General features: G+C 37.2%; 1 protein-coding gene across 2 annotated transcripts; it reads right to left on the minus strand.

The window, feature by feature from the left end:
- Positions 1–8,824: 8,824 nt before the first annotated feature.
- Positions 8,825–53,965, minus strand: LOC117407335 (protocadherin-17-like). 2 transcript variants are annotated; one of them, XM_059029369.1, is made up of 5 exons: positions 53,439–53,965; positions 49,906–52,621; positions 33,276–33,334; positions 32,977–33,146; positions 8,825–9,862 (listed from the first exon to the last, which is right to left on the minus strand). In XM_059029369.1, the coding sequence occupies exons 2-5, from the start codon at positions 52,387–52,389 to the stop codon at positions 9,198–9,200; spliced, it is 3,378 nt and encodes a 1,125-aa protein (XP_058885352.1). In that variant the 5' UTR covers positions 52,390–52,621; positions 53,439–53,965; the 3' UTR covers positions 8,825–9,197. The 2 variants fall into 2 exon arrangements, with proteins under 2 accessions (XP_058885352.1, XP_058885351.1); XM_059029368.1 differs by having other exon boundaries at positions 32,977–33,149.
- Positions 53,966–72,089: the final 18,124 nt, after the last annotated feature.

A 72,089-nucleotide genomic window follows, 5' to 3' on the forward strand; every position in this document is an offset into this window, starting at 1 on the left:
CCATTGAAATTTCCCAATGTAACAATAAAACAAAAAAGGATCTGCATATGAGTTCATAGCAAGGCTCTTAACTTTAGTTCACTGTATGCAGATCCTTTTTTGTTTGCTAAAGAAAAGGATCTTACAATCTGAACTTACATTAATCTGTATGGAAGAGAGAATGTAAGAAAGTAAAAGCTGACAAGCCCAGGGGACAAATACACCAACATTGTTTTATTGCAGGGCCTTGTTTATCAATGTATTTAATAATAAAGTGAATTAATTTGGCAAGGGGTGTAGAGCAAGCTTTTAAAATGCAGACATGAGAGAAATAAAATGGTGTCAGCACAGTAAAAATCATATTAGAAAATCTGATTTAATTATACACATCCTATTTGCATTGTGCTGCTGCAGTACCTGACTTGAATATTTTGCAGCTGGTGTGAGTTAACAAATCTGTGCATAACAAATGCAATATGATTCCCCAGTGCAAGTACCATTGACTTGAAGAGCTGGTATATCAATTACTGATTTATTGTTAATAGATGTCTATACATTGTTCTTGTGGCATCAGTCAATATGCCAAGTGACTGAAGAGAAGAAGTCACTCTGTGATATGTATGTGTTTACTTTGATACTTACTTTTGCATCCTGTTTACTGATCTTTCATTTTTAGTATGTGAACCTATTTACATTATACTTCTGTTTCATTTTATAGAAACCGAACCTCAATGTGCTTGGCACGTGTTGACAGATTGATGGTTAACAAGAAATAAAACTGTGTAACAGTACAGGTGACATTTAACAAAGGAACTGGAATGCTAATTCGGACCGCAATGTTAAGGGGATTAGATATTTGTTCATTGATTTGGCAGCGTCAGTCAACATTCTGCATTGCCAAAGGGAACAGGCTGTTTGGTGGTGTTCACATGTCTATTTGATATTAAGTTTCTACAGCGCTTATTGACCTTTTCATTCTGCATTTGTACTACAGAGCTGAACTAGCCCATCTGCAGCCTGTCTGGATTCATTATTCTCCATGAACCCCTCATTACAAGAGAAGGACGATGTTGAAGACATCCAGCCGAATGGCTCATTTTGCAATGCAGATCAAAATATAGCTTCACCAAGCAAAGATCATGAGCCGGAGGTCACAGGCTCCTAAACGCAAATGTCTTGTCACTCCCAGCTGACACGTAGTATTACACCAAAGGTAACTCGCTTAAGGACTGATTCCACACTCCTCAAAAAGGTCTCTGAACAAAGGAATCATCCTGTATGTGGCAACGCACATCTGTGATATTGTGAACTACTGGGAGACTGAAGCCTTTAGCAAGAAGTGCAAATTAAGTGTTAAAGTAAATACTTTGTCACAACACATTTATTTTGATATGTTTGCAGCACTCCACTGCATTTTCTTTTCATCCCACTTTGTGATCCTTTATAGGCATCAAGTTTACAAGCTTACTTGTTCTTTAATCTAAAGATGTTAACATGCCTAGTTAAGAAAGACTGGGTTTTCAGGGAGAAATGCACGCCACTCAAATCCCTTACCTGTTAACACCAAAAATGCAGATCAACCTTACACTATATATCAGTCCTGAAAGATGTATGTACCTTTTAGCTTGTTACTTAACATGCATTATTTTCATTTGTTCCAGTTTGTACCTTATGTCTGTGCATTGTATTCTTTTCAGTTGCCTTTGCCTGCTGTCTTGAGACTCTCTTGAAAATGAGATATTGTAGGTTTATCCCAAAAGATCTGTCCTGAAAACAACATTTTCACGTAAATAAATAAACAAACACACTCCTTTTTTACCCAGGTGGCCTGGGCTTACTTTCAGCAGACATGAGCTTGTCTTTAGTTATGGTCCACTGATGTCAATGGATATTAAAAACACAGATTTTGAAATGTAGCTTCCATGATATAGTGCTCTTTAAGATGAACCAGTGTTTATTACTAAACACTGTAAATTCAGTTTTGGAAATAACACTGAGCATAGAATGTCAGGGGTGAAAACCCGGGGTATTAAACATCCAGTACCATAGTCTAACCTTCATAGTGTTGTAAAACCATTCTCTCTCTATTATAAACAATGTCACCTTACCTGATAACGTTTTCATGCTGTGTTTTGCCTTTCTCTTGTTTCCCCACTTTGGAGAGACCCACCATCCTCTGTGCATTTTCCATTTCAGTCCCAGAAATAAAATTCCAGCCATCAATGGGCTACTTAAAAATAACACTGACTTGTTTTCAAAAGACTGCAGGAATCAAGATGTACGTGCTTGCCGCATAGAAAGAATACTTTGCTTCCACCTTGTCAGTGGAGGAGAGTGACACATAGTTAGCTTGTTCTAAAATGACTGGTAATGATATAAGTTCTTAGAATCATGTTTATTATAAACATTCTCAAATTATTTATTAAGAGATGTGTTTTCAAGACCTGTGGTCCTGAGTCGAGAATAAAAGGATAAATATAGGCAAAATGCAAAATAAAAGACAACGTCCAGTCTACACATACACATAAACCAGAAGTTATTATAATGTTGTAGCCCTAATAATAAACACAAAAAAATGAATGAATGAATAAATAGCCTACGTAGACAGCCAGAATGACTGTTCAGAATAAACATTTTACTGAATTTTTGAAGTTTAATGATTCCTAAAGTTCTGTAATGTGTCAAAGCTGTACAGAATTTTATTCTTTGATGATTTTCAAAGTTTGGTATATGGTATGTTTATTTCATTACCTTAACTGTAGGTGTCAGTTTTACTGAATTGCATTAATTTAATTATTTGTAAAGCTTTGTAATTTTGTATGCTTAATGTGATAAATAGGTTACTAGCTATATACCATCAGAAGTACTTGTGTATGTTAACTTTATTCTATACATTATTAAAGGTACAGTAATTGTTATTAATACCTGTTCATACAAATCGATTATGCAAACTAGTATCGGTCCCACTTATTTCGGATAATTGACTCTCTACTGTACTTTAATTTATGCATTTTACGAAAATTTAAAAATGACTTTTTAATGGTGTCTAAAAATACAAAAAAACCTCTGAAATCAATACATCCCAGATGACACGGCCGCACTTGACACCAGGCGAACTATTAATGCAACCTGAGCAGCTACTGTGTGTAAAAGTTTGTTCGGGGGAACTCTAGAGTTAGAATGATCGGTGCATCTACTGACTTTTATCAGGGTGCACCATGCTGGAAAGAAAGAAGATGCTAGTTCAACGACTACAGACAAAATGTCAGCAACAATACTAAGCTTTTGGGATAGATCACAGGTTCCCAAAGCAGGCCAAAAAAGTACTGAAAGTTAAAGTGATCCGGGGAAGATAGAAAACAGCACGGCAAAGTCCAGTAGATCTTACCCAGATTGTTACAACATATATGGACGTGACACTGGCTCTTTAAGCTAATTATTTTATACTCAGCTGTACAATTACTATATATGTTAAAGGCATTTCATAATGCCAGATGTGCACAACACCTGGCCTCACCTTCAGTGTTCCCAATGGTGTCATATAATCACAGGTATTTTACTCTGACAGGTTAAAACTTGTCCCAACATTAAAAGTTCTTCTTAATAACTGCTAATAATAATTTATTATAATCTTTATATGCAATAAAACACTCCCATCTGTATGGCCCTATTCACAAAACCTTAGGGAATGTTTTGCTAAAGCCTATTTTGATAAAGTAAGTTAGATTTCCTCTTCACAAAACCCCTTTCAAGTGTTTAGAAGGCTAATAAATATATCCTAATTTTTTTTTAGCATAGATTAACCCAGGAGAATGTTTACAAACGCTCTCCCAAAAATATTCCTTGTTAAATCAATATAATCTCCCCTTGCAGCAACCTACGCTTTGCCACTTTAGGAAAGTACTGTACAATTAGATAGTTGTGGATCCCCAGCTAAGATTGGCAACTTTTAATAGGGGAGCCACTGGGGACACCAAGATCAATATGAACTTCTAATGAAACCCTGTTCATTGTAATTTGAGAGATTAGTTCAGCCTAAATCCCAAACAACTGCTAGATGCATATCTTAGGCAGCATCCATCACATGCACCCACCTACAGCCAATAATATTAGTTCTTACACCACTATAACACAAACAGACAGAATACAAAGATGGAAGTGACAAAAATGGGAATAGCTTTGCAATCAATTTTACCTGTTTAAAAATTCAAACCTTTTGAACTTTTGGAATTTGGCGGGAACCCACTGACCACTCAAGCAACTGCTACTTCTGCATGGTGGACCCTTCCAAACGTCGGACTGGCAAGAATGCACCTGCTATCACGTATCCGGACCTTCCTTCATCCATCGCCCCGGTGCCACACTACCATGAGTTCCCCGTACCCACTCCTCCGGAGAGAGAGCAGCCGTCTTTAGAAGAGAGCAGCAAGTCAGAGAGCGAGGAAGACGTTGTAGATCCAGATGACAATTTCAGAGGTGGAGCTGAGGAGAGAAACCCATACTACCCCAACCAAAAAGACTACTCACTTCTAAATCTTTTGTAGTCATTTTTGTATTACTTTAGTATAAATACATGTTAATTTGGATTCATATGTTGTTTTTTTCTGACTTGATGTGAACGAAAAGACACAAATTCGCCCGTTTTCTCATTGGAAATAGGTAAATTTCAAAATATCACTGTCCTGGTCACAAAAGCAAAGTTTGTGGGGAATAATAGCCATTTTCTATACTTTTGAGGCATAAGCAATTAGGAAATAACACTTACTACCCAGGAACAAAAATTGTGTTACATAGTGTAATAACACTTTTAGTTTTCTTGTCACGAATCCTCCATTCCACCCTTGCTTAGGTTTGACAAAGTCTGAGATTTATTGGGGAGAAGTATAAAGAGGTCAACTGATGTGGAAAGACATTTCCTTACCCAAGGCCACACAATGAGTCGGTGGCTGAACTGTGATTCACACACAGGATCTCAAGGCTCATGTTTCTCTTTTCCTCTAACCACCAGACAGACCCAAATAGTTTGCATACTGTACATTATTAACATAGGCTAATCTGCATAGTTGAACATTGGTGGAGCAGGAGCAGACAGCCTGTTTGCCAATAATAGGAAGATGCCTCACCCCCTATAAAAAAGAGTCCCAGAGTAAAAGCTCAGCAAAGTGTAATAAAGCACAGTGAAATCATGGTAAAGTGCAGGTAAGCATTGTCAAGTATGGTAATGCAAATTTTAAAACATGGCAAACCAGGGTAAACTATGGTAAATATATCATATCACCATGAGAAAAACATGGCCAAAAGTGCAAACATACCTCAAAAAATAACTCACTGCTTTAAAGCAGCTGTCTCTCACAGTACAATTACCTCACTAAAATATCAGTTCTGTTTCATGAGGTCTTCAGTAGTTATTGTTTACTCTGGCCAAAGAAACAGTAACACCTGAAAGGCAAACAAACTTCGAGCTTTCATTAATATACTGTGGTATGGTACCAGGTGTTTTTTTAAATGGAAATATTTTGATGTTTCTTTCAATTGCACATGGCAGACCTGCATAATGAAAGTATATGACAAGTATGATTTATGGTATTGTTCATTAGCCATTTAAAAAAAATGAGTTTTAAAATGTCATTTTTTTGTACAGAAATATTCTACTGTAAAATGATTGAAACTATGCATTTAAAATGAAACACATCCTTTCTGTAACAAAGTGTCGTGAGTGTGTTACAGGAGACTTATTAAGTTAGACGTTAGAATGTAGGACAGATTGTTTAATCAATAAGGAAGGATCTCTTGTGCATGACTTGCACAACAGCATTTAGCTTATTTAGCATATATTAGCTTCAGGCAGGGATGTTTGTTTGGTGGGAGTCTGAACTAATAAGATAAATTCAGACGCATCAGCCAAAACACACATGTGTTAAAGGCTGTACTATCGTAGATAATGTCTCCATCTCCAACACCTGCTGAGCGAGAGATGGCATATTGTGGTATCACCAGTGATATTAATGCCTCCTGTAACATAACAGTACTTTCTGGTGCTATGGCTTTTCATTACATTGGCCTGTTAAACAATACGACTTTTACACTTCCCTGATGAAACATAAAAAGATATGTCATTCTTTGGCAACCTGCTAACTAGCTGCAACAACTACCATGCTACAAGTTGCATTTCAAAAGTAATTACTATCAGATTCCCAGTGGAAAGTAGTATTTAACACATATCCTCAGTATTAATGAATGCAAGAGCAGGAGACACCACCATTAGTAATTGCTTTTTATTCATAGTCTTCATTTTCCAGATAAATCACATTAAACACAGCCTTTAGACAATAGCAGTTGAGATAATCCATACAATGTATGCAACTTTGTTTTCATCAGTTGCCTGGTGTAGCGTAGAGCCCTATGGGGTGACAAGGGCTGATAAATGTGGAACACCAGCCCATGGACCAAAAGGGACTGGAAGAGTCAAGACCCTAATCAGGATTCATTCAATTACACTCCAAATCAACAAACCCTGATAGCCGAAATTCCCTTCGTACTAATGCACCGATTAATCCTGGCTGATGCCAAAAGAATGTAACTAGACAATAATGGGGAGGTGTATATTATACTGGATTTCAAACTACTTGTTGACCTCAGCAACTTATACTCCATTAGACAACAAAAGACTAAAAGTCAGCTATAATAAACCATGTCACATATACCACTGGCAACCTCTCTCTTTTTTCTTGAATTCAATTTGTTTTACAGGACAACCCACTGACTCCAATGACTGTAGCTTGTGGCCAGGAGAAATGGTAGGGTTTTCATAATGCCACTGTGTGAAGCACCTGTGAATTAGGTGAACTCATCTGGAAACATTATGGTTGATGTCTGCTGCAAATCCAAGCTAAGAAGCATGCAATGCCCAGAATGTTACACTTTTGTAGTTCTGTTTTCTACAGGATGTCAGACGTGCCAACTCTTTAAAATCGTATTTAGTAAGAAGCATCTCTGTTTTCTGAAGCGATGCACTGGCAGGACACTGACACATACCTTCTCTGTTGGAAAACAGGTGCAAAATATCTGCTTAAAAAAAAGGTAAAAATAGAAACAATCCCGGCTCTGGGCGTTGAGAAAAACAAGGTTGTAAGCACTGCCCCTATAAAAGAAGCGGCCTGGCTTTATTCTCTTCGCTCCTTGAACAGCCCCCTCTTCTACTATCACCTCATGTTTGTAGGCTTGGTGAAACAGAATAAAACAGTGTCACAGGAATGTCTGCTTATCATCAGTAATACAGCAATGCCTTACACCTCCCTGCTTGAAGGATCTTGGACTCGGAACAGCTGGACAGACTAAGCCAAGTTCTTAAACCCTAAACTAGAACAGAATGGATCTACTGATGACTGGTCTCCTCATCACAATTCAGTTTCGCATAATTCTTCGTTCAAAAAAAGGTCTTTAACAGCTCTTTTATTTTTTTCATTTCAGCCATACTGTGAAGAACAAACCACTGTCTTATTAATAAATAGTGTTTAAATAGATTCGACTTTGTTATGTTTTTTTTTTTTAACCCCCAACAATGTTAACAGTTGTATATGTGTACAAACCTTTCAGGAGAACATGTCCTGGTGTTGGGTTCACTATTCCTGATAATAAGGACCCCTAAACATATGTTTTCTAACTCCTTGTTCTGCTTCTACTGTTGTCATAATATGAATTGAAATCCCACATATTTCTATTTCTTCTATCATGTTTGGTTAGTCTTGGAGGTTTCTGTATTGAAATTAACAATGTAATATGCACATGAAAACATTCTCATAATACATAAACTGCTCAAAATAAATGTTGTTTTGGTCCTTAATTATAAAACTGTACCTGAACATGCAGTACATCAGGAGATGTGAAAGTCCCCAACGGCCAGGAGCACCACAGTCCACTCTTAGAACATGGTTAAGCTGCTTGTAAGGCAGAGAGCTATTCTACAGTAAAGCAACATTGCTGTACAAATGCCAAAATGTTACAGATTTTATTTTAAAAAGAAAAAGACAACACACTGTAAAATTACAAATTGAGCTGCCTAAATAAATCACATCTGCTCCTGTAAGGGTTTTGCTTTGTATTACCTGGCGTGAAGCTTTGAACAGTTTATGTATTCTGTGTTTTTTTGGACGAAACATTAAACAGTTAGACTCTGAGGGACTGCTCCCCAAACCCCAGAAAGACACGAGAGGAGAAATAAATGAACTTAAACTCATAGAGTTTGACAGCTACTAAGGCAACAGTTGCCAAATACAATATAAGCCCAAGTATATTGCAACACAACTATATATTAATTTAATAAAATACACAATATAGCTCTTATACACTTAACAATTTGGCTCATATGCACAGAAATTGCAACAAATCAATAAAAATATGTCATTTGATGTAAACTCATTAAATTTGATACATGTGCACATTAGATGATAATGGGTATAATGGTAATGTGAAGGGACTTTTCCTTTTTTTTTCGGTGTCCTCTGCAGTTCATAAATACATAATTATTTCACAATTAACTGCACTTTAGAATTTTAAAGCTTTTTACAAAATTACAAATATATTTTTTTTAAATGTTTAGACACTATTTCTTTTTTCACAGTACAAGAAAAATGTCCCCAATATACAGGATTACGAGTGACTTAAGGGAGGCTGGACATTACGATACATAAAAGGGTAAGGAGTTCATGGAACATGAGGTGTTCACACAATGATAAGGATGTGTTTTACTGTTTCACCGATTTGGAATGTTCTGGCATATAAATATAGGGGGTACAGTTAACCACAAGTAACAGCTGATGACAGGTGAAGGTCTGTTTTATCCCCCCCCCCCCCCCCCCCATCACTATCTCTTATACACTTTAATATTAATGTAATGACATCCACAATGCTATTTTTGTCCATCTTGACATACCGTGAATTCCGCGTCGAGTCCAATCTTTGTCAACCAAAAGGCATTTATTTATTTTTTTCACCGATTGTCAAAATATCACCTGCTGTCCATTTTTCGAATTGTGACTTTGTGAAAGATGAACTGTAGTGACAAGTTATTAATTGGTGGGCACTTGAAATGCTTGCTAGAAACCTGAAGCAGCATCTTCTGTCGTTCCAGGGATATAACTGTCCTTAGGAAAAGTCCTTTCTGAATCAGCCTTCCTTTCTTACGAACACGCATCACAATTGCCAATGTGTCCCTTTTTTCACTTTCTCACGGATGTGGCTTCACTTCCACGGCAATCCTGTAAAAGCTTGTCGATTTCACGCACAACCTGTTCTGCATCCAAGGCCTCTCTGCCTAATTCTGGGTTGGCCTGGTCCAATTGTTCCAGCACACAGTCCATCTCACTGGAGTCTCGACTCACTCGAGAATGCACATCGCCAAGGACTTTAGCCATCGGATCTGACGGAGGGTACGCGGAGTCTTTCAGCTGTTTATTGGCTGACAGGTATTGGCCGCTTGATTCTGCAAAGTTGCCAGATTTCACTTCACAGCCTTCTATCAGTCCTCTTGTGGATGTGCATGCTGGGATACATGTCTTGTTGGGGCTGTTTGAAGCTGAGGGAAGTTCTTGCAATAAAGGGCTCAGAGCACGCTTGGCTTTCAAGTAAGGTTTGACGTTGGCAACAAGAATGGTGTGATCTCTTTTCTCTTTTCCGAAAGTGCAGAATGTTTTTTTTCCATTGGTGTTCACGGTTTCATAACTCTCAGTCTCGACGTTCACTTCAGCACCTGCTGGTACAAAGAGGTTTGTGCGATAATCTGCGTTCTCTGCCTGGTTAGCTGTGGGGAACTGTGGCATCCAGCACCTGTCAGAGTGTCCTAGTACTCGACACTCATCCGTGCAATTAATGCACTCTTCTTGCTCTGAAAAAACAAACAAACAGGTTTTCTCATTAGGTTTACTACCTTGGACACAAATCACAGAATCCATAACACTCTACGGTACTTTTGTTGCTTGAGGGGCTTGCTTGACCCATTGTCTTCTGTAATTAAAAACAAAAACAGAATAATTATTATCAGAAAAAAAAAAAAAAAAAGCTGTCATGAGAATTAGGGAGACCAGCTGGCTGCTGTTGTGTTTTCCACGAGTATCACCAAGAGGCTGGTGTGTTGCATGATACTCATATTGCAAAAACGTCAAAGCCAAAATTGGCAAAAGTGTGAAACTTTATGATATGCTGATGTAATTTAGGTATTTGAAGCTCTCCCAACTCAAAATCACAATATACTACTGCCAAGTGCTTTCTGCATTTCTAAATTTGTGTAATTATTCTACCCTTTTGTCTTAAACCATAAGAAACTATGATAAAAATGGCACATTTAATTCAATTACAATATGGTTTTTTTTAAATGCACACATTGTGTTTGGCTCATTGAGGCTTGCCCCTTGCTTGAATTGGAGGGGATGTTTATGAGTCAGCCAAAAATCCTTAAATATGGGAATATCTATAAACAAAGCACAGACTACAGTAGGTGCTAGCTGTTCCTTTGACCAGGAAATGCATCCTGTATTAAAAAAGATCACTTGCCAATGATAAACATAGTTATTCATCAGAGAAATACACTTGTGCTCCAATACCTAAACGTCTTTATCAAGAAAAGGGTTGCACAAATGTTAACTCTTTTAACTAACAACATGGTTTAAAAAAACAATATTCTCCCATAATCTAGTATTTTTTTTTTTTTTTTAAAGGTGATAAATCCCACGTTACCATGTTTCCTAAATACAACAGAATGTATTGCTTCACGGGTCCTGAATTTCCATCCTCCTTTGCAGGATCATAAAATATGAGAGCTATTCTGGCAATATTTCAAACGGGTACTTAGAACCTGTATTAAGTTCCATGCATAAAATACCATGCAATCTACATTACTAGGAAAAGTTAACCATTCATAATTGAAAAGGAAGGAACCGTACTGTATAACTGAGTAAATAAAAATTCTCTAATGTACTTATACGCATTTGCTTGGCATTTATATGGTGTTCTGTAGGCTTTTAAGAAATAGTTTTGTATGATACTTAGAGGTTAGTGTGTATATACAAGCATTTCATGTTAATTTATTAGTAATTTATTGGTAGCTGACCTTGAGATTCTCAGCTACTTGCTATGAATAAAGATCTGAAATATAATGCCAACAGTCTTCGTCTATTCTATTCTATTCTATTGTTGTGTCACATCAGAGGAAGCATTATCATACATTATAAGCACCTCTCCTGACTATTAGCCTGCATTTCTGAATGCATTCACCAGCTGACAGGGGGGATCGAACAAGTGCTGTAATAGAACAGCAACAACAATAAACTTAAAATAAATCATCAGCAGTATGAATGAGAAAAAATAATCAATTTTCATAAAAAGAAAAATGTTTTAGTCAATGCTATGCAGAACTAAAAGAAGGGGAGATGCCACATTACTCCAGCTTCAGCAACTCATTTGTATTATTCCTTGTAAAAACCCTGATTCATTAGAGACAAACAAATGTAAGAGGCTGGTAAACTGTTCATAAGCAGCAAATCTATATACCACAAATACCCAGATACCACCTAGTGAATTCAAGTAAAAATAGAGACACAAAGGACAATAATGGCATTATAAGGTCATTATAATTTGCTGTTTGGGGAATTTATGAGCTGAACAAGGTTTTATGAGTCATTCTTCCAATGAAGGTCCTTAGGATGTAATTGGTCCTCATGGCAACAAGAATGCTTGCGTGAAAACAGATACTGCTGCTATCCAAATGTCATCCCTTTTAATCACTCATTTGATCCCTCGCAGCTCCTGCTTGCTGTACACGAGTTAGCTGCCACCAGACAAACCACTCGGAAAATGGAGCTCTGGATACTTTGCCAGTGAAACAGAAGGTCCTACTGGTTTAGTCAGGGCTGGTTTATACAAGACGTTATGCATTACAAATACAGGAGCACATTCTATCTGGATCTGCAGGTGAGTAGCACTGTAGTACTGCACCATGCAAAGATGGAGATCTTTTTCAATCAACATTCAGATGGGAACAAAATGGAATCTCAATAGAAGACATTTGTGTTGTAGTTTTCTTGGATAAATCAAATCACAGAACACAAACAAGCCTCATCTATCTATGGAATACAATATTTTGGATACTAGATCATCAAGCATGTATTTGTTTTTTCATTCACTGCAATTAGGGTCTGAAGTTGACACTTTTATCAGTTAACAAAACCCTGAAACAGACATGCTTTCAGAAAATATATTAATAATGGCTCTTTTTAAGAGGGAAGACTGTCAAGGCTCTGCCACATTTGTGTCAGATAGGTCCTAATAACTACAAACTAACAGGCCAAAGACAGGCACTCATGCTGTGCATCTTTTTCAATAGACATTCTGTGTAAATGGAACAAAGGTGTAGTATCCTGAGGATGCATATCGTAGTCATCCACTCATTTCAGAATAACTCTTCTAATAGATAAAGTTCACAGTCAAGATAGGGCCCACATAAAACCATGTCTAATCCCTGGCCATTAAAGCTTAACTTACATGATCTAATTACAATCACTCTTATAGTAGACAAATGGCTAAATGAAGGGCTCATGTGCATGCCTAATGTACAGACAGCTATATCATGTGTTGTTGCCAAAGCTTTAATAACATCTTGACTATCACTTGCCTTTTCAGCCACAGTATGTTAAATAAAGTATAGCACATAGTCAATTCTGTTGTGTTAATCATTTGATTTATTATAGTGTGAGGGCAGCCAGGACAGGTTCCCATTAACTTCCCACTTGTAAAATGTTCCATCCTGGTGTACAGGTAATGTACTGCTGAATAATAAAAAATATATAATATAATATATAATGTCATTATATAATACACTCAACAAAGTTTCGTTTTTTCCATTGATAGTAACAAGGACCGGGTGTTCAAGGGTTATTTTGTGGCCTCCAGGTAGGCCACGTGTGATATAACCACACTACTGGGATGCTGATATCCTTAGATAAAAGTCGCAGCAGTGTGGAGTAGTGGTTAGGGCTTTGGGCTCTTGACCGGCGGGTTGTGGGTTCAATCCCTGGTAGGGGACACTGCTGCTGCACCCTTGAGCAAGGTACTTTACCTAGATTGCTCCAGTAAAAGCCCAACTGTATAAATGGGTAATTGTATGTAAAAAATAATGTGATATCTTGTAACAATTGTAAGTCGCCTTGGATAAGGGCGTCTGCTAAGAAATAAATAATAATAATAATAATAATAATAATAAAAGCACATAACCATAGCTTCTGCCTGTCAAACTGTAATTACAATTTCTGACATCATCATAAAGCAGCCAACACAAATGATTTCTAATGGTCATTGGCTGCCAAGCAAATGCAAAAGATTTTAATTTCCTTTTTTGAACAGAGGACTAATTTTTCTGCAGCATCTTCGAAGATACTAAGGGTTAATTGTGATATTAAAAGTGCACTCTTGCCATACTGTCATGACATTGGATTAAAATAAAAGGAAATTAATAACAGCATGATTACATTTAAAATAGCTAAGCATTTTAAATGTATGCAGTTTTAAAGGTCCTATGTAAAACAATTGTGCCTAATCGCCTTGATTAACAAATGTTACAATCGTAAATACAACGAGTATCCATTTAGGTACAGTAGATAATGGGACAATATTATGCACAGGATCTGTATCCCATACTGCAATCGAAATCAAGAAACACTGCGACATATTTTCAAACGCTGGCCAGCATCACAGAAGGAACAACAGTTTGATTAACATGCATCCAGAAGCGACTGCTGACTGATGGGGCAAGTACTGTAAAAAGCTGCAAAGGAGTCAATCAATATACACAATAACCCATACTCAAGAAGTGAGCAAGCTGTGTCAACCAGAACAATGTTTTCACCAACTTCCAAATAAAGCTGCCAAAAACTGTTTTGAATGGAGTGTGCTTGATGCCGTCACCTCGGAAACTGGATAGTCACATCTCAGCTGTCTTAATGGAGAACCATGCATTATATTAGACAAATAAATCAATCAATCAGCAGCTACTCACTGTTTCCAATCCCAACAACAGGACCTGGAGGCTGTATGGTCCAGTGGTTAAAGAAAAGGGCTTGTAACCAGGAGGTCCCCAGTTCAAATCCCACCTCAGTCAGTGACTCATTGTGTGACCCTGAGCAAGTCACTTAACCTCCTTGTGCTCCGTCTTTCGGGTGAGACGTAATAGTCTCTGTAAGTCGCCTTGGATAAAGGCGTCTGCTAAATAAACTAATAATACTATGTTGTGAAACACTTTTTCGATGACTTGTAACCCTCTCATGTATCAGTAGCACATGCAGTGGATAGCTAAGTAAAGGCTAGACTCCACTGGGGGAGTGGTTTATGATAGAAACTAGACTGAAACAGCAAGAAAGGTTGATGGACTAAATGTGGCACTCCAGTTCTCTCTTTTTTTTGATTACTGGTTTCAAATAAGAACAACACGAGAGCCCTGAAAAGAGTAGCTGTAAAATACAGCCTAGAAAGCAGCGTGCACCTGTGTCACACAACTGGGTACAGTCATCATAACAAGCAGGGCTGCATTAACTCCAAGCGAATTCAGTGGCAGCTGGATTCAGTCCTGAGCATCTGTGACAGACTACAGTACACCTGCACGCCTTGAGGACAAGCTAGCAATGATCTGAATAAATCTCTCTGCAACAAACTGGGACTCCTGCTGTACTTACAATGTGGTTTGCATAAGCACAGTGCTCTCATTACAAAGGAATTATGAGTATCTGTGTTTACTGTGGGGTTTTTTTTTTGGGGGGGGGGGGGTTGCAAGCAGTTAGTACTCATGGCAAATAATGTTGTTAGCAGAAACAAGACAATAGAATGACATTGAACACACATAACAGGGTAACAAATAGGAATTGAAATATTCTGAAAATGTAAATTGGATTAAAAAATGCTTTTAAGTATAGGCGGTTTCCACAGTGCTATTTTGCACATTCACCATCTCCTTTATCATTTCCTCTTATTTCTGTCAGTCGCCCGGCTGCTCAGTGACATGGAAACTCAGTGGGGTGATATGCAGAATTACAATGTGCTTACACTGGTAATGACACATGTCTGCTCTTGAAATAGTCCTTCAACCAAGAATATCTTATCTTTATACAGTGGCCAGCCTGGCCCAATATATTCATTTTAACACAAACAGAATCAAAAATTATTGTGGAAGCAAGCCTAATTGCATTATATATTCACATATTATCAACCTCATGCAGGTTGTTATGTGTTGCCACACCAGCTGGGAAAATAATTAAATAAAAAACATCTTTCATTTAAAAAATGTGTATTTTTAAACAGCAGGGGAGCCCTTTACTGTTAATAACTGGTTGTCTGATCAAGTCAAACCAAGAAGACATCACAAAGAAACAAATGAAAAAAAAAGCTTTTCAAATAATAAAAAAGATACTTCATCGAAATCATCAGTCATTATTTACATAAAGCCCTGTTGCTTTGACTGGAATATGGTGCATACTATGCAGCCTTGACTATGCATAATTTAATTACTAGCCCCGTTCCTATTTCAAAAGACTCACAGTACTGTACCTGGTTTACATCCAAAGATGTCAATGGCCCATGATTAGTTAAGAAGGCTTTAAAAGACAGCATGGCATTAATTTGTACCCAGTGGTTATATGAATAACATTAACCTGAAACACAGGTACATTTACGGACTGCCAAAGGGCTTTTTTCCAGTCTAAACAATAAGCAAGTGCATCTCCGGTTTCTGTTGATAGCCTGCCAGCAAGCTGTTATTCAGCTACTCTTGAATTTCAGCGAGGATTCAGTTACAGGAAGACATGGCTGATTTTGGTTAAATATGTCTTTGTTTGTTATTGTATCGCTATTTTGGAAACATTTATGAAGGAATGTAGAAGGGGGAGGGTAGGTAAATAACAGAAAGGTGATTAATAAAATAGCCAAGTTTCCTTAACCTAATATAAAATGGGGACAAAAATCAATTTACTACAGGTCAGTCCTGTAGTGAGATAAAATGCAATTATATGTGTCCCATGACAGCCTATTGTGCAGATGTGGATAATCCCTGCACTAACATTACTCAGCAATCAATGTTGGCAAATTAGATTTATGGTCCCAAAAGATGAGGAAAGGGTTAACAGTCAGCAGGTCCAGCAATGGAGCCCTCCTACTGTATGCTGAGGCACTGACTTTATTGAGGCTGATTCTGTGCTTTCAATGAAGGTTTTCAGCTAGATGGGGGCAGGAGGAAGATGAGCATGATTAAAGTTAAACTAACTAGAGCAAAGAGCACTGGGTTTAGATTTTGAACCCCTAAATGATTCACTACTGCCCTCCACCTCTTTCCCTGAACTCAGACCGTGAAGCTTGGAAAGCAATCCTGGGTACTGCTGCTGATTTTCCTATTACAGCAATCGCTTTTCAAAGCTAATTTGCTCTATATTGCTGTCAACGCTCTAATGAAAACAAGAATAATACATCAATTCATCAATAAATAAATCAAAAAAGATAATAAAAATGGTCCTGAACGTGCTTTGCAAAGCAAGAGTTATATATGTGAAAAACAATACATATACTCGTCAGCAGTCCCCTCCATTTATCAGACTGTTCCATTCACAGCAATCACCAGAGGGATGCTTCGTAAATCAGGAGGCCACCTTGCGAGGCAAGAATCTCAAGGAATGAAGGGTCTTTAGATCTACTTCATTTAGAGTGCAAATTAATCTGAAATAATGTCATGCAACTACAGGATAGTGTGATATATTTATATAAACATGAAATATAAATAAATTACAATGATAAAATACCACTTTTTCAGTCCTTAGTATGAATGTATTTAATGCTTAGCTTCCCCTTACACCCATTGCCATTTCGTGCTTAACTGGGTGGTGGTTTTGTGATGCGGACTAATGCCTACTGGGGACAAGTTTGAGGCTTCCAACATTGTTTCACTTGTGACCAGAGAGGAATCCAGCGGTGAAAGGCATAAGAGGCTAGTGAATGAACCTCTTGTGTCAGTAAACAGATATCACTACCAGCAGTATAGGCTTCCAAAAATGTCTTTTAGGTTAAAACTGAGGCATGGAAAGAACACAACAATTATCTAAATAAGGAAAGATTTTTTTTAATCTTAGATTCATGGTGAAAGATGTTTAAGGCAGGTATATTGTTATTGATTATGTAGAAGAAAGTGAGTGACACCTGAGGATACAATTGTGCCATATCTGCGAGGCAAGATAAGCATCGGCTAGCTGATTCCAGGCTATTAGGAATGATATTTACCTAATAGAGCAAATACCCTACATGCGACATGGTTTAAACGTTAAAAATGATTTCTCATGGGGAGCTAGTCAGTGTTTTATGCCATGGTTCTCGTTCTCTTTTATTAGATATGATTTTTAGCTAATACGCTCTCAAGCAATGCAAGTGGTATAATGTAATTTAAATTTCTAATGGCCACTAATAGTTCTAGGACTACTTGAAATATAAGCTATAACAGTAATTGTGCAGCAAAGCCTACTGCCAATTTATTAATAAATACAGAGAATTTAATATAGTTTACACAATTCCAGAGTTCACATCCCTGGACAGACTGAAAAAAAAACAATTTGCTCAGAGACCATTTTTCAACTAGGCTGTGCCAGGCTTACACCTGCCTTCCTTTGTGGTGAAAAAAACAAACAAAAAAAAACCTCAATGTATTACAAAAGTCTCAGCGTGTCTCTTTTATCTAGGCAATATATATATATGCAAATCTAGTCTCTTTGACCAGCAGTGGCGGGCCCGCACAGGTGCATGTTTTACCTGGATAAGAGCTATGAAAAGAAGCACATGAAAACAGCAAGAGGCCATTTCCATTCCAGCTAGAGACTGTAATAAGCACAAAGGGTATCAGGTCTCTGCTTTTTTCCCACCTCACCACACTTGCGTTTAGATTTGCTCCCTCAGGCATAAACCTATATTCCTACACAATCTATAATTAAGAGCTCACAGCGGGTGATTACTTACTCTACTTATACACTGCAACATTTACTGCAGAGTACAGTATTATGGTGAACGAATAGTAAAGGAGAAAAATACATGTTAATATTACAAAATGAGAAACAGAACAACTTGAGAGGCTGAAGAGACTACATGAAATCACTACATTGTAGAGTCCTAGTTTAATAAAACAAAGATGTGCTTTTTCATGTTAAAAATGCCCCTTCTTATTTTTAAGCTTTACTTTACATTACAAAAGCTAGATAATATTTACTATAGTTTTTTTTGTCATTTTGTCATCACCCCATTTCTTTTTTTCCCTTTTACTTTTCTATCTAATTCATGTCTCGTTTCTAAGCTTTGTTTATTCGGTCACTCTGATCTGGCAAATTTTAAGAATCCCAAAACAAATGAAAACAGAGAGAAAGTGGGGAAAATGGAAGGATGTATAACATTTTAGCCAGACTGCAGCCTCCCAAATGCATTGGCCCTTTCCATAACTAAAAAAAATGAAATGCCTATGGCTTTAGTGCAAATTCCAAAAGCCACTGTGGGAACATTTACTTGAAGACAACAGGCTAATAAAAGGCTCAAACACCTGAAGCAATGGTACAGTGCAAGAAATAGATTTTCTGAACAAGCAGCTCAGATAGACAGGTCTGAGTGGTGAATAGCTACTGCCTTTTTTAGCATGTAAAAGGACAAGTCAGCACTGTAAAGACAGCATGCCTTTCATAGTTTCTAAAACAAGTCTGGTTAAAAAACACCTCTGGGCTATTTTGGTGGAGCAGGGTTTTATCACATCTAGATTTATTTGAATGAAAATGAAAATATGCTGCATTTAAATGTATAAGAAGTTCTACAGAATTATAAAAAGCATGTATTCATTGGTAGATACAGCCCCACAATATGTGTGCTGATTAACTATGCACACATATTTTTTTTATATAACAAACTTGCTGACTGGAAGGTAAACATATCAAAGGAAATATCTCTGAAAATCAATAATGTTTTTTTTTTGTTTGTTAGTTAGTTTTTTGCCACAAAGATAACAGTGAATAGTTTAAAATGATCTAGTTATAGTACTGTACATCCTCTATTATTTAATTTCATTTTAGCTTATTTTTTTCTTTTAACTAACTCCAAATACTAAACTGTATGGATTAACCATCTGTAATGCTGTAATGAACGCTATCCTCAGACTGATCAAGTTTAGTAATATAAAGATGCTTTTGTCTATTCCACAGATGCTTTGCTCTTTTGGCAATGGTCTTTGAACCTGGAGTTGTTAAAGGATGTTGTCTTTTCTACAATATCTTCTGTCCAGATCTCACGCGGTGGAAGGATAACTAACCCGCTCAAAGGCTTGTTTGCTATGACCATGTCTGCTCTGTTCATGACATACCCTCTATGTAATTTCCATTTAAAACAAAAATACACATACAGACCTATCTATGCTGTCAATGATTTTTTTGAATGTAAATGATGCACAAAACACATTTGACAATCTAACTATCAACACAGTGACATAAATGTGTGTCAGCCCCCCGAATTCCACAAACATGGCTTTGTGGTGGTAATCACCCTTATCTTAAAATAATGTACAAGGGATTTTTACATTACAAATACATACACAAGTGTTATAAAATCCTATATATTTTCAGTGTAATACTGATTCATATTAACATTGCAGCCAAACTCTGTTATTTAACATTTCATAAAGATGATTTAGCTCATGCAATATCACATTGTAATTTGATTAATGTGAATACAGACTGCAGCGACTCTGTCATTGCAGTGTCACCTTTGTTTGTTATTAGAGTACACTGAATTTCATGGAGTGAAATTACAAAATGCAGTTTCACCTTTAGGCTGATTTATATAGGGGTATTCCTATACAACGGACCTCATAATGAAACAAGGGGATCAGCTCTGCAGAATACAAGACAGATGACAACAGGAAAAAGCTCAAGCGAAGAATCACAAGGAAAGTACAAATCTATGGAACATATTAAATAAATACTGTAAATAGGATGTTAAAATGTTGCTGCTAAGGTATTTAGCTCAGAATCTCTGCGTTTCAATTTGGTTTTGTACAGATCACAAGATTATTATTTGAGGATCTCCATGTAAGAATTTGGTTATTTTATTTTTTTGATCTCCATAAACCACTATGAAAACAATTGCTTACTCAACAGCAGACTCTAAATTCCATTCCATGCTCCGACCCACAGGGTGGGAATCTATTTTTGAAAGCTGACTCATTGGCACATTAGGGAAACTGAGTGTTACAAAGAGCACACAAAACCCTACCTTTTACCACTTCATAAAGCTAAGGTATTTATTTATGGTATTTGTAAGTATTATTTTTAGACTTGTGGCTTATGTAACTGCAGAAAAACACAAGCACTCATTTTAATTCCATATTTAATATGCATCGCTCCCTATTTGTAACCAAGGCTGTTTTTAATACAGTATTTCTTTAAAACAAATGCTTTCTCCTTTTTTCCCTCTAGCGCACATTAGGGTTTATTGTCTAGACAATGCCATTTTATATACAGTTTCATAACCATTATTGAATTAAACCAGCATTTTTACTCGCCGTAATGTGAGCTTATTAAGATATCAGATGAGATTATCATCATAAATTCTCATATCAAGTTTACTGGAATTAAATCTGTACATCTTTCCACTGACATATTTTGCTGCAGGCCATAAACTAAAGGAACCTGTCTAACATTTATGAACAACTGCAAGAAACAAAAAAATCCTTAAACATATCGTTGTGCTTTATTACTTTCTGATAGAAGTAAATCTGAAGAGGCTTTTTTTTTAAAGCAGAGAAAAAAGATATTTAAACCATTATGTATACTAAACCTGCAAGATTAGGGTCAAAGATTAGTAGGCTTACATAGGATAAGTAATGGATTACTGAACCTTGATTACGATAAACAAATATCAAATGGGATGCTCATTTATTGGATGACCACAGGCATACACTAAGGTATTTCTCTACATCTTAAATCTTGCCATAAAGAAGGCACAAATCAGGACACTTAATGTAATTGAGTTGGAATTGTATCCTACCCTGGGATTAATGTCATAATGCTCTTGAGGATTGGGGGCGAGCATTACTGCCTATTTTGATCATTGTTACTGCTCCAGATGACCAGCTTCTTAGAGACACCAACAAAGTATGTGTCTTGGCAGGTTTCTACTTGAATTTATGTCTCATTCACCAAAAGTGTAAATAAGTTGAATAATGCATGACGCTTCATACCTGCACATTTTATATCAGGCATATACAAATAAAGTGTGACGCATGTTACCATTTGTTGTAGCTATGACCCAATTATAAGTGATTGTGTTAAATCAGGAACATCTGAAAATGTATCAACAAAATGTGAACTAAAATAATGCATTATTAAGTGCTAACAAATGATTTTAGAATCAATTTGTCTTTTATTAGCAACACAACACCTTGTTTCATTGCTTGTATATATTTCAATTTATATATATATATATATATATATATATATATATATATATATATATATATATATATATATATATATTCAAAGACAGCACTATCATACATGCCAACAGTGCCTATATGGTCGGGACAGTCCTGGTTTCTGAGCAAATGTCCCGCGTCCCGATGCATAGGATGAAAGTCCCGCTATTTATCCTTGGAAATTCTTAAATTTTTTTTCTCTCTCTTTAGCGGCTGCTGACCCTCGTGCACTGCATGGCAGGGATTGTTTTCACATGACGAGATCATAAGTGTGTCATATCCAGTCTATTGGAGAAGCATGTTGCTTCATCACTGCTGCTGCAATATGATTTGTGTAGGATTATGAGTTAAATGTGGCAGCCAATGGAACGCAATGGACTGGAGTTAGCTACACCCATCATTTTCATACACCATTCGTAGTGATTGAAGGTTCTGAGATGATTAGAAAGTAAGTTTACCACATCAATGGTATGGTGCTTGATGTGATAAACTCTAATCACCCTCTATATGAAATAATAAACCCAGCCTGTCGGGTCCAGCGAACGAAAATGGCATCTATCAAATCAACAAAAAAAAAAGAAAGTGCTTGTTTAACACACTGGAGTAAAAATATATTCATTTACTGTGGGCAGTAGAGTTAGTGAAAATCACACGTTCTACTCTTGCTGCAGCTGCTGCATTATGTCTATTTTTACTATCATGATGGTTATGTGGTGTTTAGTTGGGGGGGGGGGGGGGGGTAAGTCTATTACTTATATGATAATGCATGTGTGGGTGTATGTGTGTTTTTATGCGTATAACCCAACCCCCCCACCCAGGGGACGAGTATCCCGCTGAACAGTTTCCAAATGTTGGCAAGTATTCACTACAGTAAGTAGAAGTTGCTGCAATTAAGCAGATTTTAAAACTCTGTTAAAGCCTGTGCATAAACAATTTCATAAACAAGTGTGAGTCCATTGAACTTCTTATCCCCATACCACAAAGTTAAACCAGTAACTTTGAAATATATAGTTGTCAAAAGTAGTAGTTAACAGTGGCAGTAATGAATACCCAGTCTACCATTGATGGCAACACAGTAATTGTGTTTGTGTGAGCCTTGGTTAAAATTTGAAAATTCAGTTTTGTCATAAAAACTGATAAAATAGCAATAGCAATATTAGGCAAGAGTAATAAAATGCCACTAAAGAACATTTGTTCAGGTGTTGTTAAAAAAAAAAGCTTTTACACCAAATGCAAATTCTCTGACTTTTCTTTTGAAACAGTGTTTTGTTTTGAAGTGAGAGATGAAGATGTCACGTAAATTGAGATCTTGTGGAGTCACCAAACACCCAATTTCAAAACCACCTTGAAACTGCCACTAAGTTTACAACTGTTAATTTGACATCTCTGAGATACTCAAATGTCGTGAGGTTGGCAAATGTACCTAAGTAGGGTGCACAACTGTAATCGACAGGGATTAAAAGTAAGGAATACTGAAAACCATAATAAGATGTAGACCTGACCTACAGCTAGGCAGAATGTTAAAAAATGACAAAACCTCTGTCCTCTAAATGTACAGAATAAATGTATTTATAGCATATTCTCAATGGAGATGTCAAGGCTGAATACAGCAGATCCTACTGCATATTAATCGTTTTATGTAAACGTATTCGCTGACAGTGCTGCAATGGCCTACTCTAGACCTAACTAATAAAATACAATTCATTTAGCTTTCATTGTGCTGCTCAGTGGTGTTAAGGGCTAAGTTTAATTTCAGGTTCTGGTCTGCTTGGTTCAGCTGTAGTGTTTTCTATTCTTTAATCTAGTAGGATTACATTCCTCAGCAGGACAGATGGCCAGTCTATGGAACTGCTGAATACTCATAATAGATGAGCCTCTTGACCAAATCATGCTCTTCCATGACTACAGATCTCTGAGTGTTATGCTCTAGTTCAAATCCATGCTGTTAAATGAATGATTCTGATGTTTTAATGCTTAGATTGCATAGAAGGTAAATAGGTAAGGAAAGAAACATATTATATTTGAATGTCCCCAAGTTCTCTAAATCAGACTTTTGCACCTATACATCTCACTGCAGTAAGAGAAGAATGTGAGAACCTCCTGCCTTTCATTATGGAGCAAGGAGGTTTTACAAAAATGATACACACATGTGTTATGATCTTCATTAATTGCTACTTTTTATTAATGCCTGCATGCCTTCAAATGAGTTTGTAGCAGTACCTGACAGCACTAATCATGCAGTAATGAGCCTTGCAAAAAAAAACCTGTGAAAACAAATCAGGCTTTTGTGAACATTTCAGATTTTCTCTTTCACACTTCTCTTTATTCACAGCTGCCTTTTTTTCTACGGCCACTGCTGAAACTGTAATTGCACAGAGACCCAGCATAAAAGCCAGGATGAGCTCTTAGTAAGGAAACACACTTTTTTTGAATCTGAGAGAAACTGCTTGCCTTTTCCCTTTAGCTTCAAATTAATTTGCCTCTAAAAAGACACACTTAAGAAACAGATGGAAAATCTGAAGCATGTTGTGGTGTACTTTTTATTCTAATTAACCTGGAGTTACTTTCTGACAGTTTTACAACCTTTAAGCCATTAAATCTGATTGCTTTATTAAGACATGTATATGTAAGCTATCTGTGTTTAATTTCCTTAACATCCCTGTAACAAGCTGGAGGCTATGGTACAATAGACTGAAATGGTCTTGTTCCAAAGCTTCCTGCTTCCTGGAATTTCAAGTACCTCTTGCAACAAAATCGTTATTCCTGCTCAGGAAGATTCCCTTTTATCAGCCTATGCCTCAACTCTGCTTCCATAGCATTGAGCCATATCTCTATACAAATGTGTAATTGTGGCATCAGATTGCAATATTGCAGCATGCTAAGTCAGAAAACATGCATCTGCCATCAAATAAAGCAGGACCTGTTTTGACAATCAAGTCACATAGAAGTGATTTTGTCCGCCTTCCCGTCTATGGTTTCCTTCAGTAGTCAATGTAGCTCAGATTGTTGGTAAAAGCTGGGGGAGGGAAAATGGAAGAGCTGACATCCTTTAGTTTATTCCTATTCTCATATTTGCATATATTTTCATACATTGAAAGCAGTATGCCTTCTTGTGGCAACATGCGTCGCATTTCTTATTCCCGCACTCCAGAAATGTTCTTTGAAAAACACACTGCATCTCATTCTCATGTAAATATGTTATGTATCTTCAAAAGAACACAACTCTGGTGGCCACTGCAGCAAGACTTCACTTCTATAAAGGAGAATGTTTTTTGTGAGTCAAAGAGAGTGAGAGAGAGGGGGTATCGCTGAGCTTGGCCCAGTGCTCTGTTAGGGGCAACAGGAAATCTAAGGCTTCCAAAACCTGTCTGACTAAACTATAATTTCATATATTTTTGTATGTGAATATTTTCCCTTGCAAGACATTCTATCTGTGCAACAGATGGGTGGAATGGAAAATCAACTAAAGTTTAGAATAATCCCCTTTTGAGCTTCAGCATGGATGTGTTGTGCTCTTCAACCGATGCATGAGAAAGGGCAGAATTCAAACTAAATCACTGAACCTTGTTAGCTTACCCTTCTTAGGGAGGGAAATCCACAGGTTACCTGGCACTTTTTTGTTTATTATAAGCCAATTACAGATGAATAAATAAAGTGGCTAATACACAATCTTGCTGGCCGAGGCGCTGGAATGGAAAGGCATGCTGTAGTTATTAATCATCTTCACACTAGACCTGTTGGTAGAGTAAACGTGTCAGCCCTGCTCTGAAGCACTCCATAGAGAATTCATGGGGATGTTAGACTTTCTTGTGCTGCTACATACTGTTTGAGTGTACAGTTAGTTGTTGAGCATTCATGTGTGTCTGCGAAATTGGAAGGCAGCAAGCGAACCAGGCTGTAACTTTATAAAAAAAAATATTGAAGCTAACAGGGTGTAAAATGGTAACATCTTATCATCTAATCTAACACAGTAACCCGATATATATTTACCAGGGTGGGTAGCTCTGGAAATAGCACGCTTATCAAATAGTTTTTTAAAAACTACAATTTAGATTACAAAGGCACTGTATTGCGTGGGAACACACAAACAGTTCTATCTTTTGAAAATGATTCTGTTCAGTTTCTGTTTTCTTGAAGTGTCTTTTCTTTATACACAAGGGTAACCCGTTGTTGCTTAATGGAAATAATCCCAAGCTGTCACAATATAATCATTATTGCTGGTCCTGATTTCATGAAAAACAACATCTTATATATTTGAAATATATTAAAAAAATATGGCTCTCAAGATACTGAAACTTGTGAGATAAACACATTTTCGTAAAAAAAAAAAAAAAAAAAACAAGCTGGTGAGATTCTCAATAGAGTGTATTATAAATTTAAAACGACCACCAATTAAGTATCCTGATTAAATCAAATATGTTTTTTTGCTCTATGCTTGTACACCGAAGAACTCCTGGAGCACCTTCTCTAATCAGTATTCTTCACAGCTAACTAATGAACTAATGAAGCACAGCACAATTAGACACTTTAACAATGTCTTAAAGTAAAAGGTTAAACTAAAATGTCTGATGTATTGCCTTGAGGATAGATACACAAACTTAATTACTCACACATATGTATCCATATCACAGTTGTGATGTATTGAATTCGTTTTTGCAGATTTGCACTGCTAAGTAAAACAAATACAAATGCAATTATAATCAGGGAATGTATTTGTAGTTATTGTCTATATTAATAACTATGCAATAATGGTGGACATTTTTTTAGCAGTTTTTCAAAATACTGTACTGCATACCTCAACATGAAGTTTAGTTGCAAAGATAACTCAGATCACACAGAATAAGACATTTTTAACGGGTTGCAGGCAGGTTTTGATCATTTCACTTTCTCAAGACCTGAGATTAATCGCACTTCTTTATTGAACCCTTTACCGTTTAATATTATCAGTTTTATTGAACCTTTGTTTGGCACTATGACGTCTATGGATCTCATAATGCTACTTTCAAAGGCTTAAGGAGCCATGGTTAGCTGCTTAGTTCTGTAACTTTTCTGCTGGAGAGAAGAATGGCTACTTCAAGCAAAATAGACCTATTACAATGAAGCATGTAGTTCAACTCAGGGCTGTGGATGCTGCTCCACTATGGCAATGCAGTGACGCACTAGAATGACTGAAATGATTTGCCATTTTAAATAGTTTCCTTTTTCATGTGATAACTCAGACTTGTACCAGTATTTTTCAAGGTAAATCAGACCTCAATATCCAAACTGTATATGCTAGAAAATAAAATTAAGCTGAATACAATGAAATGAAAGCTGCATGGGCAATTTCATTAGATATTTCTCTTAATAAAAAGTGTATCTACTCTGTGCATTATTGAGACAGTGCTCAGTAAGATTGAAAAATGAAATATAACACATCACAATGGATTTCAGGCATTTTTTAAATAAATCTACAACAACCTTGAAGTTACAGTTACAAGTATGATTTCAATAAAGCTCTGTAAGAGCTACGTGCAATATTGAACCGTTTTATGTTAGTATACATTATAGTGCAATGCGTTACTTCTTGAACAAAAAACAGCCGTCTGCTTTATCAGTGTTACTGTATTCTGTAACACACACACAATAACAAATGCTTACTAGTCTGAATATCTTTGAATGAAATCTAGTCAATATGAATTGTGTGCTTTTATTTCAGTTTCTTTTTTAGACATAACATTACTACTTTCATTCAGAAAGTCAGAAAAGAAAGTTGCACAAAAATGCCATTTTGTAAATGAGACATTTCATTTCAATGTGATTTTCCTGGTCAACATTTTAAATAAAATATGCCTCTTCACTTCCATGAATTCACATGCAGAAACTGCTTTTTGAGGGGAAACTAATTAAAAAACACGAGGCCAGCTTTTTGTTTTTAATCTATTGCCCAGTACATTACACTGAGAAACAGTATATGAGCTTAACTTAAATGAGAATGTCTAAAGTGATTAAACCCCATTATTATAGAAGTGCAAAAATCATTAGAATGGATAAAATCACTGAAAATGTGCGGCAATGTGTTACAAACTCATTTATCACACACTAGAGGACTTCTGTGCAGAGATCTTTTATCATTCATTTAATTACACTAAGGACACAAGATAGGTAAAATAATGGAAAAATATGAGATACTTAAAACCACAATTATTAGTAGCATTATGTTTAAACACTATGATAAATGCATCTGTGATGGCATCTCAGCATGCTTAATAGTGCTTTTGCACCAGCATGTAAAACAATATTGGTACACTTTAACAGGTCATTAAACACATTCCCTTTTTCAAATGTTCACTTACTGTAGATATCTACTGTTTGTGCTTCAAGGAACAGGTCATGTATTCTCCGAGTTAAGCTTTGTGCATATTTGGTCATTTTATTAGGTACGTGAAATTTAGTTTTCAAAATAAAATCATTACAGCACAGAAGGTCACTGTGTATTTTTCACTCGCTATGAGAGAAAGAAAAAAAATCAGTTTCCACCCTCAGGTCTGTCATTGAGCCTTCAAAAATTCAAATAGCAACATAAACATCAATACATAATGCCCTTTATAAATCTGAGAAAAGGGCATGTTAAATGAAAGGCTGCCCAGTACTTTCCACCACTCAAATACCTGCAATATAATAAAGGCTCTAATGTAGCTGTTTGCAGTTGCACAACCCTCTTCGAAAGCTACTTCACTGAGACAGCAAAGCAGGCTCATTCAAACTAACCCTGTTAATAGTCTTCAATACTGTGTGAAGTGCCCCTTGGCAACCTCAACAACCATGGGAGAAAGGGTTCCAAAAAAACTGATTATACTTGTATACGTTATAGCACATAATAACTTCATCAGTCACTCAAATGGCTCTCTTTATTACCTTAATGTGCGTTACATAATTACAACAGAGAAGGGTCATAAAACAAGGTTATATCCCCTGAAGAAACACTCCTGTGATTCTGTGATCAAAGAGAAGATGTGTGGGCAGTTTTTGTGTTAATCTTAATTTACTTCAATAAGGTCCGGCCATTAGTACTTTATCTATCTACATAGAAGCCTTTTTCAAGAAATCAATCTAAGCCTTTACCTTCTAGGTTGCATTGATACGTTTCTATCAGTGACTCAGGCAGGATTATTTGTCTGCAAATTAACATTCCCTTCAAATTCGATCGTTTGTCTTTTTGCAGTTTCACCATTTTCCTGACAAAACCTGCTTTGACGAATACGTGCAATAAATGTGTAACTAGTGCGTTTCTCTTGGCACTTTTTACAAACAAAGCCCCTATAGTCAAGTCTATTTATATCCCTGATTCATTGCAGAGCTTGATTTTTCCAAGATAAAGCTTGTTATTTTTCAATTACATTTAACCACAGAAATGCATTTGTCAATAAATTTCATAAATCATGAAATTTGTTTAAAGCATTTGGAAATTTCATCTAATGATTTGTTACATTCCTGTCAGTAAATGTATTGGTAAAAGCACAACATTTGTTAATCCTTCAATTTCTCCACACTCCATTCGTTTCCATTTCTGCTGACTGTAAATCGATCTTATGTTGTTGTAATATATTTCATTGTGTTTTCGAAAAAGCTGAAATGCAGCAGTTGCATAGAGCTGAAATGTCATCCAAAAGAAAAGACAAAGTGACGAGCTATCTCTTTTTTTACTGGCTTGCTTCTTGTGCTGTCATTAATCGGGCTTGCCTGTATTTTGGCGTATCAGTTAATGACTTCCATATTTTTATCAATATTGCGTAATATGGTTTTACAGTTATTTAAAAAGAAAGGATTTGCACGTATGTACAGCAATAATAAATGTATTGACATTATTAAAGAGCCTGCTGTTTAGTATTAGTAGAATGGTCTGTATTAAACCATGCACAAAGAAAAACATGGGAAAACAATGCTATGTTTAAAAGACCTTCTTTAATATAAAAATGGTTTGTCTTATTATATTTGTTTCATTGAAAAGTAGACAAAAACATTTGTGTCACATATAGACTTTATGAAATCAATATACAATATGTTCAATATACAGGCATGTACAAGGCTTTTTGTGGTTTTATCCTAGTGATGTCTAAGTAAATCAGAATATTCATTTTTCTAACAAGCTTTTACATGAACACCTTTCCTTTTTCTATTCAAGCCCAGTGTTATCAGTGCACCACTGCCACATTTCTGCAAAGTGTCTTTTTTCTCTTTTTTAAATTTAGTCACTGCCACTGGTTTCTACCCTGGTTTTCTCCCCAGTTTGGAATGCCCTATTATTATTTTTATCCCGGTTTATCACTGCAACCGCCCTGGATTCGAAGCTGCGATCTCCAGGCTAGAGGGCGCATCCTGCACGCCACGCGGAGTGCCTTTACTCAATGCACTACTCGGGAGCCCACGCAAAGTGTCTTTCTAAAACCATCCCTTTAATTCCACTGTGCCTCGAAGGGGCTTCACGCTGTTACATTTAAATTACCCGCACTTGTTAGATACCTGCCACCCTACTGCGTTTTCTCACCTTCACCCTCATGTACATTTTTTTTTAAATGACGATATTTGTAATTGATGTTTTATAATACGTCAATGCGCTTCACCGCCGTTGGCTATATAATATTTGCAATATTATTAAGAGAATACAGGCCAGTATTTGAATGTTTAGTAATGAACATATTCAGAAATGTTTCCATCCCTTGTGCATTACATGAGACTTCCAAACCTATATAAAATAATTGCAGTAAGGGAGCAAAATAAATGGTTACTATAGCAACATATATTAAAAAAGACAGACAGTTCAACTCTGCTAACATATTTATCCTTTGAAAACGACCTTTTTAATTAACTCAGTTTTAGGATTTACAGTAGTTTAAGATGGAGATGACAAAAACATGAATTCTTTATGCTTGACATTCAAAGAAAGTTTCAAAGGCAATGGGCCTGTAATTCCATAACACCAGAAATGCAAAATACTGAAATATGTGCACTTTCCATCAAAGCTACTTAAGAATTAAGTAATTTTAATGTGGTCAAACAAAGATGTGTAATTAAAAGAAAAATGAAACAAATACATACAGATATACAACCGTTGGCTGGGAAGTTTGATTTTACTTTATATTTTACTTGTACCATATGCAGATTAATCTAATCAGGGTATAGAACGGTTCATTTTTTAGACCAGCATGTTGCACTTTATTTAACCACAGGAAATCTATATATCTGGAGGAGGGTCGACAGGTCAAGAAAACAGTAGTTCTTTCGACAGATTACCATGCACAAAATGAAGGCCAACTGGGTGAGGTCAGCCTGAACATTCACACAGTATCAAATGTATTTCCCCTGCACTTTTTTTCACAAAGCAATATTTTATTGCATTCTCCCAGGCATTGTATGACAGGAGAGTAAGAACTCAAGCGTGCAGCTGCTGATGAATGTGTTTCAGGATTAGTTTGTGCTGGAGGCAAATCCTTGTATCAATTAATCACCAATTAATATAAAGCTTCTGATATGTCTGCTTAATTAATATACAGCTACTAATTTGGAAAAGATGAATGAATCCATTTTTAAATACCTTTAATGTAGTGAAACCCATTCTCATAAAACTGTGGTAAAGTTAAACAAAAATTACTGCAAATGACTGGGAATTGCAGACTAATTTCCACCCCCCCTTACTTAAATCTAATTAGCTTTTAAAGTAGACTAATTTTTTTCAATGAATTATACTGACCACAACACATCTGGGATTGTGCACAACAGGGGCCTAATTACACCCTGCTTTTTAACCAGGGTAGCCGGGACAGTGATGACCTGATGTGAGCCAGCAATGACTGTCTCGAATTACTTTAGGTTAGGGGTGGGAATCTGCAGTAAATTCTGTTCTCTGGAACCCACAGAATCATCACTTTTGAGATAGTTCTTTGTGAAACTTGTGGAAGTCCCTGCCAACCACACTGTAAGAGTTTACCATCACTGTCACCATGACTGGAACAGTCGTTCAACAGGTAATCAGTGTGATGGCATTTGCTTAACAAACATAAGCCACATAAAATTGTGCACTACATATTACATACTGCAGGGGTTTCTGTGTGCGTGTGTGTTTTTTTGTTTGTTTTGTTTAACACCTCTATGGACATACTCACATACAGTGTGCACAGTTTCGCAATATTTCTAATTGGTTGGCTTGAGACAAAAGGATGCAAAAAAGATTTGCTGTTGTGTCTGTCACGCATTAAGCCCATTGCTGAGCTGGGATTTGGAAACAGGATCTTATGGCTCCCTATCCTCAGCTCAAACCCCCTTTTATCTGTATAAATGCTTTTAGCATGTCTTTAAATCAAATCAGTCAGGTTGCTCCTAATATCAAATCGCTCACTTTAGGGTTGTAGCTGATTAACCAAATGAATTAAAATTAAAACATAAAACTGCAGGAAATGTATTACTGCATGGGTATTGGTGTTTGAGAGAATGTGTTGAATGACTCATGTGCAAACTGCCTTGCATTAAAAGATACACATATTACTAAACTGTTTCATTCCGCTCTGCTTTGACTTCATCTACATTGTTAGCCAGGTTATTCTTAATCTTATTGCAAGATCTAGTGTCCTGAGTGATTGATTCGGTCCACTTTGATTAATTCGGTCCACGGAGGCTGTGTGGTCCAGTGGTTAAAGAAAAGGGCTTGTAACCAGGAGATCCCCAGTTCAAATCCCACCTCAGTCACTGACTCATTGTGTGACCCTGAGCAAGTCACTTAACCTCCTTGTGCTCCGTCTTTCGGGTGAGACGTAATTGTAAGTGACTCTGCAGCTGATGCATAGTTCACACACCCTAGTCTCTGTAAGTCGCCTTGGATAAAGGCGTCTGCTAAATAAACAAATAATAAAATAAACTTTGTGAATATAGTATAGGGGCCAGTTTAATTGGTAATTTTGTTCTAGGCTCTGCTTTCATTCAAGCTAAAACTAGATGATGATGTAACAACGACTATGACAGGGAACACACTTGAAAACATTATAATTGAAATAACATGTAACGAGGCATAAAGCAATTGGACACTGCCAAGTAAGCTCTTAGCCTTAAAAGGGACAAAATGACATGTGTACTGAAACATCTCAGCACTCAAACAGACTGAACATGAAATTCATACCAGCCTAGTTATTGTTCTACTCATGCCATATGTAATTTTTCATTTTTAATCAAACCGAAGATGTTACATTGCCAAGTGTAAGATAAGTCCTTTCCCATGTTCTGTTATTAAAATTTTAAGGAATCATCCTCAGTACAGGTCCCCAGCTTGGACTAAATGGAAGGGCTAAAGTGGTGTGGCTTATAAAATCATAATGGGCTTGTCTAGTTTGATAAACTGTTATGGCTGGCATACAGAGAGAGAGAGAGAGAGAGAGAGAGAGAGAGAGAGAGAGAGAGAGAGAGAGAGAGAGAGGGTCTAGTTTTGTGTTGAAGATGCCAGAGCTTAAACTCACCTTGCTGGGGAGGCTGGGGTTTAACAGTAGTTGATTTCATCTTGAGGGCCTCCTTGGCTGACATGTCACAGCAGGAGCCTTTATTGGTGTCCTGGTCACTGTCAGCCTGGTCACTGTCCCCATGACCGCTGTCTCTAAGGCTTGCACGTTCAGGGTCCTTGAATGTGGAGCTGCTAAAAATAGAGAGGAGAACCAAAGTGTCTCTTTTACTGACTCTAATTTGAGTAATATGGTCTGAAGGAGCAATTCTGACAGGAATGCAAATGCGATGGCTGAGCAAGTTATTTAATAGCCCTTACCTTTGAACAAACTGCTGCCTGCTGCCCATGTAATTGGGCTCTGCGGGAAAATTGTCTGTCTGTGAAGGAGAAAGGAGAAAATTTACGTATTGTGCTACACAGAAACGCCTCCTGCCGTGCAACAAGATTTCCTGGTGGAAAAATGATTAATAATGCAAAGTTGTCTTTCATCTTTAGATTTGTATATTTTAATTACACAACACAGGACATGTCAATTTTGCCTTCCAAACAATTCTGTAATTCCAAGTTTCAAATGAACGGCCATCATAAACAGCAGATCCAGAAAAGGGCAACCTCCTATTTTTAACTGGACAGATCAAATGATTAATGATTCTTCACTCAAAATTATATGAAAACAAAGTCTTCAGGAGGAAATAATAAATAACCTAAATTATTATAATAACCATTTTAATCATTACATGCATCATCTATGAATACTAATTTAGACATTGTTACACTATGGAACCAAAACAAACTGGTTAGGATCCAACTTCCCACAAGTCTTTTCATTGAATGTAGAGTAACTGTTTAAATGCACACTATGCTTTATCCCTCAAATGAAGTGATGTTTACTATGGCTCACACACAGTCTTGTTCTGGGTCTAGTTTATAATTCTAAGCTCCATGAAAAACCTATGAGTTTATGAATGCTTCCTCACAGCTTGAACCCACTGACTGATCAGGCCAGAAGATGGAAGGACAACCTCCGTTCTTGCGATCAAGCCAATTCTCTCATTTCACTGGCCTAAGTTATGGGTGATACTGTGCTAGTGAACCATGCAGGAATGGGCCCAACCACAGACATTTTCCCTGGACTCTTCAGGAGCCCGAGCAGCAGTGGTTGCTGACGCTCAATGAGCTCAACTAGCCCCAGGGAGAGCAAAGGACAATGCCCTTCATGTGGATCCCCAACCAAGAACGACAGCTTGGTTTGAACCACGTTTACATGACACCCAATGTACCCAAAAGGGTGGTGCTTTCACTAGGGATTGACACTTGGGATGCCTACAACATCTATTTAAATGGATATAGATACTGAGGAGGATCAATGAAAAATCTTCAAACACTTTATTAACACTGTACAACATGTACAGTATACTGATTCGATTAGACAGCTGGACAGACTCTGCATGATTTCCAGTACCCCTAAATACCCCCCCATCTGATCCTGTGCAAGAGCTAAGAAGGTATTTAAACTTGCTTGATACTACTGTATTTTACTTTCGATTAAGCGATTACTACCTTTGTGGGATGATTTCTTGATAATAAACAATTGCATTGTTACGTTAAAACAAAAAGCAACTGCAGCTCATTTTTCAACTCATTTTAAATCTTAGAAGAAACTAAAGAAAGAAAATACATAATTACATTATGCAATCAACTGGTTTCATGGAATTAAAGTTAATTTAATATGAACATCGCATGATATCTGTCTACCACTTGAATTCAATTACACTACATTTCTCTTCCAGCAATTGGCAGTGAAGTTTTAGCATTAAAGAGTCCTATGAGGATAATGCTATTCTTGGTTTTATATAATTTCCAGTTCAGTAATAACCAACCTAGTCTTGCAAAAAAAGTGGTTTTTGAATATTATATATCTTCAACAACAGATACCAGGCACTTCACCTACATTTTGAACTGAAAACAATGTTTAACAATACCTAATTGTTTTTCAATGCTACTATAACAAGTCTATACATATTCAATTATCTCCTGTTGTTAAACACAAGTTTCTGGTACAGCAACGGAGAAACCTGCACAGGCAGTGAGCTGGCAACAAACGCAATGAGCTTGACTTACTGCAATTACAAAATTAGCATCACAGCAATAATGAGTTTATAAAACTAAAACCTTGCAGCAGTTCAATTCTGCAAAGCAGTTTTCCTTACTAAATGCTTTAGATTTACAACAGTTGTTACCTTGTTGGATGTATTTTCAGTAAAAGTTTTGCAGCCTGATATTGCAGAGCTTGAAGAGGTCCTTTTCAAACCTCCTGGTGTCCTTGCAGCAAGAGCGTACTTACTTGGAGTGTTGCAAATGCTGAACAGTAAAATTGACACTGTAGCTTTAAACACAATGCACCATGACAAGGATCTGATTTCTATTGTTTATTTTCTAGAGTACAGATGCACGGTATGTGCGTAACTATAATATTCCTTGCAAGGATTATGCTTTGGATTGTAAGGATTGCAGCTGAAGTCCAAGGTAGATTCCCAGTGGAGGTTCAGAAATACAGCACAGCTGCCTCAAAAAATGACCTGGCTGCTCTCAGCAACACTGATGGGTAAAAAAGTAATGCCACAGACAGGCATGTGGTTCTCAGAGAGATTAAAACTAAGATCTTTGGGCTGCTGAGTGGTGCATCTGATAAAGTGCAGGATGCGCCCTATAGCCTGGAGATCACCGGTTCGAGTCCAGGCTATTCCACTGCCGACCGTGGACAGGAGTTCCCAGGGGGTGCCGCACAATTGGCCGAGCGCCGCCTGGGTAGGGAGGATTAGGTCGGCCAGGGTGTTCTCGGCTCAACAAGCACCATCAACCCCTGTAGACCATTCGGGCACCTGCGGGCCTGCCTGTAAGCTGCTCAGAGCTGCGTGGTCCTCCGACGCTGTAGCTCCGAGGTGGCTGCATGGCGGACCTGCAGAGTGAAAAGAAGTGCTGGGGTGGCAGCAGTGAGCCGGGTTGAAATAAAAAAAATAATAATAATTGGGCTTTTCAAATTGGGGAGTAAATGAGAAAAAATAAATTGCCGATTCCAAATTAAAAAAAAAAAAAAATAATAATCTTTGCCTACCCCTGCCTACTCGTGTGGACATGAATACTTTCAGTTAAGGGCTATTGAATTTAGAAAGGGAGTTACTGTATCTGTGACAAGGACTGACACACTGCAAGTGGGATTGTAAGAAAACTGTGATGGAAACTCTGATATGGACTCTCATTACAAAACACAGGCTTTTTATTAAAACATTTGTCCAAGTAAAAAAGTGTATTTTTCTTTCTGCAGTATATCTTTCAATGATTCAGTGTTTGGAGTTATATAAGAGACATTCATAATAGTATCCATTCATAGAAAAGGTGTCCTCGCAGTTTCATGAACATAGTTGTATTTTTTGTATTCTTTTATCTTGTTTGTACCTTTTATCCAGTCCTCTGCCTGTAACATGATACAATTTAAACAATAACAAAACAGAATATGTAACACAAAAATACTCTGCAATCCTGTGATGCTGTTTTATGAAGATGAGAATAATAAAAAAAGATGGGAACATTTGCATAAAGCACAATTATGAAGCAACAGAAATCACTTGCCTTCATTTTCTTTGGACTTTGGTGGCACTCACATCTGTTTTGCAAACCCAAGACTGACACCAATATGCGTGCAGCTTGCAAACATTAGCTTTACCCAAATGGCACTGTGACATCTATAGGAGGCTGTGACATCTCTTAAAAACATAGCCAGATAATGATACATGTAAAATAAAAAGCACACAGCAAATAAACAACACTGAATTCCCAATGCTCATTATCATACGTATTTAATATTGCCTGTATTCATTAAACAAACAAACAAAAAAGATCAGTAGATTTAAAATAACATACTATCCATCCCGCATGATTACACTTTTAGTTCAGATGATAAAAAGATCTTGCTTGCCTATATCCAGCTTCTATCTGTTCACTGGCTGGCACTGTAAAACTCAGGGGGCAGTAGTGGCACTGGTACAGCACTGCAGTGCAGCATCCAATATTTACATCATCCTAAAACATGTACTTAGCATGAGCCACACTGTCAATAAAAAGCACATTAAGAACCTATTGAAAGGGCTTCCCTGTCAATTAGAGTGCAGATGGATTCTATCGCCTGAGTTTTCCTGTCAATTTAATATACTGGGTCATATTAACAGCAGAGCCTTGTCAATAAGGAGGATCTGAATCCTAATAATGGAGTTATCCTGCCAATATAATCGGGTTCATGTTTATCGAGCTCTGCAGTGTTTGGAAAAGCTGTGAAACAGGATTATAAGGTTACCCTGTGTACATCTGGCTCCCTGGCATAGAAATAGTTTAGTAATTTGATCGTACTGAAGCAGAAAAAACACCTGTCTAATCACATTTCCCCCATAACATAATCTCGGGACAATGGAGGATCTCTCTTGGCACCAGACAGCACTGAATTATCTGAACACATTTTCTGTTTGCTGGCCATGCACCTAAAATCTTACAGGACAAGCCAATTTGCTTAACAAACGTGAACATGACAACTGCTCTAAAATAGTTCTGACCCACTATCCTAATTTAACATCTGTGCTCGAACAGCAAGAACACTTGCTGGTTTGAAAATTAAATTCTCATCTCCAGTAAAGCTTGAAAAATGTACTAGGCTCCTGCAAAGTTCCACTTGGTAAGAACTCATAATATCTAGTCTTACTGTTTACATGTTACACTCACTGCTCAGTTGATCATTTTGCTTCGTGCTGATATGTACAAGTTTTGTATTAACTTTTGTTTTGGTTATACAGATGACCAAATAGTTTCATTACACTTGAAGCTAATTAAATGACTATAAAGTTAAAGGAACACAATTAATGATAACAAAATTGAGTACATATTAACAAATGTCATACGTAGCTACCCCCTCCCCACCTCCCACACACACACACATTCGGGACCAGAAACAAAACAAGAATGGATTACTGAAGTATAATGTTATTAAAAACTAAGAACAGTTTAAAAACTTAAAATGATCCACGAGTGGGAATGTTACTTTTTTTTTTTTTTTTGGAAAAAATATAGCGTTGATTACATGGTGCTTTATGCATGGTTGATTCACGGAAAGTTACATTTTTGGTTCACTATATGTGCATTATAGAGAGGGAGTTATTTTATTTTGTATTTCAGTCAGATGTGTCTTGTTATGTGTCCCGCGTGCCCCCCACCCCCTCCACCGTTTATATATATATATATATATGTAAAAAAATGTCGAAATGTTAACGTTGTATAAAAAAGACAGGCATATGGACTATACTGAGCCACTTCACTGAGCCACAAAAACCCTATTACAATCTGGGATTACAAAATCTTGCATGCATGTAAATAGTATAAGGGGTCCAGCTGCATGTCGCTTCAAAACTGTGTCTGCGTATGTGTCCATACATGTGTGAGATTTCTTCGATTTGCTCTACCAATCTTTTGTCATGCTTGGGTTTCTATTCCCTTTCATTCCAAATTAGTTTGAAAGAAAGACACTTGTGTACTAGAGATATTTGTGAAGCATTTCACAGGATGGAGACAATAAGGAAATAATTGCATTCTAGTCAGTGCCAGTGGTTAATTATCAAGACAGGACAAAAGGTTGTAACAGGTCTTGCAGTACATGCTACAATTACATGGTCCTCTTTTAAAAATAAAACACATTGATAATTGTGCAACAGTAGGTGGTGGAATGGAGAGACTGCAGTGTTGAAAACTGACAAAAACCCCCACCTCAAATCTCATTTCCTTCTGCCTAAATATGCTTGCTGACTTACCTGCAGGTGTCTATACAGTGCAATAGAACAGCATGGTAAATACAGCTGCTTTCAGTTTACTAGGAATTGAATATATGGAGAGAAGCACAGCAACATATTACACCAGAAACTAACGGAAAATAAACTCTTAAATATAGTCCTGAATTTGACATTTTACCCGTAAGAACTTCAGCAGAAAGCTTCCTGAATAAATAAAGAAGTAAACCCACAGATCTGGACAAGTAGTTGTTATTCATATTGACTACATTCCCTTTGTTAATGCTGAATTCATGTTAGGTTTTGGGTTTATTAATGAATATTTAATGTCTCAACTGAAATTTGACAGGAAAAAAAAAAATAAATAAATAAAAGCAGAGAATACAGTGTGCAAGTCACAGCGTATAGCATATAAGAATGCATCTCTCTATCACAGACAGACTCACTGGCATTCTGCCTGTTTGCTGGGGCGTTCCAGGTGTAACCTTTATATAACTGATTCAACCAACCGAACTCTTAACAGGCTATGGTTTATATCCAAGCACAAAGCAAATGTCCAGCTGCAGGCGTGTCTACCCCACACCCATTCATTCAGGGAAATCCATCACGGGCAGCTAATGTACTGTACTGCTCCTTTCAGGTAAGTCTCTTACTACTGCACTAGATGTTCACACAAGCTGAGTTTTACGCAATGCTAATATGCTCTGCAATTATCCAAACAGGATGTCACTCCAACAATCTATAGTCTTTACATTCATTCCATTTACATTTTTACAGGGAATGTTGTAGGACTCACGGCCCTTATTTATTTCCATGATGTCTCACGGAGAGCATTATAGAACCACACAGAACATTTAGCTAAGCTGTTTAGGTCTAGAACCTACAGGCACTGAAAGTGACAGAAGATTCAGATTCTTTGATAGGCCACACAAGAAAGTAGCTGGTATAAAAACAAGTGCAACACTATTAATATTGCAGTTTGACACACTGGGATGCATACTAGAAGCTTTTTTACACCAAACCGTAATTCTTTATAAAGAAAGGAACAGTACACCCAGTAGAGCAGGGGTGTCCTGGAGGGCCACTCCACTTCAAGTTTGACAGGTACAATTATATAATGAAGCACTTCAGGGTCTGGATGGAGGTTTAATTGGTTCAGTTAAACAATTTAGAACAGGGCTGGAACAAAGGAGTGGAAGGGTCGACTTTGCCCCCCTCCCCATAATGGTGAAAATGTGACTTTCAGCTAAACATTGGGGTGTGGCGATCGTTCAAACCGGGGTGTTGACTCGGCAGAATCCGATACTATTTTGGTGGTTGCGGTGAATATAAACTGAACGTCTGTAAGATATCTAAATACAAAGAAAACACCACAATGAGTCATATATAAACCCCACTGCTGAGTGGAGAGTTGCAAGGTTTTTTTTTTTATTTTCCCTTAAAACTAGAGTGTTTTCTTTGCCAGATACAGATATTTAACGTATTTATGTTCATTATTATTTATTTCTTAGCAGACGCCCTTATCCAGGGCGACTTACAATTGTTACAAGATATCACATTAAACATTATTTCACATTATACAGATATCACATAATTTTTTTACATACAATTACCCATTTATACAGTTGGGTTTTTACTGGAGCAATCTAGGTAAAGTACCTTGCTCAAGGGTACAACAGCAGTGTCCCCCACTGGGGATGGAACCCACAACCCTCCGGTCAAGAGTCCAGAGCCCTAATCACTACTCCACACTGCTGCCCTGTTCATGCTGAAAAGGTGCTATTTATTGCACTCTATACTTCATTTCAATACACTAAACAGATCAATGTGTGAAACACAGTGATACTTTAGAACTGTGAAAAGAAAACGTGATTGTAAACACGCTGCCACTTTACAAGTCAGCATCTCAAACTATATTATTTAAAATGCTGTGAAAATGTGGCAATTTAAGACTGTAGTCAAACTACAATTCATAACCCTGCACCTCTCCCCCTTCCCCCCTAATTTCTCTATCATTCTCTATATGCTCAGTGATCAGCAAATATATTCTAAGTAGTACTTACATAAAAGATCCATCTCCCTGTTGCAGATACAATGCAATGGTCAAGATAGCAGGTCTGTCAGATTAAGACACTGTGCTGACACGTGATTCCTTAACACAGTCTACAAATGACTGATTTTTCACAAGGAACAAACTAAAAGGGGCTCTGTTATTGGTATAATATGTAATTGGAAAAATTACATTCAACAACACACATCAGAAAGTGGATATATGTTATTCTTTGGCAATAAAACAATGGGGTTCGTTCTTTATAGGGGGAAACAGCTTCCATATTAAGCTGCACACTCTGTTTTTACTTGCAGTGTTTGTCTTCAGGGAGACATGCCTAAGCAGCAAAAAGATACAAAACAGCAAGTGGCAGCTTATATTTAAATCTGAAAGGCATTTTGCACTTACAGTGGTAACATCACAGGGAGAACACAGTACAGCTGTGATAGCAAGTCAACGCCTTGTGTTAAATACAAACATTAGCACACATGCCCAGGTTGTAACTATTCAGCAGGTACACTGTAAAGAACAAAAGATGCAACAAGGAAATGCCACTAGGGGAAGTCTTTCCAAGTGCAAATAATAATAATAATAATAATACAACATCTATGGCAAACACTAAAAAATGCATTAGATCTGCAGGGGTTCAAATAGCTGGCTCCTCTTGAGGATTTACAAATACTGCTTTAAGAATACCTTGTTGCTCATCTGAGGACCACTTGAAACGTAATACCTTTTGTTTCACAAACAATGCTCCTAAAGCAATCCAGGTAATCTATTTACCCTGCCTGCTGTCACCAAGGATTTCTTTACACAATAAGGACCAACACAGTATGACTCACAATGCAGAAATGAGTTTCTTATTAAATATTCAAAGCTCTGTGAAATAGCCAACAGGAATAGGTTGTCAACACTTGGATAATGTGAGTTTAAAACGACCAAATTACTTATGGGCTGGGATAGTTGCGGTCTGATCCCCAGGTAGGTATAACTCAGTGGATCAGCATGTCTTTATAGCAGGCTGCATGTCTTTGGGGGCAGGTAAATCCTAGCAGGAAACAAATTGCTATTGCAAATCAGACATGGGTACGTTATCCCATAGTTTTGCCTACAGGAAAGACCAGTGCCACCAGCAGAATAGTCATTCAACATGCAGTGATGATAAATCATTGTGTTGCAAATAAAAATTGAAGACGTGGTCTTATAGTACTGTAAAATGTTAAGGGGTCGTCCAAAATTATCATGAATTACAGCAAACGTACATTGCTTCCTGTATTTATATATTTTTTTACTTTAAAAGAAGCTTTTTGCTTAGTACGGTGTATTGTATGAGAAACAGGTTTTAGACATATTATTATTGTATGTATTATATTTGAATGAATTGTGCACATATATGCAAACTGGGGAAATACACTAATAAATAAAAACATTTATGTACCATTTGTCATTCAAACTAAAGTTTTCAACATATGAGAAAAATAAGCAGAGCTTGCTGTCACTTCAGTGCTTTTTGTGCTTTCTCTTGAGCTGCAAAGGAAACGTGTTAACATTAGAGGATCCTTTTCTCAACCAAAAGTCAAATATCAGGAACTGTGACAAAAATGACATCTCTGGTGGCTACAGTTCTTTTGCAGTAAGGCATGTGAATATTTCAAGCTACATAAAAATGTCATCATTTTCTTTTTTTTCTTTTTTTTTTTTTTTATCAATTAGCACACACTGCACTGCGACCTCTCCCTCCCAGCGCACTTTTTTGTACGCTTTCAGAAAATGCAGATAATTTTGCATGGCCCCTAAGCAATTTCTGCAAACAATGTTTCAGCACCAAAGCATTCATTGTACAGTAATATATAAAACAAAAATAATAACACAGAAGTATTTCTGATTTGGCAATGGAAAACAATGGAAAATGCTACCTACTAATCGTCATGGGAAATGTTAATGGGTATGGTAATGACAAGCTGTATTTGCAGATTTAATGAATAGTTTCCTTTCTTCCTGCACATAGTAAATATTGTTATAGTATTCTTCTTTTAAAAGAATGAGACCTGTGTGGTTTTGTACAGGCAGAAGCATCTGCGCAGAGAAATGAAAGTCACTCACTTGGGAATACAGAGCTCAGATTGGAGAGTGATGACAGCGCGATTTAATAAGTATTAGACATGTAGATATGGGTTTCTTGTTCAAAGACATGCCAATAATAAATAACACTAATATGATGTTCTATTAATAATTAGGGCAGTACAGGCATTTTGGGACCTATTCATAAAAGTACTTGCCGACTGCAGTAATAAAACAAATTTTGTTTAAAACTAACAAAAGAAACTAAGAATGAATATCTGCTTCTTTCTGATGACATCATCAGCATTATTAATGTTCCCTGGGTGGCATCGGTAGCTGTTGCAAAAAGAAAAATGGACAGTAGCCTACTACCGAATCCCGAGTCTGCGGCTGCCAGTCACGGGCAGTTTGCAAAACCTGATTCCGATGCCCCTATCACGTCTGCCAAAATTCAGGACGTGTCGTAATTTAGGAAAAAAATGATTTTTTTTTTAAATAAATACTTTGTATTTTTGTTTTGTTTGGCTGGTAAACACATTTCCATACACAAACATAAGATTTCCATTATTAACTGCAGGACCAAAAAAAAACAAAAAATAAATAAACAAAAGCACTGTAGGAGGACGTTTGAATAATACTGTAATTCCAATAATAATAATAATAATAATAATAATAATAATAATAATAATAATAATAGTTGGGAATTTTGAAAACTTTTAGAAAACTTTAAATGTTAATCTTACAAATTCTCAACTATTATTATTATTATTATTATTATTATTATTATTATTATTATTATTATTATTATTATTATCAATCAGGGCGTGTTTATGTTTTGAATCAGTGAAAGTTGCACACCGTATTTCACACTGTACACAAAATGCATTGTTTTGTGGTGCACGAAAAAAACCAAATTCCGTTCGAACACTGATCGAGGCTCGCACTGAGGCTCGCACTGGGGCTCGCACTGAGGCTCGCACTGGGGCTCGCACTGAGGCTCGCACTGAGGCTCGCACTGAGGCTCGATCAGTGTTTTTTGCAATACCAAGCAAGCACAAATTTCCCACCGACTGCATCAGCAGCACTGGTATACTTTATATTGTAACGCTCCATGAAAATAAACAGGTTCACACAGGCGGTGTTCGTCCAAACTGTTTATTGTGAACGCAGGTAAAATAAATACACAGAAAAGGACCGCTGTCAGCCATGGATCACGGCAAAAGAAATAATAATAATAAAATAACTGTCTATTCTCAGACTCTCACCTGCTCTCCGCTTCACAGCGCTGTTTTAAAATGATTATGCCAGAGAATGTGTTCTTGTGGGAGTATATATTTATATTAAACATTTTTCTTTATATAAAGCTACAGATTTTTGTTATATTTTTTTTCAATATAGGCAGTGTTAATCACGTGTATGTCAAACTGTATAACAGAGCAAGTGTAATAATAAAATAGATCTTTAAAAAAATAGTCTGCTGAGGCTGTCGTTAGTTTAGACTTGACTTTAGAAAGCGCTCAATAACTCTTAGTTATCAACAGCATTTTGCTGTCGTTCACTCTTATCAATAGCAGGTTGACGCTCAGGAACAATGAAAACTTTATGCTAATGAGGTAATCGTTAACCTTTCTCTCAACTCGTTAAAAACATGCCTTCATAGACGAAAATCCTTGGGGCTTAACGACGCATCTGAATTATCTCTTATGAATAGCAACTGCCATGAAATCCGATTGCATACTATTGTTTTCTCATTTTGACAGGCGTTAACCCTTTATGAATAGACCCCATTGAGTTTGAAAAAACAAGAGAAACGACATTCCTTTAAAGAATGTAGCCTAGTTTGTGTAGCATTGTACTCCATTGTGTGTTTGGACAGTCTTAAAGCCCAATTAAAAGCATTTTTTGTCATACAAAATGATCACATGAACTCTTAAACTACCTTTTTATTTGCCGAACAAATCAAGTGCTGTTATTCTAGGTGCTCAGTAAAGTGTGGGTGTTGTTTCAATGCAATGTAACTGCATGGGTAACTACAACACCAGTAAACACAGTATCACTGGTGCTAGAACAGACAAATGTGAGACTGTCACACAAATATAACAGAGAATCTGTGACAGACAGTCTGCTGTGTTTTCTACATATTTAGAATTTACAACAGAATAAAAACAGATTTTTAACCAAAAATAACGCGGCAGCTTTTTTTTTTTTCCTTCTCAGTAGGTTCACGGCCAGAACGACCCATGCCTCTGCGTCTGCACACCCAAAGAGTAGTATTATTTCAATGAAGCACAGAGCCTACTTTTTATTTCTGAAAATATACTGCTGATATATCACCCACCAGAGAGCCAGACTCCCACATCTGACAAAATGGTCAATTTAGTGATACAGCCACGGGAGAGTTCATTGAAATGCTGATAGAAAATGGCAGCGCGAGCTAACTGAGAATGATTTCCAACATTTTATCGATCAAAATGTAATGTTAAAAAATTATCCCTGTAAAATAGCCTTTTCTGTGTGTATAGCAGTATGGCACTGAGAAAGTGATACTGTAATATGATTAAATAAATAAATAAATGAACAAATAACTAATACATACCTACTTATGCCAAGTTGATTTGAGCTGGTGGATGTTACCTATACCAATTGATTAAGACAGGGAGATTAATTCAATAATGCCTCCTAGATTAAAACTAATGCACCTTTTTTTCACAATTTTATGAAATCATACACGAGTTCCTCCATTTCTAAAAGCGCAATATAAAATAATGGATTGGAGGGAGCGCATACCTGCGATTCAAGGCTGTCACTCACTCTCAGGGTGCTATTGACCTTTATAGATGATGTGAGCCGAGCCCCTCGAGTGAATTACTGCCCTGCCTGACTGTGTGAACTTCAGAGAGTCGATTGACCTCCCTGTACCTCAGCCCAGCCTGCTTGATGCAATAGAGGCAGCAGAACCCCACATAATAGGAGAGTCGTATTTCAGTTAGGTTATGCTGGTTAAATCATTTCTAAACACATAAAGAGGGTTACATATTCCCTGTCTTTGTCTCCAAGTTCTGCAAAACAGGTTAAACAAACGAGAACTGTGGAAGAGGCAAAACAGGTTAAACAAACAAGAACTGTGGAAGAAGCAAAACAGGTTAGAAACCCTGTGGCTCATTCCAACTGGTGTCACGTGCTCCGAGGTGGTGAAATAAACTGTCTGATTAAACTAGCTCTTACTAAAAGAACAATGGCACCGTACACAATGTCTGTGCACTGGTACCAAGTATTAACACAGACCAAATTGTGCCATGCATGAGGTAGACTGTCTCCACCTAGAGGAGAATGCACAGGATATTGTTCAGAAGCTTGTATGGTATGCAGATGAGTCAGAGAGATTACACTGCCAGTTTCATGGCTTGAAGGGTTTTAGGGAAAGGGGGAAGTGTTTGGTGACGGAAGAAAGTTTTTTTTTTTTTGTAAGGTTCAAATCTTAAAGGTATAGTCTTAAAAGGATGATAATAAACATGTCTGTCATATTTATTTGTATCGTACCATTGTGAGTCCCATAAGGACAGGTAACAATCTTTCCTAGTAATGAAATTAATCTACACCTTCAACAGATGTGTATATGTTGTTATAATGTTTTTAAGATTGAGTTTTATATTTAAGAAACAGTCAAGGTTAAATAATGGGCATTTGTTTACATTAGTTTAATATTAAGTGATAAAGCCTCTATAGCCTATACCTTTTTTGAAACTTATCTGCAATTGATCATTGAGGCTGGATTAAATCAAAAAGTATGGCGCCATCATAGCCAAACTAAAGTACAGACATGGCAGTGCCATAATATTTAATTAAAATCAGGAACAGACAGCTTTAATGATTTCTTACATGTGTGGAACCTCCATTTTGTTGCAAGCATTATTTACAATGCAGTACACAACTAAAAAAACCACACACACACATTTAAAACAGCTAAAACACAACAAATGAAAGAGCAACAAAATGATGTTACTGCTCCTTTAAAGTCTAAAGTGTGTTAAAGTAAATAGTCATTCACTTTACACATTACATATACAGGGCTCACTATCTTGAGGAATAGCAGACTAGCTTCATGTTAACCTGTCTTGAGATGTAAGTAATACGATTTAACGCTTTTAAGTTGAATTAAGTATCATTATGTGCCATCAATCTTCTTATTCAAATCAAATTATAGTCTTTGTTTTCCTATGCTGATGCTCCTCGTAGGATTTTGCATTTAGCAGTTTTCCTGCAGAGACTTACTTAGAGCCAAAAATGAAATAAAATGAAATTATTGCTTCAGTATTATTGCGTGTGGTGCTAGACTCATAAAAGGCTTAAGGTGACCTTGTGACAGAGGTCTGTTTCTGCACTTAATGAAAGATACAGCCACGTCAGATCAATAAAGGGAATTCTGCCTTTGTTTCCTGCAATATTCCAATAACCACTCAGCTCAGATTTAGGTTACCCACTTCAGCACAGGGGAGAAAGCGGTTGTTTTTTTTCCATCAGAAATGCGATACAGGGTATCTTCCTGTATTGCTTCTTGTAAATAATAGAATACACATGTTCATTATATGATGGGAATCCATGCTGGTATGCTAAAGATTATGTTTTGTTACCCACATAATGAGAGAAGACCTTAAAATCACGAGTAACTGACTTATAGTGGTCTTTCATCAGTTCAATCACACCCATCTTTTGCATTTTTGTTTGCTTAGGAGCTTGAGCTTCATCTCATCCAAATGCTAACAATACTAATGTTAAAGGACAGTTTTCTATTTATTTTCTTTTGATTCAGTTATTTAAAAAAAAAGCGTAATTAATGGACAGACATGCAAACTCTAATCCAAGTTCTAAAGCTAGCTTGCATGCATTTTAATTAGTTATCTAAACAGAAAAAAAGATAAAACACACTCAGTCAAGAGATTTTAAAGCAGAAAAACAAACGTTATTAAAAAGGAATTACCAGAAAGTTAAACGCAGACTGACATTTTAAAGTATCTGACTTATTCCTGAAAGACGACTTATTTTAGTGTTCTTTCTGTGGCAGGAATGTGATCCTTGCTCTGCAGTTTCTAGTTAACATGTTTGTGGTTCCCTAAAGGTTCTTCTCACCTTCTAACTTTGTCATGTAATAGTTGGAATTATTACATTACAGAAACAGAAACTTGCCTATATTTTTCTAGATTACTACCAGTAATATAGCAGGTTGAATATGATTAGTAAACTGTACCTAGTATACAGTGTTTAAGTAAGACTTTAGCCTTGTCTGACATGACAGATTTCGAATTGCTTAAATCAGGCTTAGCACAACAGATATGCAGTAGTTGTCAGGGGCTTAGTGGACTAGCTCCTCACAAAGAAGTATTAACTTGGGATGTGGAGAACAAGTATACCCCTGCAGTGTCTAAGCACAATACCGTATTGTTTACAGTGTGTTCTTACACATTTAGTAATGCTTCTTCCTAAAATGTATATATATATATATATATATATATATATATATATATATATATATATATATAGATATAGATATAGATATACGTAGTAAATATGGACTGGAGAGGGCTATAGTGGAAAATTACTGACCCGAGGGACTATTGTTACCGACAGGGGGCTATAATGACCGAAGCCGCATTATAATCTTCCCGAAGGGCATTTAATTTTCCACTTTGTTTGAGTCTGCAGTACATATTTAATATATGAATCAGTCAAGAAAATAAGTGAGGCAAGGTTGGATAGTAAATATGACTTTATATATTTTGTTTAAATAGCTGATACAGCATATATAAATAAATATTGACTATATATTTTGTTTAAACTAAGTATATAAATCATAACAGAGAATGTTTTTGAAAAGGGGCGGGATGGACAGTGATTTGAACGAAAGACTATTGCCCGGCGGGTGTGGAGTAGTGGTTAGGGCTCTGGACTCTTGACCGGAAGGTTGTGGGTTCAATCCCCAGTTGGGGACACTGCTGCTGTGCCCTTGAGCATGGTACTTTACCTAGATTACTCCAGTAAAAACCCAACTGTATAAATGGGTAATTGTATGTAAAAAAAAAAAAAAAAAAAAAAGTGATATCTTGTAACAATTGTAAGTCGCCCTGGATAAGGGTGTCTGCTAAAAAATAAATAATAGTAATATCAGGTCAATAGTTCAATCCGATGATGAGGTTTTAACCAATCACAGGCCAGGATTTCCAACCCCCCCCCCACACACACCATCCCTTAAAAGCATGTGTGAAAAATGCAATGGGGGTCGTTCATCAGACGCCAGACTCCAGGCAGTGTGCTAAGTGAAAATAGAACTCAACATGCAACTAGGCGATTCTGTTGTGTTTTTTTCCCTATACTACTCATAGTTATTTTTTTTAAATACTGCTATTTAAATATAACTTTTCCCTTTCAAACAAGCAAAACTACAGCATCATTTTTCCTCTTGACTATAACTACAGTACCTGAGGCCTTATATCCTGAAAATGGTACTTCATTTAAAACACATACCTCTCTCTTCAAAAGATTTGCATTTACCTCTGCTGTTTACATGAACCTGATTCTACTCACTACATTTGTATTGCTTTTATATGGAAATGAGGGTACTGAACAAGCAAGCTCATTCTGACAAAGGATATTTTAAAACACAATTTAACAAAACACAATACACAGAAGTTAACACTAAGTTCTAATCTGCTCAATGTTTTCATTGTAATATTTATCAAAGACTAAATTAACACATAAATGACCCAATGTAAGACAAAAATTACAAGCATAACCTTGTGAATGCACAAAAGCCCAGGTTTCAGAGAGAAAGAAAAAACAACAACAACCCAGTATGTCAACCCTTCTTGGCACTACATTTAGCAGCAGACAATCCTTTCCAAACTGTACCATTACCTTCCATAATGTTTACATATTCAACTGGAACAAGACGCAATGTGCTGAACTGAGGCAGCACATTGCGTCTACAAGACAGATGGATATAAATTGGGTTTCCTACCTGAATTATTGACATCCTATTAACTGGTGTTTCCGTTGTATTTGTCACCGGTCCTGTGAAGCTGGTGTGACAGCCAGCATGTCCTTGAGGAACAGTCAGGTTGTTAGAGGTGGGTTTCAGGTACATAACCTCTGACCTGGGGGAACTCAGGGGCAATCTAGTCTGGTAATCAAAATACATGGGGGAAGTGGCGAGGGAGGGGCTGCTAACCACATTCATCACATTCATGGCATCCCTCTCCTCAACCTCGCTTTGCACCAGCATGATGTCGTTCTTATTAATCTTTTTCTTCTTGCTCTTGCCTAGCTGTGGATGAGAATACTCGGCAATCCGGCAGTTGTAAGTTCTGATCTCTTTGTTTTCTCTTTTGCACTTTACAGCTATGGTGATCATGGCTGCAAGGAGGATGATGGAGACGATGCTCAAAGTGACAATCAAAGGCAAAGACATGTCCCAGTGACGCTGCTCCTCGTTTATTCGGGGCTCCCCTTCAGGCGGAGAGCCAGTGTAAGCCTTGATTATCAGTTTTGACACCGCAGAAAGTTTTGGTTTTCCATGGTCTGTCACCTTTATTATTAGCTCTGCAACTGGGGTAACTTCTTCCCAGAAAGGATGCACTGTTCTCACTTCACCAGTGACGGAGTCCATCTCAAATAAGTGCTCTTCATTCCCATCTGTAATCTCATAAGTTAGCCGGCCACTTTCTCCATAGTCATTGTCAACTGCCCTTACTGTGGTTAGAATATATCCTACTCCAACATTTCGGGGGACATGAATTTCAGCAGTGTCATTCTGTAGGAGAGGTAAGACAATAACTGGAGCATTATCATTTACATCTAAAACACTAACCCGTACTGTTGCATTGCTTTCCAAATGAGGAGATCCCGAATCCTTTGCTAGGACTTTAAACTCAAAAAACTTGGTTTGCTCATAGTTAAAGGATCGTAACGCGTAAATGGCTCCGTTTGTGGGGTTCACAGACACATATGTGTAGATGGACACATCTCCTACATGCGATGGTAAAATAGAATAAGATACAGTGCCATTCTGACCCAAATCTGGATCATGTGCCAAAACTGACCCCAAATACTCCCCAGGGATGTTATTCTCAGGCACCTGCAGAAGGTAAACTGGTTTGGTAAAACGTGGGGCATTGTCATTTTCATCTAAGATTTTAACTGTAAAAGATTTGGTTGAATTGAGGGGAGGGATTCCATTGTCTTTGGCCACTATCGTCACATTGTATTCATCCTGAACCTCTCGGTCTAAAGGTCTATCGGTAATTACGGTGTAAAAATTATCATAGTTTTCCTCCAGTTTGAAAGGCACATTGCCCAGCACTCTGCACTGGAGCTGTCCGTTTCTCCCTGAATCCTTATCAGTAACCCTTACCAGGGCAATAACAGTGCCTGTGGGCGCAGACTCACTGATGGCCCCCTGGCGGACAGACACAAAACCAATGGAGGGCCAATTGTCATTTTTATCAATTACTTTGACAGTTACTTTACAGTGGGCAGGAATGGGGTTGGGTCCTAAATCCTTAGCCTGGACATCAATCTCAATAATCCCACTTTCCTCATAGTCTATTTCACCCTGAACCTTTATAACACCTGTTTTAGAGTCAATAGAGAAAAGCTCACGGATCCTATCTGGTGCATAACCACTAAAAGAATAAACTACCTGTCCATTGGTGCCTTCATCTGGGTCTGTAGCATTTAAATCTATCACTACAGTACCGGAAGGGGCATTTTCAGGTATTTCTACAATATAAGAGGGCTGGTCAAACAATGGACTATTGTCATTAGAATCAATAACTTTAACATTTATTTGCACAGTCCCTGATCTGGGATGTTCTCCACCATCCAATGCTGTTAATACAAGTGTGTGATGGCTCTGTTCCTCCCTGTCTAAAGGTCTCTGAACAACTAATTCAGGGAATTTAGTCCCGTCTCCTCTGGATTTTACGTCCAATGAAAATATATTATAATCGTCTCGGGTGATCTGGTATGTTTTTAACCCGTTTTCCCCCGAGTCGGCGTCGTGTGCGCTGGCAATTGGGAAGCGTGTCCCCGGTGCTGCGTTCTCAGAAATGTCAATATCGATCTGCTCTGAAGGGAAACTGGGCGAATTATCGTTTATATCCTGAATTTCCACTTTAATCATGCAGATCTCTTTATCGTTGGCAAACACTTCTAAAGAGAGCTGGCACTTGGGGTTTCGCCTGCACAGTGTTTCCCTATCGATCCGCTGCTTAGTATACAGCAGTCCGCTTTCAGGATCCACATCCAGCAGATGTGGGGCTGAATTTTCTAAAACCCGAAAGTTGGATTTCCTGTTTCGCTCTCCAGATGCAAGCCTGGCATCTTTGGCAATGTTCCCAATCACAGTCCCGGGCCCTTGTTCCTCTGGGACGGAATAATTCAGGTTTTTCAGTGTCAGGGCTTGAGCCCAGAGCAGCAAGAAACAGAAAATAGAAAGGTACATCCCCTTACCAAGTGCGCGCTGATTATTATTCAGATTGTTGTTGTCGTTTTAAACCTGTTGATATTTGCAACAAAATGATCATTCGTACATTTTTTATAAACGATGGTGTTGTACAGCGCTAGAATTCAAATGAAATGTCTTCTTGTTCCACCGAACGCCCAGAAACAGCCTTGTTCCTACAGGATGCCACTTTGCAGGGTCCAGAAGAAATTGCTGTGGTATTTGTGTCCTTCTGAAATACAAAAGAAAAACCAAAGATTCCCCGATCAGTAGATGAAATACAGTAACAAGCAATATATTAGTCAGTGGTTGCTGGTTTAACGAGAGGGACTATTTTCATTTAAATAGATACAAATTGTTATTATTGGTTTACAGTGCACTGCATTTACCGCCAGTAATTCTTAATGCAATATATTCAAACCGGCGCCCTGATTCGGGGATGTGTGTGATATTCTCCATGACTGAAAAGCAGCAGGTTGATCAGTCTTGACCGGTATAGTACACAACACTTGTCTGCTAAATTTTGTATTTATTTAGACTGTACAAATGCAGCCAAAGGAATGCTATCAAGTAAGACAATAGAACATAAAAACGAATAAACCGCAATCACATTTCTTATAAACTGCAAAAAATTAAAATGTACATTTATAGTAGCTTAATTAGTACTGCATTCAAAACGCTGTTCTGTGGCCATCTCGGTTTGTCTTTTTTAAAGCGACATCCAGATTGAGTTACATAATGGCAATGCTAGTACTCTAGCTTTCTTAACATACGATGGGTAAACAGTTTGTAACGAAACATCTACACAAAACAGCTACACAATATCACATGCGTGTATGGATAGATTAATTTTGAATTCGATGGCTCAGAAAAGCCAAGGGCTCCTTCAACTGAATAAGCTGTTGCATCCACTTGGACTGTACTGGCTAAGTCGTTTTTAACTCAAATTGCAACACATTCCAGCAATAAATCCACTTTGTTTTGTCCTGTTTTTAAGTAAATGTATAACAAGGTTTTGTTTTTTCTATTAAATGACTTAAGACACTCACGCAGATATGTTTCGATCCAAACAGCATCAATGTTCTCTCTTCATTTATCCTTATATCTTTGCAGAATCTGAAACGCCACAAGACTCGGCGTTAACACAAAGTGCTCCTGGTAATACCAATGAGCGGAGCTCTCAATTTCTCTCAGTTGATTATAATGCAATAGCTTGCCTCGGCTCACGGTGTCTTCAGTGAGTCACACAATTCCGCTGAAGAATGCCTATTAGAGTGTGAAGATACAGCTGGAAAATACAGATCCAGAATGGATATTAACATTGTGATCAGCCGTTAATGTCTTGGCTTGCGTGCTGCATTGATGCAGGGTAAATAAAACAACTCTAGTCCTTCACTTCTTAATTAGTCCAACATATATTATATAGCATATGTAGTCAGGGATCCAATTTGTGTAGATTGCACCATTCGTGAGTCAAAATGATTTGAGTATAATCCGTGTGTCACATCAACAGTTGGAGACGCTATGACAATTATTTAACACCACACTCCTCCAGCTCTCTCAGTGCCTCTCACTGACTAACTCTGTTCACCTCACAGTGCGTTAAACATTGTTACTGATCTCCTGCCAACCAATGAGTAACACGGAGACAGAACCTGCCTCCGGGTTCTCCTCCAATGAAGTTTCCAGCTGGAGCGTTGAGGGGCGGGGTTTAGACAATCAGTTCAGAGAGTATGTGATTATAGCAGTTCGTTTGAAAGAGTAATAGAAGAGCGATCGTAGAATTCCTTGCTCCAGTCACAACTATGCTCTGCTTCGTTTCGATTAACTTTCAAATCCTGACTCGCTGAGACATAGTACTAATTCTAAGTATGTCTCGCAATAGCTAGGACGTGAAACAAAATAGTGTTGCAATTCTTTTACTTTTTGTCTTTCTATATACCGATACAAACGAAGTGCACGCTGATGTAATGTATCAGCTGCAAGTCATCAGTGTTAGCATATTTTATTTATGCATTTCCTTATTTTTGTATGTAAGCATGTTTGTTTTGTTTTGTTTTGTTAACTCTTAAACTGTCATACTGTCTGCTGTTGTGCTCACTGAGGGAGCAGGTACACCAGCGTCCTTCTCCGGTGCAGCAACTGGCATAGCAGACTTTCTTGTTTATCGAGTATAAACAAACTGGATTTACTTTCATATTGCCACTGCTAACATTAAACATTTTGTTTTCATGAAACTACTATTTACAGAGTTTACCAATGTACCACATCACCCGCCTCCCACGCCTGCAAGCAAATAATTGAAGTGTGTTTACATCTGGAAAAGACAGGCATGGGTAGCTTATATTCTTATGAGTAGATAAAGATGTGAATATCTGTATTTACAAAACGAATCCCCGTGGATTTAGGCTATCGCTGTGTTTACTATGCAAGTTGTAGGCGTATATAGTACATTTAATAATAAATAAAGCCAGTGTTCCACGACCCGGATACATCAGTCCTGCTCATAGTCTTAGTGCTGAAACCTTCTGCCTGGAAAGATTATCGCACGCTGTTTCATTACGGGATGAGCAAACTAACAGTTTGACAATAATGGCCTGAAAAAAGACAGCCCACGAATGAATTACTGCACACTGAGTTTACTAATTTAAATAAGATAGTCAACTACGACCTGTTTTGAAATAACTATTTTTTAATATACTGTAGCTTTTTTGTTGCTGTCGGAAGCATAACAACTGTCGACCTCGATGTCGCGTTACGGCAATAGGTGACGGGGGTCTGGGTTACACTTCTCTGTAGATAAATAAATATAGGCCCTATTAATGATTTGGAAGGGTGCTCATTCCCTACATCTCTAACATTGCCTGTAGTGTTTCTCTTGTGCTTTGACGCTTTGACCTGATTGGTCTGGTAAACTTGTTTTTTGCTAGTAGAGTATATCTTATTTTCTTTTTTTCTCCCACTGCACTCATTACGTTAGGATAGCGTAAAATATATAAAGTGTATAGTCTGCTAATTTAAACTGTTTATAAAACTGGCAATGATAACTGTCCGGTATGTTACAACAAGATAGTGTTGTTTTAAGATACTTAATAGACAACCGCATAGAGGTGATTTCTTTCTTCCCCAAATTAAAATATGTTCAATTTGATGTCCATTAATCCCATACAAATTGAATATTACTGAGGGATTATAGATATACTGATGCTAATAATCATAAAAGCAGTTGTTTATAGTTACAAATACATTCCTTTGTTAGTCCCACAAAGATGTTTATTCCTTTGTATATTGAACCGGCAGAATGCACGCAGATTCAGTGTAAGATGAGGTTTTCAGCACCACAACATAATCACATTTCCGTAGGCGCAAGACAGCTTTATTCACCTTTGTTCTCAGGTTTCCATTGTCTGAGTAATTTGGCACTGACAGGATTTTGTGGTCTAAATCCCACAATAAAACTGTTGCCAGTAGAGTTTTAGCATTCTTTTCTACATGTGTATGACACAATTCTCTACCCCCCTCCTGTTTAATATGTCTATGATACTGTTTCTCATAATGCCCTGAAGAAACTGCTGTTGTGGTAGTTGTCCACATGTTAGAAATGCATACGTAAAATGTTATTCACTTTTATTAACCTTTTAAGTCCCAGTGCAGGTGAATACGGTCAGTTTCTAAAATGACCTTCAGCTATTAAGAGATAACAGTATTAATTATTAAAGACAGTACTTCATAGTGACAGAAGAATGAAAGGATTTCCAGAAAGTAGGAAGACAGCAGCTCCAGATTTAACGGTAATCAGAGGACTTATTTACCATTCCCCTTCATACAATAGCTGGTGACTGTGTGTGATGACAAAAGTCTAAGAGGAATGGTTACTGCCATGGGTTGCAGTCATCTGACCTGGTTTTAATGATATACACAAAATTACTGTATACAGTATAGTATTATTATGACAGTTCTCATTATATGACTTGGTAATACCTGTCCTTGTCTCACCCCCTCCCTGACACACCTCAGCCTCAATAAAAGAATGTTTCAAAATACCAGAGAGGCATATGATAGAACTGCACCTTTTAGCAGGTACAACGTCCTGTTTGTCAGAATGTAAACTATATGGAGGAGCATTCTGTGTGCTAAGAACCCAAATGAAATGCATTACACGTGGTATTCTTTTTGTTTCCTAAAAAAACAACAACAAAAAGGAACGCACAGAGCAAATGCAACTGTAATGTGGTCTACGCCTAGATTGCTTCATTGTAGTGCTTCACCTCATTCTCACTGGATTCCGGACTGAATCAAGTTTCAATGACAAACACACTGTGACACTACTCGAAGCATTGATTTGCCCCTAATTAGCAACTGCACTGTGACTTCAAACCAAAATCTTCTGTCACCTCCAACCTCCAGCTCTGAGCAAACAACCGTCAGTGCTTTACATTACAATTTATAAAGACAGGAACTCCAGCTTCTATACTGTAATTTGCTATCTCGATTGTAGAAAGTGTGTAAAATGAAGTGAGCATTTAAACCCAGTGCTGTCGGATAATGTGCCACACAGGCTTTCATTCAATTAGAGATCCAGGAGGTTCACTGCCTCTTCTGTGTGGCTGGAAAAGTCCACAAGGATAATGATTGTCTTTTTTTTCTTAAATTCTCTCTGTCATGTGCCATACCAGCACATCTCTAGTCAATGTGTTGTGTTATTTATAGTTTTTGTTGCCAATTCACCACTAGATGTCATTGCACCACACCTTCATCAAATTTAACTGGAAACTATAGTCTTTTTATTATTCATTAGAAGAAGGATCATTTAAAAAATACAGTTAAAATAAATACTTGCAGTTATAATGGGAAATAATAGGATATCTGTTAGCAATGTGTCAGAAAAAAACAAGTTAACTGTGGCTAAAATAACTTCCCTTTTAGGGTGTTATTATTGTTATTTTTTAACCCAGTGCTTATTGCCACCTAGTGGACAGATATTGTAACTGGAACTAGAATTCATATTTTTTTAACAGCAAATTACAATTTCAGTTCTCTGCACACTGCTTATTTCCACTTCCCAGGAGGGGTGTGCAGTTTTTTTTTTTTTTTTTTGTTGCTTGTATATTCATTTGTGTGAACATTCAGGAGGCTGCTGCAAAATAATGAATTAAACATGTTGCAGGATAAAGGCAATATCTGTATGAAACCTAGTGCTTGAATCAATCAATTAATCAGATTTCTTAATTCTATTCTATTACTGTGCAACTTCAAATTTATTATTATTATTATTATTATTATTATTATTATTATTATTATTATTATTTATTTCTTAGCAGACGCCCTTATCCAGGGCGACTTACAATTGGTACAAGATATCACATTATTTTTACATACAATTACATTCTTTTTTTTACATATTATTTTTACATACAATTACCCATTTATACAGTTGGGTTTTTACTGGAGCAATCTAGGTAAAGTACCTTGCTCAAGGGTACAGCAGCAGTGTCCCCCACCTGGGATTGAACCCACGACCCTCCGGTCAAGAGGCCAGAGCCCTGTTTGTTCTTGATTTTGGACTGTACCCAGAAGCCTAACTTAGATAAGTTAGCCAATAAGTTAAGTTTTTTCACTAAAAAGGCTACTCTCACAATGAAATAACAGTCAGTTAATAGAAAATATTACTGGCATACTGTATTGGGGCAATAAAAGGCTTGTTTTAATCATTGGATGTATACGTTTACACCTTACTCTTATCAGTTTTAAATATGTTATTACATTTGAATTCCAATCATATACCCAAGGATTACATTATAATTACGGTACCCCTATACCTAATGAAAATGCCATTAGTTACCTATATCACAGTTTTTGTGTGCTTTGTTATTTTCAAAATGCACTATCAAGGGTATCTGCAGCATAATTAAAATGTAATGCTAGAGTTTGTGTAAAGTGTAAACCTTTTTTTAATGAATATACTGTGTTTTAGTCGACCCAGTTTGACAACCGATCCTCTGTTGCTAGATCACAAAACCCATATCAATTCAATACAAACATGACAGCTTTAATGGTGTATTATAATTTTATATGAATGAACAAAATCACTGTGTCAGGTAACTCAATTTTGACTCTAATGCATTCAAGCTGTCCTTCTTCCTGTTAATCAGCAAGATATGACTTGTACATTTGTTAGACACATGCATTTGTGAGTCCCTGGGGCAGGTGACTTCATAGAGTCTGAATGCTCATCTCCTGTTATGAATCTGCAAAATGGCAACAGGCTAGAGTTTCTATTGAGAGCTGCCTAGATCCCCCAGCTTGATATCTAATCATCAGCAAAAACAATAGCAGATTTTGTTGGCTTTACATCATGGGGCTTAATGTACTTGGGTTGGACAATAACCAGAAACACCTATTGAAATGCTGTCAGTTGGGTTGGGGTCACCATTGGCAGCCAGGACTGCACTGATCTGACGTGACAAGCTATTTAAATTGTGCTAAGAGGAAACATGACCATTCATCAATATTTACCCCCTTTGATTCCTCCAGGGCAGTTGGAGGTTAAAATCTGCATTTAAGTCTTTTCTCCAGCAAGAGTCATCACTTTGGAGGCGGTTCCTCATAAATCACCAACAATCTGTGCATTCTTGATCAGGAAATCACCTGCCAATACAGCTCCTGCTCTCTTGCTAACAGTATAACTATGCCACACCTGCTATTTGCCAATTGTGAATGAAACTGACTTGCAACAGGGAGTTGCTGTAAAGTTGCTTTATCAAGTTAGTCACTTGTCATGAGGGAAAGCACATTACAAAGTCCCTTAAAAAGTGCGAGCTACAGAACACATTTCTTTTTAGAATTTTTTATCCATTCACTACCTCAGCTGACAAAAGCTGCATTTTGTAGAGTTATATCTTTATTGATTTTGAAATTCAACACTTTCTTAATAAAAACAACAACAACATAGTTCTCTAGTACATGGTGTATAATGTTTTATACAAGGCATCTGTTTTACAGACCTCTTGAAACCTGGAGTCTGCCCCTCCAAACACTATTTTCTAGAGATGATTCATGTAACATGCGTATTAGACATTGACATGTGTATTAGGCTCTTGTCAGTGACTAGCTTCATACTGAATGCCTTCATACTGTGTTTATGTATTTATTTATTTATTTGCATTATAAACAGTGTTGTAAACCTTTGTCATTGCCACTGCAGGTCTTCTATAGTATTGCTAGTATTGCTTTGATTATCGGTGAAACTTGTTTGTTTAGTATTCCAGTTCTGTTAACTAGTTTTCTTTTTGCAGGAGCCAGGTCTGGTATCATTGACCTTGTAAACACCCTTCTTACTTGATGAATACTTTTGGCAGCTGGAGCCGATCTTGTCATCTGCTGATCAGCTCTTCAGTCTGATGTATTCAGTGTTTCTTCAGACGGCTTTGTGATGAAATGAATTGCTGCCCGAGAACATACACTGTTTATAAAAGTGATGCATCTATTCCTATGACAGGCTATAATGACCAGTTTTTGATGAGATGAAACTGATTATTCATGTGATGCTGTTTTAAAGAGGAAAGATGTGCAGTGAAAAAGCAGTGTGAACAGTGTGAAGAGAACTAACACGGAATACCTTTTAACAGTTGATTAACTCCTTGCAATGTACAGCTCTGGCCAAAAGTTTTGCATCACCTTATATAATTAATACATTTTGCTTCATAAAGTTGAATGGAACCTGCTGCATAATGTTACGTTAACATATTGAATTGCATACCTCTTTGTAAATTATCCATATACTTAATGAAAAACTGACACAAATGGAAAAATGTGACATTTTCGAAATCTAACATGATATACTGTACTGCTAGTATGGCTTCCGGTAGACTTTTGCGATATCATTTTGTAGTTTCTTTGATTACATGGTGTTAAATAAAATATCTAAATTATGTTAATTTAGATATTGGGCCCTGTGGTTTGAAGCAAGTGTAAAGGCAACATTTCTTAAAAAATGACTTTGCTTTTGCACATGCTTTAAAAATAAGGGCCATTGTGTGTGTTTTTATTTTCTGTTTGAATTAAAAGTGTCTTGCAGAGACTTTCAGAAATTAAAACAACTTATGAATTAAAGGTCTGTAAATGGGGACCTTTGTATTTATGTCCTTGACATCTTAATCTGATTACATATATAACTGGCAGAAAAGCAATGAGTGCCTAATGTAAGGGTTTATTATTATTATTATTATTATTATTATTATTATTATTATTATTATTATTATTATTATTATTATTAAGACTGGAAGTGCTTTTGAGAGTCAAATTCAGAACAGAAACAAGATTCTGACATTAGCTAACAGTAGTTTTTCACGCTGCTCATGTCAGATTCATTGCGTTGTTGACAAAGTGAGTGACTGTGTTTTATTGTCAATGTGTGTTTCAACACAGCAAGACGATACAATACTTAAAAATATACTGCACTCTTAAAAAACTGTTGTTTGGCAGCAGATGCATCTCGCAGATTCTATATTTCTCTACCTCTCAATTGTTGTAGAGAAATAGCTTGAATAAATCCTGTAATAATAATAATAATAATAATAATAATAATAATAATAATAATAATAATAATAGGTATAGACATCAGGATCAGTAAAACTTCTAATTAAGATGCAATGTTTTCAAATATGCAACATAAGCTGCATGTTCTTAGGGGGTAATATTTTAATCACTGCTGTGGCTGGCCTCAGTACATTTAGTCTACTTTGTTACTGCCAAGAAGGATGTCCTGTCACAGCACATTCAGCAGTCTCTGCAATGCCAAGCTGAGGAGGAGGCAGTATCTTTCCATTGAACTATCTCAGGGGCAAACAGCACAAGCCCTGGAGTGTTAGAACCACACTCACCAACGGTTAGCAGCATGTGGCTCCCTGTTGCTTGGGATTTAGATCAATTAGAAATGCTTCAAAATGCAGTAATTAACTAATTCCACATGAGACCTTGCACTCGGGTACTTATAGGCAGCTGCAGCGTGTTGCTTTGTTAAATAAAGACCAAATGTGGATCCCAGACCAAAAGCCTTGGCCCTGATGGATTCAAAGTGTTAATATGATGACCCTGCTCATGCAGCTTAATGTGATTTCAATGTCAGCACTGCATGTCTTACTTGTGTGATTCTAATCTTGTTTTGTTGTTTCATACATTCCTAAACATACTCAATGAAAGGACACTAAACATCTGAAGAGTTTCCTGTTGAATCTGTAGGATTACATGCTCTGATGCTTTACCCCTCAATCCCAGTTTAGATCAAGATTTATTGTGTAAAATGACAAGACATGGCTGCAATTCGGATGAAGATCACCAATTTCTCATAAAAGGCCAAACCTATTTATATGACCAGTCTTATTTTAAATGGTATTAATATAATTTAGTTGTAATGATGTTGTTTATGTTCTCCAGACCTTTTTGCCTTATATTTATACCTTAGATTTAGTATACAGCTACATTTGCCAGTCCAGTGCAAACACACACACACACACACGCACGCACACGCGCACGCACACATGCACACGCACACTGACACACACACTGACACACACGCACACACACTGACACACACGCGCACACACACACGCATACACACACACGCACACACACGCACATTCACACACACACAAGCACGCATACGCATGCACACACACACACGCACAAGCACGCGCACACACACGCACGCACGCATGCACTCACGCACACGCGCGCACACACACGCACACGAACGCACGCACACACACGCATACACACACACGCACACACACATTTTTGTAGTCCACTGCAGATAGCACAGTCTATAAACTCCTACAGCTTTTGAAAATCAACGGCGTAGTTTCTAATAACTTTGAAAATGCAGTTAAAAGGGTCCCTGGTTACCCTTACTCTTTGGTTTCTTCATTAGTCATGCCACCAACTATCAGTAAACTCCCAGTGGGGCTGAGACATTCATATCTGTCTGTACCTACACTAGGACAATAACAAAGTAAACTGTTATGACCATTATCGATGTTATGTTTCTATAAGGTAAATTCAGCAGTGGAAACACTTTTCTAACTAAGATAATAGCATATATTAAAATACAACTCCCAGATTATATCACCAAATTAATTTGTTTGAGACTGTATTTGCAGAGGGTGCTCTGAAATGTACCAACTACTTCAAGGCATCCACTCTCTACTTCTTTTCATCTCTGTCTGTTGAAAACGTTGGTTTGTGAAAGGAAAGTGGCAGTGGCCTGCCAGAATCTTGGGTGGTAATTAGCAAGTCAAGCCATGCTGTGTAGGTACAACATAGTCAAAAGGGAACCCAGAAGGACCCCTTTCATACAGAAAGAAAAAAATGAAACTTCTCTGCAAGTGTTCGATATTCTTCTTGGTTCAATAGTTTGTAGTAACAGTTTTCCACTGCACCAGTGAGAGCTTGTACTGAAAAGAGCCATTATTATTATTATTATTATTATTATTATTATTATTATTATTATTATACAGACCAATCATTTGCTTTATTTCCAAACACTGGGTTTTGTACTGAAAATAAATACAGTACAACATGTGTTGGTTTGTATAGTAACCATAAACTATCCTGTAGTCGTGGTATTCAGAGACAGCAAACACCATCATACAGTGGCATCTACACTGTGGCTTTCAAAAAATGGCAGAAATGAAAGTTATGTTTTATTAGATTCTTACCTAAAAGAGTACTTGTATTAAATTGCCATCCGAGTCGGATCACTGGTTCCACTCTTACTTCGAGAAATACAAAATCAAAAGATGGGCCTATTTTTGTTAACAGTTATGATCCACATCGGATCAGTTCACCAGTCAGAACATCGAAAACAGAGGATTGCCATTGGAGGTCAAAGGTAAAAGGTTGTCCACAATCCTTGTGTGACACTTAGTTTACCTGTGTTACAGTAACCTCCATGATTTACTTAATGTATGACTTACACAGACGGAAAGCATAATTTCAGTATACTGCATAATAAACATAGTATAGTATACCAGTTTTAACTTTGGGATTTCAAACATAACATTGACGAAATGAGTCATATCCATGCAGTTCAGGACAGAGGGTCAGTATGCCAGCGGCCATGGGCCTCACAATCGTCCAACACCTTCTCTTAATTTGTGCACATACAGAAGCGAATGCCCTTTTTACAGTTTTCCTGCATTCTTTGTATCTGTCAGATTCCTTTCACATTATTGCCTATGCTTCCAGTGTCAAAGGGGCTTTTCAGAAGTTGGGCAGGTCATTTAATAGCAAAGCTGCTTTTTCCCAGCGATTGTTAATGGTAAATGTTCTCTCCTACTGTCCACTTCTGTTTCAAAGGTGTATCAACGGAAACAAGCTCTGTGTTATTATCTTTGGCTAGAAAGAGACTCAGGCATGTAACCTATTTTATGTAGTGAAACGTGTCATCTGTGAAATTAATTAATCAAAAAACAAAGAGAACAGTGCATTTCTTTTCTATTTTATTTTTACTATTTACCTTGAAAAATGCTTTTGTAGTTTAGCAATAGTTTAACTATATGGCCTGTTGAAATCTACAGTATCTATCTATCTATCTATCTATCTATCTATCTATCTATCTATCTATCTATCTATCTATCCCTGGTTTTGCATTGCAAGGTAAAGGCAGTTTTACATCATCAGGATTTTGCAAAGTCGTAAGATTGCTTCAGACACATATCTTTGTTTAGTTTTATTATGGAGTGTGAATTAATACCCAGAAGAACTGCAGTAAGCATTTTTTTTACCTGTTATATAATATGCCTTAATGGTCCCATAAACCATCTCCCACTTTAACCAAACAACTTGCAGTTCATTCAATAGCCTTTGGGTTAGACTGAGATTTACAGGTACAGTGACCCACAATCATGTTCGATTTACACTAAATCATTCTGGGCTAAATGCTTATTACATTCTTCCACAGTTTAACATCCTATGCAGTTTGCTTCTTCAGAAAGCAGTCACTGTTAGCTTACCAGTTTGCTTTCAGTATTACGATTTTAGTTGCAGACAAGCTTCTCTCCCTTATCATATAAGCTCTCTTTTAGCTCAAAGCAGTAAACCTCTTTCAACTAAATGCTGGTGCTAAACTGACAAGCAGTTTATCTCTTCTATGTATACAGGGATTGCTGTGACTGTGTTGAGTGAAGGGAGAATTTGTGCATGGCAATTCACAGTGCATATGTAATTTCCCCCATAAATAATTGAATCGATAGGGTAGATTTTCAAGCGTTTACTTCATTGACTAAACCCCAAAGGAGAACATTTCACATTAAAGACACAACATTAGAAACAAACAACCTGGATGAACAACTTAGCTGTTTTATTTTGTTTTCTAGCTTTCAAAAAATAGGGTTAATTAAAGACTTAAAAACAATGTCTTTCATTGTCTTTCGGTTTCTGCCCTGATCACTTTTAATGAGAGATTGCTATGGCTGTTTTTTTTCTTCTTCTTCTTCTTTTTGCTCCAAGGTAACACCAGAAACCTCTCAGCACACCCCTTCTCTGCAGTGTGGTGAAAGTACGTTTTAGTCAATTTTTGAGAAATAGGTTTAAGTTTACTGTTACCCATCTTCTGATAAGAAAAGGTAAAGGTATAGAACACATAACAATAAACACAAATATTGGCTAATTTTATAAGCTACTACATTCATTTTGATGGCAAAAAAACTTTTAAAATGTTTTTTTTAAATAGTTTTTATACTAACCAGAGTAAGTGGATATACCAGGCTGCAATATTCTAACAATTAAATGTGTTAAATGGCTGTGTTAGGATTTCCTTAGGAGTAGCTTTTTGAAGCAGAATAGGAAGAAATATTGTGACTCATTTGCACCACCTAGTGGAGAAACCAGTGATTCACGGCCGTTTAGAACAGGCTATGTTGTTTAGTACTGATAGGACTGATAGTGTTTGAGAGTATGATTTTCCTTTAAAATCCTCCAGATGTAACATCTTAAAATAATAAAACATAAATAAATCCCTAGTCATATCTTGAGTGAACATTTTTTAAAATACACTTTGTGTTGTTATGAATATAGTATCCTGTTAAAATACTGCTTATCTGTACTGTTTCTTAATATTTAAAGCTATGTCTGAAGCTTTGATGCTTTCTTTGTTGGCATAATATAGATTACACCATTGTTGGCAACAATAAAATACTATTGGCTGCCACCTACCTTATCTATGACAATCACGTATCAAACTGTGATTAAACATTAACTTGATCTTTTGTATTCTATACTATTATGAACATACTTTTGATATATGTCAAGGTCATCAAATTCTTCATCATACTGTTGGCATCAATTTTGAATTTACAGCAGGAGGTGGGAGATGCATGTTCCTGACAGTGGCAGGGCAGGAGCCCTGCACACGAAGAGTGGGTTTTGTGTGTATATTGTAAATAGTATTGTAAAATGTGTGTCATTGTTGTAAATAATGAATGAAGTGCCTGTCGCTCCTGGGAGAGCCTGCCTGCTGTGTGTGATTGCCAGCTGTGGATAATCAGCAGGTAGGTGTGTTCCAGCGGGGAGTAGGGTATACCTGGACTACCTGGACATGGAGACCTAAAACCCTTGCTGTAATCCTGTGATCGCTGTGAGAGTGACCCGGTGTAGTGTTAGAAAGTGGTACATCATCAGAATGTAAGGTTGCCAACTTTCCATTTTCCAAAACCGGGAATGCGATAATAATTTAAAAAAAAAAACGTTTGTACAGTGGACTGGCTCAGCGAGAATGGAAATACCCAACGGCAATGAACAGTGAGTAAGCAAGATTCACAAGAACCAGACTTTTGGTGTCCGGTCAGTGGTTCTGAAGTACATGGTACAAATTCCCTTAAAACCGGATGTGCGGTCCAAAGCCAGACAGTTGGCAACCCCGTCAGAATGAGATACGCGTTTCAAAACTTGACACGTGAAAATAACACTACACTGGGATCAGAACGTAAAGAAACTGAAACAGCCAACTGCTAGACGAGTAGCCGGAGTTGAGGTTTGTGTTAATAAATTAAAGATTAGTTCAGAGATGGCAGATCTGCATAAAGTAAAGTCCCATGTTTTAGCACCTTTTATTTTATAGTTTTTGTACAGTGTTTTATTTTGCCTTTTTGTATGGTGGGCTATATGTCCCATGTGAGCTACCATTGCTGGTAGAGTCACGTGGGGTTCCTGTATGTCTGTATGTAAATAACTCCTGTCAGTTTCAACGTCCGTCTCGATCTCTGCCTGTCACTCAACAGTGAATGCACACACCCACACAGCAGCTGCCTGTCACACTGACATGTTTTAGTTTTTTTTTAATAGAAAGAAAGAATAGCAAAATGACCTGTATGTAAGTGTTTCAATGATAACTTCTAAATGATTAGCAATTAGACTGGGCTTAAAAAGCAATAATAATATTGCTAAATTTTATTACAAAGTTTATGGAAGTAGGGTGACTTATTTGGACAAAAAAAAGAAGAGTATTTTTGATGCCAGAGGTCAGGGTTATTAATGTTCCTGAGTTTGTTATACAAGCCAGTTATTTTTACATTCTAACACAATGTTTGTGATTGTCTTGCTCTTAAGTAGGCACCTGGTCATGTTTGTGGCTCTTCTTGTCAGAGATCTTGAACAGATCCACTGTAACACAGCATGTTGTCGTGTTGTAGTAGATTCAACAAGGCAGTGCTGAGAGGCTAACAGAATGCTTGGATATATACTGAAGAGTGCAGAGTACAAATCACAGGAAGTTCTGGGGAGGTTATACAATACACAATCTGTCTTGGAGTGTTTTAAAAGTAAAGAATACATGACCTGATGACGTTGGAGATCACGATGCAAAGGTCGGAAGAAGGGACGAAAGCCTGGGTCTGGGAGGTGATTTCGCCGCACCAAAGAAATCCGCAGCAAGCTGAGATGAACATTGCTTTCGGGAGGGCATCTTTGTATGGGGTGAAGCAGCCGAATGTTGACAAGTGATTGCAGCACTTCTTTAGTAATGTTTGGTTGCAACTCCGATCCTGAAGACATGGCACAAATTGTTTGATGTATCAGGAACTGGTTTCAATGCGATTGCCAGACCGTAGAAACCATGGCAGCGGAGACAAGCATCGTTCTTTGTGATAGGTGGTTCGGAAGATGAAAGTTGGACAGATCCTGAATGTCCTGCAGCGACATTTATCCTAGGAAGAGGATAATAAAACATTGAATCAGAGGAAATCCAATGCTTATGAGAGATGAACGTGGGAGGTCGCATGATCGGTCCCTGGAACCGACTGATTCTTCTGGGGTGAGGAAGAGAGGTTTGGATGAGCTAGTGTCGGGCGCATTGACAAGTAGCTGGACAACGTCCTTTTGTTAAAATGTAAGGAATACGTAATGTTGTCAATGTATGGAATACATGACCTGAGGATGAAGATGGGGGTCTCCGATGCAGAGGTCAGAAGAGGGATCAAAAGCCCGGGTCCGGAAGGCGACCTTGCCGCATGGTAGGAATCCGCAGCAAGCAGAGACGAAATTAACCTCAGGAGGCGTCATTGCATTGGTAGAGCATGATTGAACTGTAATTAACAAGGAATATAGAACGTAATAACGTTGGATACGAACAACGAGAGGTTGATGTTTAGAGAAGCAGACGTCTGGAGGAACGAGTGTCACTGTGATATGTATGATGAATGCACCGTTTGTTTGCTTGATGGTATTGCTTGACATTAACTTTGCTGTTTTGATAATATACTTCTGATCTGTTCAAGGAAGAGGTAATGAGGCGGTTGATGTCCAGAGAAAGCGCGACCGGAACGAGAATGAGCACCACTGCTCAGCTGAATACATGATGAAACGCTGCTTGTTTGCTTCATGGTATACCACGACAACTTGCTGCTTCGATGATATAGCGTCTGAGCTGATAAACTCGACAGTTTTTTAACACAAAGAGTGGTAAGTATGAGGAATGGATTACTCTTGCTGCTGCTGAGTCATTAGGATTCTTTAACTACTAGGAAACGGACAAACCTTGTTTGATTGAGTGGCCTCCTTTTGTTTGTTACATTTCTTATGTTCTTATGCTGACTAGGGCGCGACTAAACGCACATCCAGTCATAAAATGTCGTGCAAAGTATAACAGGGGAAAAATATTCAGGGTGTACTACACTCCAACCCCATAAAGGGGTAACCAGATGCAGAATACTGTGAGGTGAAAGAAGTCATATTCTTCATAAAAAAACAGTAATAACGATATGATAGAAAACTTGCTAAATGTAGAGATAAGATACTGGAATGAAAGAAGTTCTTAGCTGTTTTGTGTGGTTACCATTGAGACATTGAAGACCCAGGTCGAAGAACAGGCATAGTCTCTTTCAATGAAAGCCAGCAGGATGAATGCACCCTTGTCATTTGGTTATGAGCTGGGTTAAAGCTCTGTATTCATTTTCTGAGCCAAAGAGGTCTTGAGATTTTGAATTTTATTTTACTTCCAAAAAGGGAATTGAAAAAATCAGAGGATTAACAGGCACTTTTACAAAAATCCCACAAACCTCGCCTTAGCTGAATAACAGTTTGCAGTGATTTGTTTTTCTCAAAAGCCTAAAGCTTTTAAAAAACAAATCATTACAACTCAACAGGATCACTGATACTTATTGTCATGAGTTTAAGTATCACTATATTACAATGTGCTTTTGTGTGGACCCTTTTTAGTGTTAAAACAACGCAAGTAAAAATTATGTGTGAACTTTAGCTGCAGCAGTTGAAAGTTTGTTGTTAAAATGACATACATATCGAAGGAAGACAATCTTTGAGGTAAATAATGAGAAAGAGAATAATTTATTACAAATTCTAATGACTTTGAAATGATGTTGTTACAGTGGGACTTACAAAATACTTCAGAAATGAAAAGGTTCTGCACGCTGTAAGGTTTTCAATTTGTGAACTGTGAACTGGAACTGTGAACATAAAAGTTGGACTGTTACATTACTGCTGAGTTAAAACTCACATCCTGCCAGCAATGCTTTTAATTATAGACGATTCTTGAGTCACTGCTGTCTATATAGTATGCCGAAATCATATTGATGTTCTCCATCCACAATGTAACAATTGCATAGTAATGTTGTTCTTTAATTCCAAAAGCTCTTATAGCCATGGATGCAAGCATGTGTGACTTAGAATTGACTCCACTGTCAGAAGAATACAATCTGTGCTCCTATGGCACTTCCACTTTCCAGCATCCTGTATTCTCATAAAATACATATCAAAAGACAACATATATTTAAAAATGTAGTCTATGCTAGTGCCAGCATAGCACTCTCCCATATCACACAGTCAGTCACCGAGTTGGCATTTGAGAATCCTGTTAGGACTTGGCAGAAGTCTTGAGGCTATCTGGGTGCAAGTTTCAAGACAGATTAGTCATTAAACTACTCTCAAACAACTAGGTGATTAGAGAACTCAAGAAAATCAATACTTGAAGCCCATTGAACTGATCCAGTCTGAAAATAGCCACTAAAATGGTACCAGGTGTCAACTGCCGTGTCCTGAACCCTAAAAAAGTAGGTGGGTCTCAGCTCAGATGGAAATGTATCAGAGGTTCAGAGGTCAGCCAGTCCATCTCTATCCTGACCTGTTACACAGAGTTCTATATTGCCATTTTAAATTGCTGTACGTGCTGCTTCAAGCTTGGATGTTGCCTTTCTTCAGCCAATATTGAGTGGGATATTGTGATGCTCCCACGCAAAAAAAAGAACAAGTTCACTTAAGTGTTTTGATCTCTGCTATTTTGTTCTGAGAACTAATAAAAGAATACCTCTTTTGATCTGTGAAAGTTTCCAGCAGCAGCTATCTAATGACTGTGGTCACTTCATTTTAGGAGTCCCTGGACTCAATAGGAACTAACCTATCTACCAGTCCACTCCCAACAGTCTGCTCAGATGCTGTGTAAAACGATGGCTGAGTTTTCTCTTCAGTCAAAAGAGAAACAAGTGAGGCTGGCAGTTGTAACCAGATAAAATATACAGAGGCTTTGGGGAAGTATTATTACTAACATTGAAAACTTCAGGATATTTGATATATATGTTTTTGTATTATTTTATATTTAGGGCACTGATTAATCACAAGCCTTGCCACAAGCTACTTTAGTAAATTAGTAATTAGTAAAATCAATTAGATTCAAGTCATTTCCATAATGGTCATTTATTTTCTATGCTTGGACAAATCATCTATTAAGTGTGGCAAGAAAACACAGTGAGTACCAATGTATAATGGAATATTTAAATTTTACAATATGATCATTTGTTTGTCTTGTGGGTGGACACATTACTAAACGGAGCTAACTCAAATGAAAGGGGAGTATTGTGTTTTAAAAACTCAGGCTTGAGTTTGAGCTCTGGAATTTTACAACTGGCAAACCTAGTAAAGCATTCTTCAAAGTTGAACAGAAACAGGGACCTCATTTCCTATCCAGTTTGCACATTCCACTCTTGTTTTACTACGACTGCACATACAGGATAGCATGACAGTTTAACAAACTGGGTCTCAAACAGAACAGAGGTGTGGTCACAGGAAGCTGTCATAGTATCTACTGGTATCAACTCGTTTTCAGATAAATATATATTTTTTTGTACTAATTCCTGAAAATCTGACTTTTGCAGTCATTAGTGGCTTTATATTTATAATTTGTTTCCATGGACAGTAGGAAACATTTTTTTGTTCAGTGGTTGAAAAAATATATTGCGGATAAAAAAACAAACAAATTTGAGCTCAACACTATATGTTTAAAGAAGCTGAAAGAAACGTTTACCAGGAGTATGAGGTTGATGAAAGCAGCAGGATATCTTTGGATAACCAGAACTGTAGTCATGGTACATTTGGTGCTATTTCCTGGTTAATCATATTTTTATTCACCAACAGAATCCACTGAGAAATGTGAAAATGTTTGTTAACAGACCCTTCAAACAAACAGAGCTTTGAAGATGCCGTTCACTGTTGGTCATGCAATTTCAATAATTAGTTTATTTATACAGCATCCCATTGCTACGTTTTATCACAAGCTGCTCATGCAAATGACAAATCACTCAACTGTTGTGACGGAATATAAAACACTCTAGCTACCAGGGTGGGGTGGGGATGGACTTAAACGCAAGGTGAAAAACTTGTAGATTAAATTAAAGAAGTTTTAACGTTTTACAATTATGCAGTAGAAGTGAATTTATAAGCATGTCATCAAAATATTAGCAAATTACATTTCATTAATGATAATCATACTTCTCTAAGGTTCACATTATTGGGATGTTGCAGGCTCTATAACATGCACATGCCTTTTAAATAAATGGTTTTAAACCTACTGAAAAGTAACCATGATATATGTGGATAGCATCATGCAAATAATTAACTGCTTCACAAATGTCATTATGCTGGATAAGGTTTGTAATGAAACAATATTATACATCCCACTTATCACGTGGTCTTAAGGTAACTTTTATCTGAACTTTCACCTGTGCACATTTAAATTAATTTGTTACACAAGGGTATTTTTTAATGATCTAAACAAAACGGTAACTCAATGCTGCCCGACACCCCACTGACCTCTTTCTACAGTATTTGTATTGTATTAAATGATATTAATAAGGGATGTGGAACATTACTAGGTAATATATAGTTAAAGAGAGGCAGTATTAAGATCCAGCTCTCTTTAA

The sequence above is a fragment of the Acipenser ruthenus genome, chromosome 8, assembly GCF_902713425.1.
Source record: "Acipenser ruthenus chromosome 8, fAciRut3.2 maternal haplotype, whole genome shotgun sequence".
Classification (NCBI taxonomy): domain Eukaryota; kingdom Metazoa; phylum Chordata; class Actinopteri; order Acipenseriformes; family Acipenseridae; genus Acipenser; species Acipenser ruthenus.

Bases quoted from the DNA above. Each gene is read 5' to 3' on its own strand.
- LOC117407335 (XM_059029368.1), bottom strand. From the start codon at position 52,389: ATGTACCTTTCTATTTTCTGTTTCTTGCTGCTCTGGGCTCAAGCCCTG. The intron at 33,335-49,905 runs GTAGGAAACCCA...TCTCCTTCACAG, and splicing joins ATAGGATGTCAATAATTCAG to ACAGACAATTTTCCCGCAGA. The intron at 9,863-32,976 runs GTGAGTTTAAGC...TTGTTTTTTCAG, and splicing joins ACCCCAGCCTCCCCAGCAAG to AGCAAGAAGAGTGCATTAAT.